At 44.3% G+C, this 70,115-nt stretch overlaps 5 protein-coding genes across 11 annotated transcripts in view; 2 read left to right on the top strand and 3 right to left on the bottom strand.

The window, feature by feature from the left end:
* LOC106730534 (saoe class I histocompatibility antigen, A alpha chain-like) overlaps window positions 1–5,855 on the bottom strand; it is a 22,581-nt gene extending 16,726 nt beyond the window's left edge. Inside the window, exon 1 of the mRNA XM_032463486.1 lies at window positions 5,842–5,855. The gene's annotated coding sequence lies outside the window, so the exon portion shown is untranslated. The remainder of the gene's footprint in view (window positions 1–5,841) is intronic.
* A 7,127-nt stretch (window positions 5,856–12,982) lies between these two features.
* On the bottom strand, window positions 12,983–32,293 carry LOC102509492 (tripartite motif-containing protein 26). 2 transcript variants are annotated; one of them, XM_014568321.2, is made up of 9 exons: window positions 31,732–32,293; window positions 31,203–31,271; window positions 22,759–23,254; window positions 20,810–20,905; window positions 20,372–20,602; window positions 19,442–19,464; window positions 17,078–17,193; window positions 15,823–15,855; window positions 12,983–15,363 (listed from the first exon to the last, which is right to left on the bottom strand). In XM_014568321.2, the coding sequence occupies exons 3-9, from the start codon at window positions 23,197–23,199 to the stop codon at window positions 14,672–14,674; spliced, it is 1,632 nt and encodes a 543-aa protein (XP_014423807.2). In that variant the 5' UTR covers window positions 23,200–23,254; window positions 31,203–31,271; window positions 31,732–32,293; the 3' UTR covers window positions 12,983–14,671. The 2 variants fall into 2 exon arrangements, with proteins under 2 accessions (XP_014423807.2, XP_006195466.3); XM_006195404.3 differs by lacking the exons at window positions 31,203–31,271; window positions 31,732–32,293 and adding an exon at window positions 27,143–27,275.
* Window positions 32,294–33,299: 1,006 nt separating this feature from the next.
* On the top strand, window positions 33,300–53,941 carry TRIM26 (tripartite motif containing 26). 2 transcript variants are annotated; one of them, XM_014568322.2, is made up of 8 exons: window positions 33,300–33,454; window positions 43,929–44,529; window positions 44,700–44,795; window positions 46,106–46,336; window positions 50,347–50,369; window positions 50,858–50,973; window positions 51,203–51,235; window positions 51,779–53,941. In XM_014568322.2, the coding sequence occupies exons 2-8, from the start codon at window positions 44,092–44,094 to the stop codon at window positions 52,459–52,461; spliced, it is 1,620 nt and encodes a 539-aa protein (XP_014423808.2). In that variant the 5' UTR covers window positions 33,300–33,454; window positions 43,929–44,091; the 3' UTR covers window positions 52,462–53,941. The 2 variants fall into 2 exon arrangements, with proteins under 2 accessions (XP_014423808.2, XP_006195467.2); XM_006195405.3 differs by having other exon boundaries at window positions 33,302–33,454; window positions 44,046–44,529.
* A 5,175-nt stretch (window positions 53,942–59,116) lies between these two features.
* The window catches only part of TRIM15 (tripartite motif containing 15), an 11,469-nt gene continuing 470 nt past the window's right edge, over window positions 59,117–70,115 (bottom strand). Inside the window, exons 1-7 of the mRNA XM_032462639.1 lie at window positions 69,200–70,115; window positions 67,664–67,759; window positions 64,792–65,022; window positions 64,012–64,034; window positions 62,598–62,713; window positions 62,221–62,253; window positions 59,117–61,285 (exon numbers count right to left, since the gene is read on the bottom strand). The exon at window positions 69,200–70,115 is cut by the window's right edge and continues 470 nt beyond it. Of these exons, the coding sequence (XP_032318530.1) occupies window positions 60,768–61,285; window positions 62,221–62,253; window positions 62,598–62,713; window positions 64,012–64,034; window positions 64,792–65,022; window positions 67,664–67,759; window positions 69,200–69,568 (1,386 nt within the window). The 5' untranslated portion in view covers window positions 69,569–70,115 and the 3' untranslated portion in view covers window positions 59,117–60,767. The remainder of the gene's footprint in view (window positions 61,286–62,220; window positions 62,254–62,597; window positions 62,714–64,011; window positions 64,035–64,791; window positions 65,023–67,663; window positions 67,760–69,199) is intronic.
* The window catches only part of LOC102512996 (tripartite motif-containing protein 10), a 19,638-nt gene continuing 10,680 nt past the window's right edge, over window positions 61,158–70,115 (top strand). The window contains exons 1-5 of one of the 5 annotated variants that reach the window (XM_032462642.1): window positions 61,158–61,330; window positions 61,442–61,642; window positions 62,302–62,626; window positions 67,733–67,870; window positions 69,207–69,334. The gene's annotated coding sequence lies outside the window, so the exon portion shown is untranslated. Of the gene's footprint in view, window positions 61,331–61,441; window positions 61,643–62,301; window positions 62,720–67,732; window positions 67,871–69,151; window positions 69,335–69,540; window positions 69,776–70,115 lie in introns of those variants that run through there. The other 4 variants (XM_032462643.1, XM_032462640.1, XM_032462641.1 and 1 more) reach the window with 4 other exon arrangements.

The following is a 70,115-nucleotide window of genomic DNA, read 5'->3' as shown; positions in this document are numbered from 1 at the left end:
AAGCCGTCTCTGTAACATAAAGTGCAAGGTGAGGCAGCAAGTGCTGATGTAAAAACTGCAGGTTACCCAGAGATCTAGCTAAGGTAATCCGTAAAGGTGGCTGCACTAAACAACAGATTTTCAATGTAGACGAAATAGCCTTATATTGGAAAAAGCTGCCATCTAGAACTTTCATAGCTAGAGAGGAGAAGCCAATGCCTGATTCAAAGCGTCAAAGGACATGCTGGCTCTCTTGTTAAGGGCTAATGCAGCTGGCGACTTTAAGTTGAAATCAATGCTCATTTACCATTCAGAAAAATCCTAGGGCCCTTAAGATGTATGCTAACTCCATTCTGCCTGTGCTCTATAAATGGAACAACAAAGCCTAGATGACAGCTTTTCTGTTTACAACATGGTGGACTCAGTATTTTCAGCCCAATATTGAGACCTACTTCTCAGAAGAAAAGAGTCCTTTCAAAATATTACTGCTCACTGACAATGTGCCTGGTCACCCAAGAGCTCTCATGGAGATGGACAATGAGAAGCTTCCCTCCTCTCCTGCTTTCCTTGTTTGCTCATGGACCAATGACATGGTCTTAGGTACTTTGGGTCATGCTAATAAGGGCAGCATCCCAGGGACAGCAGAGGAGGAAAGGTCATAGGATCCTGGATGCCTGGACAACCTTGTGATGCAGAGTCACCAACCAGCCTTGGAACTGCCTCCCTGTCATGGAGACACAGACAAGTTTCCATCCTGCTAGACCACTGTTATTTGCGTTTCTGCTGCACACGCTGAGTTAATACATATGGAGAGAATAGGACTTCCCAGGGGCATGTGGCCGTGGTGGTCTGTTCTGGAGATGAGCAGAGATTTATTTATGGTATTCACCTCTGTGGGCTCCTAGGAGATTATTCTAAGTTGGAGAAGAGAGCTGGGCCAGAGGAGGCAGACAGGGACATTGGAGACTGTTACCCTCTTCATCTTTCTAGCCATGGGGCTTCCCTGGGGGAGTGTTTGGCTCACCAGGTATTAGATTTAGGAGTCTTTGTTTCTTCACTTGTTGTCCTCTTTGCAGAACACAGGAGTGTTTGTCCTAGCCAGGAGCAGAAACTGGTTTGAACAGCTGATTTTTGGATAGCTGACCTCAGGTCCCTCATAGCCTGTGCCCTGGTGATCATAAAATTCTATCACTTCACTGTATTCTGTTTATTATAAGTGAGTCACTAGGTCCAGCTTATGCTCCAAGGGTGGGGATTACACAAGTGCATGAACACCGTGATCTGGGGATCACATCTCAGAAGTGTGCTTATTGTAAAGCGGACTTTGGCAACCACCTAAATGTGTGGCATCTCACAGGGCTGCAGCCAAGAATGCAGAGATCAGTGGTATATACAATACTCAGGTCAAAGGGATTTTGCGCTCAACCCACTGGAATATAGGTCATAATTAAGATCCCAGAAAAGTGGCCCAGTCTTCTAGGCAATTTGGGGCTTGGAAGAGGCAAGAAGCTATGTAGAAATATAAAGAAAAGCCAATGAAAAGAAACCCAACAGTTCTAATAGTTAATGTTCTCACTATTTCTCTTATGGATCTGAGAATTTACAGAAGTCTTTGTGTTCAATAGTTACCTAATTTAATAATCAGCACAGCCTTAAATAACTTAGGAAATATAATGGACTGAGGGATAAGGAAATCACATGACCCAGGCCTGACCAATCAGGTTACCACATTGTACCACATCCACTTAGCAACAGGGACTGGTCCAATGGTAATTTTTCTTTTTCAGTACTTTATAAATGGACGCTGTGAGAAAGATGTTTCTCTTTCTGCTTAAGTTGTTAAGGTGGGTAATGTGAGGGGATTAGAAATCACATTGGCTGTTTCCCCCAGGAACAGAGAAAGAGAAGAGAGATTGAGATCTGATGACTAGTTTGAGTCCCTGGATCCAATCACGTTTCAAATTAGACTCACTCCTTGCCTTCCCAGGGAAATCAACATGTTATGTTAATCTCTTCTGCTAAAGCTAGATTGACATGAGTTTTGTTAACTTGCAACTGAGTCCTGTCACAATAATGTAGACTTTACTGTGATGCTGGACCTCAGTTGCTCCCTTGAGGATGTGAGCTCCTCATGGCTGTCATCACTGATGGGCCAAAAGTACAGGGAGAAGGGAAGAGATAGAGAAGGAAAAAGATGGGGACACTGAGTTATTGACACCTTCTGAAAAACATGAGGCAGCTTCCTTCAGCTGTAACCATTCCTGTGGGTCTATACTCCTCTGAGTGTGGTCCTCTCAAGACAAAAAGCCAACAAACAAAAATCCCTTCTTCTTAAAATACATCTCATTTCCTGCTGGTAGCAAGAAAACCTCCTGTCTTGCAGTGACATCCTTGTTCACAGATGTTAAGCAGCCTGATGCTTAGGCTGGAAATGCTGCTGGGTTTCCCTTTGTTACATCAGGATTGGGGTTAGTCTATGGTGTAGCTGGGGTCAGAACAGTCCTGGAGAAGCCCTTCAATATGTAAACCAAATGTCACCCAAAGGCGCACAGGCGCAGCACCACGGTGCCACATGGTGCCTTTATGAACGAGATTTAGTCAGGAGAATTCATAAGCAGAGAAGTGTCAGAACACAACTGATTCCACGTTGTCACTGTCCCATGGAAGGGATACACTTGGGCTGGTGCAGTATATGCCCATGGCCAGTGTCCGGGCGTGAGGATGCTCCCAAATGCTCTGCGTATTTACCGGGACAGCCAGGCAGAAACATCTTTGCTACCACGACACAACAGTAGGTCTGGTTGGAAGAAGTGATCCGGTTAAAAGTGGGAGCCTCTGGAGCTCAGGGCCCGGCATTGACCTGTTTTTTCCAAAAGTCAGTTCATATCTGCTGACCCAGCTCTCCTCTCTAACAAAGCTGGAGGGAACGTGCCTTGAGGGCAGCTAGCTCCAGGTCTCAGCTGATTTTCCAGTCTCACTGCAGCCTGCTCACCAGGCTCCCCAGCACCTGCGAAGATCCTCTCAAACATTTCCAAGGGTAGGACAGGGTTATTTCCGATATTACCTTTACATTTTTTACTCTCTTCTGGATATTGCTACAACTTATTGGTGTTTTTCTGGCTGCTACTTTGCTATGTCATTTTGCTACACTAAACAAGTGTAACAATTTATTTAATCCCTTTTCTGTAAATACTTTTTTCCCCTTTTCTGTTAATAGCTTCCAACGCGGCTTTTGTCCTTTGTTTCCTACTAAATAGTGGGTCCTTTAACATTTTCCTGGCCATATACTTTGATATTACTTTATGTTACTTAATGCTGTAGCACTTTGTGTTACTGAACACTCTCACTGCAGTATTTTAAAAATCAATCCTGTTAAAACTTTAATCTCAACTTGATATAACAATACAAAGCTCAGTTTCTCTTCTCTCTCAAGTGAGTCAGTGCTCTGACCCTGGCTATTGGTGTCAGAATATACATTTATTATGGTAAATTGATGTTATAACAAATAAACCTCCAAATTTCTGTGACTCCACAAAATAGAAGGTTACTTTTGCCTGTAAGCTGCCCGGTGTGTTTCTAACTGAGCAGTGTGTTGGTGGGGGAGGTTGGGACACAGCACTGTCTGCTCCAGGCAGTCACTCAGGGACTCAGGCTGACACCGTTGGTACCATGTTCATTACATGATCATTTTCCTTCAGAAGAAGGGAGATTACAGCACATAGAAGAGCATGTGCATGGATTTTTTCTTATTGATTTGTAAGTAGATATTTAGATAATACTCTTTCACATATTTTTTAAGACTTTATTTCTGTAGAATAGTTTTAGGTTCACAGCAAAACTGAGGGGAATCTACAGACATTTCCTTCACACTGCCTGCCCTCAAACATGCTTAGCAGCCCTTATTATCAATGCTCCCTGCAGAGTGGTACATTTGTTACAATTGATGAACCTACAATGACATATCACGATCACCCAAAGTCCATAGTTTATAATATGGTTCAGTCTTGGAAGTCTACATTCTATGGGTTTGGACAAATGTATCATGACATGTGTCCATCATTATAGTATCACACAGAGTATTTTCACTGCCCTAAAAATCCTCTATGTTCTGCCTACTCATTCCTCTCCTCATCCACCAACCCCTGGCAACACGTCTTTTTACTGTCTCCATAGTTTTGCCTTTTCTGAAATGTCATATGCTTGGAATCATACAGCATATAGGCTTTTCAGATTGGTTTCTTTCACCTAATAATATGCATTTAAGGTTCCTCCGTGTCTTTTCAAGGCTTGCTAGTTTATTTTTTGGGGGCACTAAATAATATTCCATTGTCTGCATATACCACAGTTTATTTATCCATTCACCTACTGAAGGATTTCTTGGTTGCTTCTAAGTATTGGCAGTTATGAATAAAACTATAAGCATCCATGTGCAGATTTTTGTGTAGACATGTTTTTAACTTACCATGTTATCTTCTAGGTGTTTGCAGTTTTGCATTTTACATTTAGATCTGTGGTCCATTTTGATTTGATTTTTGTGAAGGGTGTAAGTTCTATATCTAGATACTTTTTTTTTTGTTTTGCACATAGATGTCCAGTTGTCCCTGCACCACTTTTGAATGACCATCTTTGCTCCATTGTATTGTCTTTGTTCCTTTGTCAAAGATCAGTTCACTACATTTATGTGACTATTTCTGGGCTCTCTATTCTGTTCCATTGAACAGGATATTGAATTATTTGTCTATTCTTTCCCCAATACCACACTGTCTTTATTACTGTAGCTTTATAGTAAGTTCTGAAATTAAGCACTGTCAGGCCACTCAACTTTGTTCTTCCCTTTCAGTGTTGTGTTTGCTGTTCCGGGTCTTTTGCCTCTCCATTTAAAATTTAAGATCAGTTTTTCAATATCTACAAAATAACTTGCTGAGATTTTGATTGGAATTGCATTAAATCTGTAGTTCAGGTGAGGAAGAATTGACTTGGGGATCTGGATAGCTCTCAGTTCAGGCTGAGACAGCTCAGAGTAAGAGGTTCCAGGTCTCTTGAGTTGGAGAACATGACTTCTGTGTGAGACCGAGTAGCTCGGAAAAGCTAGAGTCAGACCTCCAAACACACTGAGTGTGAGGCAGAGAACAAGGCCTGAGACAAAGTCGCCCGGAGTGCCCATTCTGCTGCGGGGGTCAAAGGGAAACGCTGACCTCAGGGGCTGTCTTCCTCTCCATCCCTGGAGAGACTGGATACCTATTGTCCTGAGGGAAGGGCTGGCCCTCAGAGTCACTCTCTTGGTACAAAATCCTGGACCCTTCAGAGGCCTCTTCCCTCTCCGGAGCCGAGGACAGGGCGGCATGCTCATTTCCCTCCCGCCTTATGAGAGGCCAGCGGGGGAGATCCAGGAGGGGTTGGGGAGGCCCCATGGCCCCTCGCACTTGTGCGCTGCAGCTCTGCCTTCTCTTTCTCGAGATACTGTGGAGCCTTCCACCAAACCACACGGACCACCAAGCCGGGTGATCTGAGCTGCAGTGTCCACCGCGGTCCAGGAGCTCAGGTCCTAGTTCAGGGCGATGCAGGCGGGGTCTTAGAAGGATTGTTCACACCACAGGGAGGAAGTGCCTATCAGGCCCAGGCCCCTGGTCGCAGCCACAAATCACCAGAGTGCTGTGAGACTCTGGCCCCGCCCTTGATATTAGCGACGCCCCTGCACTCATACCCGCCCAGTTAGCCCCACAACACCCCAGGCCCCAAATCCTCTCCCCACGACGCAGATCAGCGGGCGGCGACTGGGGCTGGGCCGCCTGCCGCGAGATGCACCTTTCCCGGCTCCTGCGCCGCAGCGGAGGGTCCCCTGCTCCTCCCCGCTGCGGAGGCCCGCCCAGGTCTTGGTCTCGGGTAGGGGTCCTTGCCCGCCCCCCACCCCCAAAGCAGCAGGAGGAGTGGTTGGGTTCCTAAAGCCCTTACCATTGGAGTCTGAGAAGAGATCTGAGTCCTGGCAGGTCGGTAGAGTAACCCTGAAACCGGAACCACGGAGACGCTGATTGGCTTCTCTAGAAACTGGACACGCAACGGGAGTGAGAACTGGGGTCACGTCATGAGTATCCAGGCAGGAGGTCCCGACACAGGTTGTGAGAGGGAGAAGTGAAACCCCGGGGACACGGGGAATCCCGGGTGGCTTGCCTCCCGCGCCCGGACACCGGTCTCCGGGCCTAAGACCCTGAAAGCCCTGCTCAGAAACCCGGAGCTTCGCCCTGAGCCCTCCTCTCCTCCTGCATGGAGCACCCTTTGTTACCCTGTCTCCCTGAGTCCTGGCCCAGGGGCTGTGTCAGTCAGCAACGTACAAACTTTTGGCTTCGGAATTTCTATACACGCTTACAATTTGGGACCTCAAAGATAATTTCACTTATGTGGGTTATATCTGTTGACACTTACCATATTAGAAATTGAAATCTTAAAAAAATATATTGATTCAATTATAATATTAATAACCCGTTACGTTCAAAATATATATTTTTATGAAAAACTACTATTTTCAAAAATAAAAGTTTAGTGAGAAGTATTCCCTCTAGATTTTACATTTTTTTCAAGTCTTTTTTCTTGTCTGTCTCATTAGAAAACTGATGGATTTGCATATCTGCTTCTACATTGAATCTTTTTGACTGAAGTATATGAAAAAAAAAAATCTAGCCTCACACAAATATGTAGGGGAAATAAAACGTTTTCAGATAATTGTGGTTATTCATCTTTGATGCTACACTAAAACTACACAAGGTTATTTTGCAATTTGGAACTTGAAACTATCACTGAATATTTCCAAATTTTCTGTATAAGAATCCAAAGGTCTATCTTGTGCACTGAATAAATCTTATACTGATGCATGATTTTTAAAAGTAATGCATTGCTTCACCAAACTGTATACATCTTACAGTGTTAACATTTAGTTAAGATTATCAAAAAATCATATTTGTTAATATTACCACAGTTTCCAATAGAATGGTTTGTTAGTACTGGGAACTGTCAAGATTCATTTTCTCATGAGAACTTATATTTTATCACTGGCAATAAATACTGCCAATTAACTAAGTCTAATATGCCAAATAACTCATTCATTATGCCAAATAACTAACTCTAAATCATCATAGTACTTTGTCCTTCATTCTTAAAGTAAAAATGGCATTCTATAAAAAAGAGGCTAGGTCAACTTAGAAAAATTATTTTCCTTGGAACACAGTACTTTAGAACATAGCACAGGTATTTTGTATGTACTTTCCATTTCCTATCAGATATTCTAAAATGTGGACTCAAGAATGATGATTTAATAAAGTTAATAATTTTTAATACTACACCCAGGTATTTTTTCAGTGAAACTTGCTTTTTTATTCTCCAATTAAATGGTGGTGAAGAATACAATAACCACTATTGCTGTTTCGTCAAGTAGCCTCTATTCCTGCTAAGTTTTACCTCAGTGCAAATGTCAACACGGTGAAAAAGGTAAGTGAATTCTTGGTAATGTTATGAAAACAGTTTTGATCTCACGGATCCCATGGTAGGGTCTCAGTGACTTCAAGGGTTCCACAGACCACACTTTGAGAACTGCTCTTCTGAGTAAACCAGGGGGACTACAAATTGGCACCCACCTGTTTGCCTCCTCTTCACATCTCGGAAACCCTCTCCCTGAGCTGGACTCCCTGCCTCCCAAACCATTGCTTAGGGCTCTCTCCCTTGGCTCTTCTAAAAGAGAACTCACCCCCTAGAAATCTGATGCCAGAGAGTGCCTCAGTCTAGGGAGGGAGTTGGAGGACAGTTGTTTCCCTGTTAGAACTGGGAAGAGTTTATGCCTGAAGTCACCAGAGGAAAATTCATTCATGACCCATTTTGGTTTTGTTCATACCATATCCCAGAAAGAAATCAGATGCAGTCTGTATGAGAAATAATATTGGCCCTTTGGTTTTAAATGGGTCTAATACACCTTATTTGAGGCCCACAAAGCATCAATAGAACTTTCTGTGATGAAGAAATTGTTCTAAATCTGCACTTTCCATATGGTAGATAGCTACTGAGCATTTGACATGCGGCTAGTGTCACTGAGCAGGTGAATTTTTATTTTCTTTAATTTAAATTTAAATATTCATATGTGACCAGTAGCTATCATATTCGACAGAGCATATCTAGAGTGTTTTAGTTTTCAATCTCCCACCTCAAGAAGATATTGTATGGCTTATACATTGAAATACATTAAAATTATCTTTGTATGGAAGCCATAGATTTGTCCATATGGGTCTTAGACATATTCTTAAAATACAGCACTCCCAAGAAAGTTTAATTAATATGTATTTTAATATCTAGAGGATACAGACATTAGCAAAAACAGAATCTATCACTTCAAAGTCATCAGTATTCAAAAATATCCATCATTGAAACTAATTCTTGTCTATATTACATTGAGACTCTTGATGTCATTTTCGTTAACCTGGTAAATATCAGCAAGCACATAAGTCTTCACTTAGCCCACGAGAAAGTATTTATTGAATGCTCCATATATAAAACACCTTGTAGGCCCTGTGCATAATTACACAATTATAAAACAGAAGACATAAGCCTTAGAATTCTACCACCTTAAAGTTCTTTATCTATTATTCCTCCCCATACTTCCCCCCAAATTCATGTTTCTCTGTTTCCCTTCACCCTTGGACCCCACTCTCTTCATCCACTCCACCTAGATAAAAATATACATGAAATTTTCACAAATGTAGAATGAAGAATTTTTCTAATCATAACCCAAAGATGAAAAATCACAAAGAAAAAAAATAAAACTTTTCTAAGGCAACCACAAACTCACAGGCATGCAAACAAATGTCATAATCAAACTCCAAGTCACCAAAAAGAAAAAAAAAATCTGACAGACAAAAGGTTAGCATGTGTCAGTATTCTTCACCCAAAGACTACCAGGGACTCACCTAGTTGAATACATGGTATTTACTACTTGATGCAGCAAGAGAGTAAGCACACCATGGGAGCCATAGGGCATCTTAGAATGAGGGCATTAGAAAGAATGCATTATGGTGGGCTTTGGGCTTTGGCTAGATAATTTGGGGGAAGGTTAAGGAAACAGAGGTTCACTCTAAATTGAGTATTGCCAGGAAGCGAGGTCAATTATATGATTGGGTGGCCTAATCAATCTTATCTATATGGAGGGCAGACTAGAGCAAGGATAAAGCAGCAATTGGTAAAGCAGCAGCCATCACTCATGTTACCCAGGACAGGGAGATGTTCAATACTTTGTGAGTTGCACAGCACCCTGCTTTCCTCTGTGCTTAAACATAATGATGTAATAGCCTTGTTTTGTGTCACTTTATCATGGTCTCAGTGTATCTTTGTCTAATGTTGGTATTTTGTGAGACGGTTTATGTCAAAGAAGAGAATAACACGGCCTAGCTGGGAGCAGCAGCTAGGCCAGCTTTAAACAATGCAGGACGGTCCAGCTGTAAGTGTCACACCTGTTTCCTGGGGTCAGGGGCCAGCTTTTGTGGCTGCCACCAAGATGATGCACCACTTGATCATCTGGCTCTGGTGGCCAGCAGGGCTTCTATTCACAGTCCCACAGGATAGCAGCAAACAACGAAATGGTTCTTAAACAGGTATGCATGCTCCCCACCCCTCCACCCAGCACACGGAAATGCCCATCTCCCAGTCCTTCCCTAAAAAAGGTCTATTTGCATACCTTAAAAGCCACTGCCTAAGAGTCTGGCTTCCAATCAGCCTGCATGTGGATGCTGACTGAGATCCTCTCCTCTGGGATACTGACAGGTCTTGGCATCCCCTCAACTAACTAGTACCCACTAAGAACAAAGAAGGCAGCTTGGACCATGAGAAAGCTTTCAGAGATGACCAAGAGCCAGGCTGAACGGTAAGGCTCATTTTTTTCAAGAGACAACTCCACCGAGGCTGAGAGAGGTGGCTGTTTTAGCTAATGTGCAGAACCCAACACAGAGAATCAAGGAAAATGAAGAAACAGAAGAATATGTTACAAATAAAAGAATAAGATAAAACTCCAGAAATAGACCTTAAAAAAGGAGGTAAGTGATTTACTTGATAAAGAGTTCAAAGTAATGGTCATAAAGATGCTCACTGAGCTCAGGGTAAGTATGGATGAACAAAGTGAGGATTTCAACTAAAGAGATAGAAAATATAAGAACGTACTAAACAGAAATCACAGAGATGAAGAACATAACAAATGAACTAAAAAATTAATAGAGGAGTTCAAGGGAAGACTAGATAAAGTGGGAGAAAAAAATCAGTGAACTTGAACACAGGGTAAAAGAATTCATTTAATCAGAGAAGCAAAAAGAAAAAAAGAGTGAAAAAGAGCGTGACAGAATATTGAAACACTATCAAATGACCCTATGTCACATTAGGGTCCCAGGAGGAAAGAGAGAAAGGGGAAGAAAACTTATTCAAGAAATAATGGCTGAAAATTTCCCTAACCTGGGGAAAAAAACAGACATCCAGATCCAAGAGGCCCAAAAAGTTCCAAAAAAGATAAATCCAAAGAGACCCATACTAAGACCCACTGTTAATTGTTAAAAATTAAAGAGAGAATCATAAAAGCAGCAAGAGAAAATGATTTGTTATGTACAAGGGAACCCCCATAAGATTACCAGGCAGATTTTTCACCAGGAAATTAGCAGGCCAGAAGAGAACAAAATGAAATATTCAGTGCTGGAAGAAAAAAAAAGTGCCAACCAAGAATATTCTATCATTTTACATTCCTACTAGAAGTAGGTAAGTAGTATGGTGATCTGTGATCAGTAATCTTTGATGTTACTATTACAAAAAGGTTATGCCTCACTGAAGGTTCACATGATGGTTAGCAGTTTTAGCAATAAAGTATTCTTAATTAATGTAGGTACTATTTTTAGCACACTTACTACTACAGTATAGTTTAAACATAACTTCTATATGCACTGTGAAATGAAAAAATTCATCTGATTCACTTTATTGAAAAATTATTGCAGTAGTTGGAACCAAACCTGCAGTATCTTCAAGGTATGCCTGTATGATATTAGCTGTGGGCTCTTCATAAATGGCCTTTATCATGTTGAAGTAGTTTCCTTCCATTCCTAGCCTGGTTAAGTGTTTTTATCATTAAAGGGTGTTTAACTTAGTCAAATGCTTTTTCTGTATCAATTGAGATAACCATGTGGGTTTTGTTGTTGTTGTCACTCTGTTAATGTGGTTGACTTCTGCATGCTGAACCATCATTGGAGGAATTCCATTCCACTGCAGGAATAAAGCCAACTTAATCATGGTGCATACTCTTTTTAATGTGCTGTTGAATTCTGTTTGCTAGCATTTTGTTGAGGACTTTTGCACCACTATTCATGAGGAATATCGTGTATAGTTTTCTTTTCTCGTACTGTCTTTTGTCTGGCTTTGGTTTCAAGATAATGTTGGCCTTCTAGGATGAATTTGAAGTGTTCTCTCCTTTTAGATTTTTTGCAAGAGTTTGAGAAGGACTGGTGTTAATTCTTTAAATACTGTATACAATTCACCAGTGAGGCCATCTGGTAGTAGTCTTTCTCTTTGTTGGGAGGTTTTAGATTGCTGATTCAATCTTCTTAAAAGTTATAGCTCTGTTCAGATTTTCTGTTTCTTCATGAGTCAGTGTTCAGTAAGTTGTGTGTTTCTAGGAGTTTATCTGTTTCCTCTAGGCTATCTAATTCGTTGGTGTACAATTATTCATAATATTCTCTTATAATCCATTTATTTCTGTAAAATCAGATGTAATGTCCCTTCTTTTTCTGATTTTAGTTCTGTGGGTCTTCTCTCATTTTTTCGTAGTTGATGTAGCGAAAAGCCTGTCAATTTCATTGATCATCATTTCAAGGAACTTACTTTGGTTTCACTGATTTTCTCTATTGTTTGTTCTCTTGTATTTATCTTGCTCTAACCTTTGTTATTTCCTTTCTTCAAGTAGCTTTGGGTTTAACTTATCCACCTTTTTCTAATTCCTTAAGTTGTAAAATCAGGTTGTTAATTTGAGATATTTCTTCTTTTTTAATGTAAGAACTCACAGCTATAAATTTCCCTCTTCTTGCTGCTTTCATGGCATCCGATAGTTTGGGTATTTTGTGTTTTCATTATCCAAAGCATTATGCACACTGATTAGAATACATAACAGAATGATATTTATTAATCATTAAATGGTTTCAACAACTCCAGAAAGTTACATGCTATAATGAGTTTGATAGGAAAGTATGAGTCAATATTTTGGCTTGTGACAGGTAAAAATCATGATGAAAGGTTACTATGAAATTTTTTTTCAGCCTTTTTTTTATTTTTAAACACTTTTTTTTAATTGAGTAATAGTCATTTTACGATGTTGTGTCAAATTCCAGTGTAGAGCACAATTTTTCAGTTATACATGAACATACATATATTCATTGTCACTTTTTTTTTTGCTGTGAGCTACCACTATGAAATTTTATTATTTTCACACTAACTATGGAAATGCATCCATTTTAGCAATTTTTTTGCAGGAAACTTGTACAAACCAATATAAGATCTAAATTCATCACAAAATATATAAAACAGGAACAAAGTGGCTTTTTGGTTTATTCTCTGAATACTGGAGTGCTGACACTTTTGAAACAGGCAGTTGGCTTGGAATCTGCTGCTGACTATGATTCTAGCATCAGACATAATTTCTTTTCTAGGCTTCTTTTCTTCTGATAGTTTTTTCTATGTATCTGTCTAATAAGTATCTCTAACATTAATCTTTGACTTTACAAAAATATTCTAAAGAGGAATAGTTTCACCATTCTCTTGCTAAATTCTGACCCTGTTCACATTTATTTCTAACCAAAATTATTGGAACATCCTCTGTCTAAATCCTTAATCCTTAAAATCTGTTCCCTTCAGTCCCGTAAGTCAAACATGGACTGGGCTATAATAGAATATACTAGTTAAAACCTTTGTGGGTGAGGGTATAGCTCAGTGGTAGAGCACATGCTTAGCATGCACAAGGTTCTGGATTCAATCCCCTGTATCTACATTAAAAAGAAAATTTTTTTCAATTAAAAAAATTCTTTGGCCCCTTACCATATAGAAAAACTCTGGTTGAAAACTGCTTTGTCCCTGCTATAATGAGGATCTGAACATACAACGTCAGAAATCTACTTCTACTTGCTTCTATTGTTAGCTACGGATATAGGATATTTATCTTGTGTTGTTTGATCTTATTTTTTCAACAAAACATTCTTATACAACTGAACTATCAGAAAAATTTCCCCACATCTCTTAAATCCAGAGATTTAAGTATTGGAAGTTCCTTTTAGGCAACCAGCATCTGCTCCCATGTCTTGAGAATGCTAAACTACGTGAGCCTTGATAGGACCAGTTCTTGTTACAGAAGCTAGAAACACACTTTCCTAACCTTCTTTGTTGCTGGGGCACAGGCAGTCACCCCACACTCTGGCAATCTGCTGCACTTATGCCAGATTTTGATGTAGGAGTTAGTTACATGAAGAACTAGGCTTGTTCTATCCACTAATTTCCTGAGACCATGTCTTCTTCAGCTCTTCGTTCTCATCTCTATATCCAGGAGAACTATACCCATCAGTCTTGTCTATGAATCCACCAAGATAGCCATACACACCTCTGACTCCACCCCTATCTGTATTCATTACTTCTTCCTCTGCTCCCCATGAGATTGTATCCACTATCTGCTACTTGTACTCATGCTAGTATGTTCTGTTTATATACTGAAAATCCCAACAATCCTCTCAACCTCTGATGACCCCTCCTGCCTCCTCCTCCATCTCACTGCAGCTCCCACACTGACTTCTAGCTCTTTGTAGCAACATGGTAGCACCTCCAGAACTTGCAAGCTGGTAAGTACAGATCTTCCTCCGTCTTTGCACTCTACACGCCCCAGTAATGTTTAGTAAATTTCCCTTTTCCTAGAATTAGCCGAATTTGTTTTCTGCTGCTTATGGCTAAGACTACTAATTTAACATTAAGCTAAGTATCTTTTTCTATCATCTTAAAACACTGCTGAAATAAGACTTAACTTTAGGACCAAGTGACTTCCAAAATCTCATATACACCTGAACCTCATATGGCTTCCCCTCCTCCTTTTTACTGCAAAAATTATCAGAACACAGAAGAAATAAACCAATTCCCACTCCAGGTATCTCAAATTTCATAATATATCAAACATTCAGCAGGCATGAATTGCAAAATATTTACTGTTTTTTCAGCTGCTTAGGAGGATGGTAGGAAAAATTATGTGACAGAGCAGGTGCTTTAGACATTGATATGGATGTTGTAATCAATTACCATTAATGGCAGGGGCTGCAATCCTATGAGATAGTCATTCATTCTCGTAACTTTGTCTCAGTGGCAGATGAAGAATCAAATCAAAGACAACAGAAGAGAAAGGTTAATAATAACACACATTTTAATAAGTACTTTAAAGACATTTCAACCATTCCCCTGTAGAGAAAGCAGATCAATATTACTATTCTCATTTTAGAGACCAAGCAGTGAGGACAAGAGACTCTTGACTCTACCATAACGCTGCAGTCATCTAACTGCATGCAGAACCCAGCAGGACAGTCTAGCTGACGTAGAGAGTTGGGAATGATGTCAAGGAACAAAGGATAAATGAAAAAACCTAGGGCTGTGCCCATGGGGTCTTCTCTCAGGGCCTCAGTGTAAGTCTGGATCTCATGCAATTAAGCCACAGGAAAGGGAAAATTCTCCCAGTGAAGGAAGATGAGAATTCATAGATAAATTCTTCAGTTCTGGCATTGGTAAAGGTTACTTTCCCACCATCATAATCCAGGGCAACCCCAATCTGCCTTGGACAGTAGGACAGGATCTGGAGGGGTTCAGGGCTAGTACATATATAAACCCCAGCTGAAGACAGCTGTAGAGTCCAGAATCCCTCCTCAGGGGTGAAGTTAAGAAATCCTCTTCTCACCACCGACTCTCTTGCCACCCCTACCATGCAGAATTTTGGCCATATTCCATTTTCCTGAGACCATTCCTCCTCCAACTCCTCACTCTCATCTCTATATCCAGGAGAACTATACCCATCAGTGATGCCTATAAACCCACCAAGATAGCTACTGCCAAACACACCTCTGGTTCCGCCCCTGTATTTCACTGCTTCTTCTTCCTCCTCCGCTCCCCACCATATCCTGTCCACTTTCACTTCCCAATACACTTTGCCCCACGTGAAGCCCTTACTGCCCAGCACTCCAGGCTCTGGATCAAATCGCTGACCATGTTGGTGTTTGTTCATCCACAAGCCAGTGAATATCATACTCTTCCCATTCGGAGACACTGAGAGGTAGCCATTGGCTGTCTGGGAATTCAGGATGATCCTCACTGTGCGGACAAGGAGACAAAGGTGTGGCATCACAAAAGAAATCAAATGAGATTTGTCCCGTAGGTTCTGGGGCCTTTATGACAATGGTGGGAGACTCCTCAGGGGACCAGGACAGAGACTGCTTTTGACCTTATGTTCATACTATTAGCAACCATATCTAGAAAATGAAGACAACATCAAGAGAAAATTTAAGGGCACAGGCAGTGTGATGAGACTTGAGAGGAAGAAAAGATAAGGACTGGATCATTGTAGCTGGGAAAATCTGGGGAAAGGTTTGTGGTACTGAACTCTGAATTCTTAGGATAAAGAATTTGGTTACATTAGTCACACAAAGACCTTTCTCTTTAAAACAGAAGAGCTGACCCATAAGTAAGAGAGCTTCACAGGAAAGCTACAATTTGGAGTAGGAGAATTTACTTTGAGGCAAATTTCAGTCACTATCCCCTACAGATACTCACTTGTCTTATATTCCAGATCCCTTATCAGTTTTCCTAGAGTAAAAGAAGAAAAGGACAGTAAGCAATTCTGACTCCACATCTTCTAGGCCAAATTCTCTTACTGTTGGCTAATATAGCTTTAAAAGGTGACAGGGCACCATGAAAGCTCAAGTGAAACAGAGAAATCAATTCAGGAGACACCAAGAGCCTGTCCAGTCTAAGGCGGTTCATGTGAGTATCCATGCCAATATCCGCTGAATCTACCTGGTGCTTCATTCAAGAGTACTTTTAGGCCTATTTCCTGTTTTTAAATTAAGTCCTAAACTTCTAGTCCTAAATCACACTATTTCTCTCCACTCTCAAAGATGCTTCTTTTAGATTAATTCTCCTAGTAGTCTTTAAATTTTTTTTAATTTAAAATTTTGGTAGAAACACCTAACATTCACCATCTTTACCATCTTGAATTGTACAGTGCATTAATGTTAAGTATATTTACACTGCTGTGCAATCAATTTCCAGAGCTCTTCCATTCTGCAAAACTGAAACTCTACACCCACAAAACAACAACTCCTCATTTCCCCCTCCCAACCTCTGGCAACCACTTTTCTACTTTCTGCTCCTATAAATTTGACTACTGTAGATACCTCATATAAATGGAATCATACAGTACTTGTCTCTTTGTGACTGGCTCATGTCAGTTAGTATAATGTCCCCAAGGTTCACCCATGTTGTACCATGTGTCAGAATTTCCTTTCTCTTTTAGGCTGAATAATATCTCACTGTCTGTGTACATCATATTCTGTTTATCTGTTCATCGTCGATGGACATTTGGTTGCTTCTTCTACCTCTTGGTTATTGTAAATAATGCTGCAATGAAAATGAGTGTGCAGATATCTCTTTGAGACCCTGCTTTTAATTCTTTGGGAAATGGGAGTGCTGGATCATATGGTAATTATATTTAGAAATTTCGAGGAAATGTCATACTGTTTTCTGTCACCTCCCAATATTCTTTTACCTCACTTTTAGATATGAAATATCGTTTTGCCAACTCTGAGACCTATTGACTGTGATTCTACTTTAGTCTAGGTAACATTCTGTCACGTGTAAAGACTCCCGGGTTTGAACTTAGTTAGATTCCCTCCCCAGTGTCCCTGTCTGGTGTGAATGACACGCACAAAAGCAAGGAATTCTGGGAAGCCCCGGCCACAATCAAAACCTAAGGAAACATTACAGAGATAGAAAGAAGGTTTTCTAGGCTCAGAACCCCTTCTTTTACCATGGAATCCTCTGAGTCCTTTCTCTAAAGAAAGAAGTTTATCTGAAAATTCTTCTGTCCGCTTTTTGATTGCAGGACTGATAGGCTTTTCAATCCAGAACTTCTTCCGGGGATATCTAGAGGGAACAGAGTCACAGTGAGAACTACTAGAGGAAAGGCATGATTTCCCACCGTCACCACAGGCACTTGGACAAACACCAACAATGGACCAAAGGGGCGGAGCGTTAAAGCTGCATTTCCAAGTGCTCAGTTTCAACATCAGAGTCAAAGAACGACATACACAGTTCTGAATAAAGGGCCATGATCCAAGGATTCTCTACTCACCAACATATCATTCAGGTACAATATTAAAAAAGAAAGAAAGTCATTTTCTGCCTTTGAAAATCTTCAAAACATGTTACTAATACTACAACTTCTAAAGAAACCACCTGAGGATATAAACTAGACAAATTAAAATTAAGCTTTAAATATATGTTTGTTAAAAACTTTAAATTTTAAATTAAGATATAGCTGGGCAGAGATATGTAAGCTAAATACAAAATGAAAGAAATCTGAGGTCTTTATCTTATTATCAAGCAGGAGTGAATTTAAGGTAAGAAAATTAAACAGAGGGTATTTTATTACTAAGAAGATTATAACCCACAATTAAGATACAACTCTCCTTAAAGGTTATACAAAAAAAAAAGCATCAAAATATAAAAAGGCAAAACTCACTGCTAATAGGAATCTTTGAGTGACTTCTTTTAGTCTATGACATATCAAGAAGATAAAAAAGTAAGTATCAAAACAAAATACCTGAATAACAAAATTACTAAGGAATACCTCATAGAGATAGAGCAAATCCTATCCTAAGAACACAGAGAGTGTACCTTCTTTTCAAGTGTTTGGAACATCCAAAAAATTTACAACATACAACACAGAGAGCCTCAATAAAGTCCAAAAGGGTAGAAATGGCAACAAACTCGTCAGATCACAAGATTTAAAAACTATGAAACATAAAACTATTAGAAAAAAATCCTAGCATCTGACAGATATCCTCTTTCTTAAATCTTATGTTAAATAGCAAATCAAATTCAAAGTCTAAAAATACCTAGAAAACAATAAAATACCTAGAAAACAATAAAATACCATATACTAAAAATTACGGCCTATGACAAAAGCAGGGCTCATAGACATACACATACAAAAACAAAATTAAAAATAGAAAAAAAAGAGAGAGAGGCAAGTAGAGGAGACAAAAGTAGAAATACAACAAAAATAAACAAAAATATTCAGAAATAAAAATTAAACTTAAGGACATTATTTGGCAAACTACATAAATACTTTTGAAAATATGAATGAAAATGGTAATTTTCCAGGATCTATAAATACTAACTATTCCAATTTAAAAATGTCAGAATGAATTTATTTTAAAAGAAAACAAAATTTTATGTTGCTTATAAAAGATACATAAAAATAACCACACAGAAAGGTTGAGAGTTATAAGATAAAAAGTTAAATACCATGCAAACATTAATCAAAAGAAAGCTAGAATAACTGTACTAAAAGCAGATAAAATGCTTTAGGGCCAGAGGCATTACCCATTCTGTATCACCTTCCTTTCTCATATAATTATTCATCTCTAATGTCTCTGTCCAGTCTCCCCAGCCAGAATCTGGTAACCTATCTCATTACCCTCCTTTCTACCCAGTGTTTGGTCTGCAGTAAATGCTCAGTATATGCCAATAATCCTGGATGTCTCTGGGCTGATCTGTGTATTATCAAAATACCTGCCCTTGATTCTCTGTTCAGAGCTTCTGAGTACTATGTGGGTGTGATTTTGAAAATTGTCATTGTTGACTGTCTCACACACATTTCCTCAGACCCACCGTCAGAGAAATCATTATCCCTATGACCCACATAAAGTGTCCTCTTCTTATGGTCGGGCAGAAAGCAGGAAACCATCACTAACAAGCATGGAGGACAATCTGATGACAAAATGTGCTCGACAGAATACGGGGGAAGCTATGGCCAGCAGAGGCAGCTGGGAACCAGGCAGGAATAGAAAGAATGAAAGGATATTGGGTTTTAGAAACAAATATGGATTCTAAATTTTCTTTAATACTCTCCCATAATCTGTTCCCATTTCAGTTCTCCCTACACCATTAGCATCCTCACATAAGTTTCACGACAGTAATTTTTCTAGAACTCCCTCCCCCATTCCATGGAATATCTTTCAATTTACCCTTTTCAGAGAAGAACCCCTCTTCTTCCAAATAACCCCTTTCCAGTCCTTGTTAAACTAATGTAAGGTGACAGAAAGAGAAAACAAAGGGACACCTACATGGTTAAAAACAAACAAACAAAAAAGCAAGCAGCACTTACCTGCTTATTATGTCACTTGGGTCCTGGAAAGGAAGAGAACACAGACTGTCATGGAAATAAGGAGCCCAGGCGCCGGCACCATTCCCTCCCACGGGCTCGCTGGGGAATGGGTACTTGACAGGACTGTACAGAGAATTATTCTGACCAGCCTGGACCTGCTCTGTTCTCCACTGTAGTATCAGTTTATGGGGACATATGTTTCCCTTTCCTTTCTTCCATTTGAGTCTAGACCATCCCCTCCGGGAAACCTTCCTTAATCTATTAAGAATCCTCTTGTCTATCAGGTTAAGACTTAAATCTCAACCTGCCTTGGAAGCCTCTTCTCAGCTGGCCCTGTCTCATCTGCCCTGTAACTTCCTCCTCACTTAAACTGACTCCTCCAGAATTGTAGCTCCTTTCACTCTGTATACCCTTCCGATCTTCCAAATTGTCTTCCTCGGTATCTATGCTCATCTTTTTATTATCACATTCATTAGGTTTATTATCACATTCAATTATTTCAACCAATGCACATTCACCAAATGGAACGTTCAACTTCTCCTTTCTGCTAATCCAAATCTTTACATTTTCTTCAAGGCTACCATTAAGGGCCACTTCTTTCATGAAGCCTTCCCTGACTAAACCTTAGCCTTTTCCAGAATTCCTGTGGCTTCCAGTTTGACCACAAGATTTAATGTTCGATTATTTGTTGTAATTATAAATGTATAGCTCTTACTAGCTCCTTGTATGATCTGTGCATTTTGTAGTCTCCTGCCCACTGTAATTTGGGACTTAAAACCTATTGGATTTCTGTTTAACTTTTCAAAGAACTCAATAAGTGAAAATAAAACCTTGGCTCTCCTGACTCCTTGTCCGAATCTCATGCTAATGGAGAGGCTGCAAAGCAGCCTGGAGCAAGAGGACTCAGGTATAGTTCAGTTGGTCCCTCACCTGCAAAAGTTCAAGTGCTGGCTGCTGAGCCTTCTTCTCTAACTCAGAAATCAAGGTTCCAAGCCGGACCACCTCTTCAGAGCCCTTGGTGACATGGCTGTTCTTCCCTTCAGTGAGCTCTTGCTCCATCCCCTCCAGCCACTCCAACAGGTACTGCTCCCTTTCTCTCAGGAACTGATGGCCCTGTTCAAACACTGATGCTATGTCTTGCTTGTGGCTCTGGAATTTTGCCTAGAGTAAAGGCAGAAAGAGAAAGAGGATTTCCTCCGAGAGGCTAGGAAACACCAGAACATTTGTGAGATCTGGGGGTAAGTTCAGAACAAAAATCCCTTCCATCATACCCTCCTTCTCCCCATCCTTCAATATGCCCCTCCTCCCCTACACTCACTCCCACCACACACACATGGACACAGAACATTTGCTTGCGACTTCTCTTACCAGCAGAGCCTGAATCTCATCTTCTCCCGTAGACTGAAAATTCTGAATCCTGTCTCTGTCTCCCTTCAGAATCTTCAGATGGTTTAGGATTTTACCCTATGGAAATAAACACAAATAATCTCAAGATGAAGATGAAAATGCCCTAAATAAGAAAGATGCAAAATGACCCCAGAGTGAAATCAGATAGTGTTTGACCTTATATAGTTTAATAGTCATGTGGAATAGTTTCCTTCCTAGTTAATGAAGAAGAAACAAAGTGAGTGCTGTTAGCCTAGAGCAGTTTCTCAGAAATGAGATAGAACACACATTACACTTACTCAGTGCTGAATGTCAATTACATCTTCATAAAGCTGAAAGAAAAAATTAAGTGAAATAAAGTAATAAATAATATTAATACAACCACTCAGACTTACAGTATAGTTTTTTATATTTACACTGTCTCTTTCTACCACAAATACAGACAATTTATATTAAATTAATAACAGAAATAAAAAAAGAAAATCAATACAAAAAGTGAAGGAAAGTATATCTATATTAACTCCAAATTATTGAGAGAATGACTAAATTGGTTTTAAGATTCCTGTCAGCTATGGAGAAAGGGAAAACAATGAATCATATAATTCTTTAGCAGACAGGAAGAAATATACTAGTACCTCAGAAAAAGTACTTTCCCTGAGATTAAATTCTGAAAGAAAATTTTTATAAGAGATTATATACAGGACGCAATATTCTTAAAAATGTTTTTATAAAACGTATGTGCTGGAAACACCCAATTTGAAGCTCTGGATCAAGAGGGCTGATGCCCTACACTGCAGGTTGAGACCTGATCCAAGTGCTTTAGAAACTAAAACATCAAGGCAATGGGATACACTCATTATTATAAAAGATATGAAAACAAACCAGCTTTATTATCTAAATTCAAAGGGTAATGCTTTGCCAAGAACTTCCCCCGCAAAAGAATTTGAACCTGATACCTGTTAGGATGGCTATTATTAAAAAACAAAATACCAAAATAAAAACAAAAAAAGATAGCAAGAATTGGTGAGGATGTGACAAAAAGGAAACTCTGGTACTCTGTTGATGGGAATGTAAACTGGCACAGCCAGTATGGAAAACATGGATGTTTCTCAAAAAATTAAAAATAGAACTACCACATGATCCAGCAATCCCACTTTTAGATATTTATCCAAAGTAACTAAAATCGGGATCTTGAAGAGATACCTGTACTTCCATGTTCACTGCAGCATTATTCTCAATTGCCAAGATATGGAAACAACCTAAATGTCCAATGGATGAGTGGATAAAGACAATAGAATATTGAGCAACAGAATATTACTCAGCCTTTAAAAAGAAGGAGATCCTGCCATTTGCAACAACATAGATGGACCTGGAGGACATGATGCTAAGTGAAATAAGCCAGACATGAAAGACAAATACTGTATAATCTCATTTATATGAGGAATCTAAAAACAGTCAAACTCATAGAAGAGGAATGTAGAATGGTTGTTACCAGTAGCTGCAGGGGAGGGAAAAGGGAGGTGATGGTCAAATGGTAAAAGTTTCAGTTATGCAAGATAAATAAATTCTGAAGATCTACTCTACAGCATAGTCCTTAAAGATAACAACACTGTATTGTATACTTAAATTTGCTAACAGGATAGATCTCATTACACATAAACCCACACACAATAACACAATAATAATAACAAAACAGGTGTGAGGAAACTTTGGGTGGGATGGATATGTCTGTGGCCTTGATGGCAGTGACGGTTTCACAGGTGAATACTTATCCCCAAACTTATCAAGTTGTATACATTAAATATGTACTTTTTACATGTCAATCACATCTCAATAAAGTATTTATTTAAAAAAATGTGGACCTTGTCCTGATGGTACCATAGAACTTTTTTGGCTACAAGAATGGAGCAGGGATCCAGCAAGATTCTTACCCGATAAGGCTGTGCAGCCTTCTCCAGGAGAACGGCAGCATGGTGCCTGTGCTCCCGGGACTCCCGACACATAACACACAGTATCTGCTGGTCATCCTTGCAGTAGTAATGGAGCTTCTCCAAATGCTGCCCACACAGCTTCTCTGCTCTTTGCTCAGATGGCCTTTCCTCTCTGGGCTGTCTCTCCTCATCTACTTTCATCCTCCAGATGTTCTCCACTAGGCTGGCCATCTGCCACACGTGGCGGATATTCTCTTTCTTAAAGGCTGTCTTGCAGAGAGAACAATATAATGGCTGCCGAGCAGACTCACAGACCTTAATGATGCAGTGGTAGCAGAAGACATGACCACAGTCAATGGTTACAGGGTCTCTCAAGTAGTCAAGACAGATCGAGCACAGCACCTCGTCCTCCAGGTTTCTCAGAGGAGAGGTAGCAGCCATGGTAGCTATGCTCAAACCCTGCAGAATGTTTCTTCTCAAAGCACAGAATGACTTTCTAGGAAGACATACAGGAAAACAGAAATTGTGAGTTTAATCAACATCAAGATGGAACCCAGAAGAAAATAGTTTTTATGTTCAGATTGCTTCTAATCTTTTTCCTCCAAATCCAAAGTTCCTTCCAGAGCACTAGTCAGAATAGATTTCAGCCTCCAAAGTTAAATGGGTATTATTTTCAGGTAACTAGCTCTGCTGTAAACATTTTAAAAGGTATTTATACATGTAGTTAAGTAGAGGATGTTCTAGAAGATAATGGGAAAGTAAATCCCCAATAAAGTCTAAAATTTCCCTCTTAGTAGATCAGCTCAGTAAAAAAAAATATTTGTTGTAAATAATTCAATAGTAGAGAATAAGAATTGCAAAAATTTAGGGCTGTATTTGAAAACTCATCTGAGAACATCAGAGTTAGATTACTAGAAATGGCTACATTCAATCATAGGTCTGCTATTCATACGCTGTCTGGAAAACATCATGATGTTTTAAGCTAATAGTTTTCAAACATTTTTTGGACCATCACAGTGAGAAATGAATTCACATCCCAGTCTAACATACCTGCACGTGCATATACACACACCTAAAATACAAGTTCTGTTAAATACTATTTATTCTTTATTATATGTAATACACTGATTTTTAAAAATTGCAGTCCAGTTTCTGTTTGTTTTGTTTGTTTGTTTGTTTTGTTTTTTGTTTTCCAAGAAAGCAAAGAGAGGATTTATTAAGCAATAGTACACTCTCAAGGGGAGAGCAGGTAGACTCAGTGCAGTCCATTTTTAAAATGTTGGTTTTAACCCACAAAATTGATGTCATAATACAAGGTATTGCTATCTATACTTTGAAAAACACTGATTTAAACCACACCAACTTTATCACTAACCCCGACCTCTACCCAGGAATGCAAACTCTAGGAAGCTACAAAGGCCTCCTGTATCACCACTTGAATAGCACCTTAAATTCACATCTCCAATTTTCCTCATTGTTCCTATTCCTCAGTAAAAAGTACCAACAACTATCCCATTACTCAAGCCAAAACCTAGATGTGATTTAAGACACTTCATTTTCTTTCACTACCACCTCCTGTATCTGGTCACTGAATTAAACAATACAATATCTGAAATAAAATTTTCACTGCATAGCCTTAACAGCAGAATGTAGATGACAGGAAAAAATAGCCAGCGAACTTGAAGACAGTGTAATAAAAATTATCAAATCTTAATAATAGAGCAACAAAAGAATTTTTTAAAAGCAGGAACTCTGTGACCTGTGAAATATCAAAAGGTCTAACTTTTATGTCATTAGAGTCCCAGAGGAGGGAAAGAAACTGGTAAAGGAAAAAAAATATTTAGAGAAAAAAAATGGCTGAAAATTTCTCAAATACGGCAAAAGACATAGATTTATAGATTTAAGAAGGTCAGCAAATGCCAAAGAGAATAACTTTAAGGAAAACCACCCCCCCATACATCATAAACAAATTGCTGCAAACCAAAGACAAGGGAAACAATCTCAAAAGCAATCGGAAGAAAATAACACATCAAAATGAGGGGAATAACAATTCAAATGTTAGTTTCTCATTAGAAACCACAGGGCCCAACAAGACAGTTGCTACTTCAAAAGTGAAACATGAAAAATTAAGGGACATGAAAAATGACAAGGAACATGAAATTTTACATGTTCATGGAAATTACAAGGAACATGAAAAATTAAGGAAATAAGACATCACCAAATCCTGCAAAAAATGAAACCAAAAGGCATAGAGATCTGTAATTTACTCAATAAAGAATTCAAAATAGCTGTTTTAGGAAACCCAATGAGTTACTAGAAAACCTAGAAAGACAATTCAGTGAAATAAGAAAAACAATATGTACAAAAAATGAGAAATTTAACAAAGAGACAGAAATCATAAAAAGGAACTAAGCAGAAATTCTAGAGCTGAAGAAATCAGTGAATGAAATGAAAAATGCAATAGAGAACATCAACATCATAATAAATCAAACACAAGAATCAATGAGTTAGAGGATAGAAACTTCAAAACAAGCCAGTCAGAAGAGAAATAAATGAGTGAAGATAGCCTACATGATCTATGAGACACCATCAAAAGAAACAAAATCTGAATCATTGAGGTTCCAGAAGGAGAAGAGAGGGAGATGGACACAGAAAAACTATTTAGAGAAATAATGGCTAAAATTTTCCCAAACCTGGGAGAAATTTGAACATTCAAGTTGATGAGGCTATCACCCCATTATTTCAATCTGAAATGATCTTCTCCAAGATATATTATAATAAAACTATCAAAAATATAAGACAAAGACAGAATCCTAAAATCAGCAAGAAAAAACAATACTGTAAACAACAAAGGTACCCCCATTGGGCTTTCGGTGGATTTCTTAGCAGAAAACCTACAGGCCAGGAATCCCACTTCTGGGTATATATTCAAAGGAAATGAAAACAGGATATTGAAGAGATATATGCACTCCCAAGTTCACTGCAGCATTATTCACAATAGCCAAGATATAGAAACAACTTAGTATCTATTTATGAATAAGTGGATAATGATGTGAGACATATATATATATGTATACACACACACACACAAACATATACACACACACACACACACACGTAGGAATACTATTCAGCCATAAGAAAGAAGGAAATCTTGCAATTTGTGACAACGTGGATGGACCTCAAGGGCATTAATTACACTAAATGAAATAAATCAGACAGAGAAAGACAGATACTACATGATATCACATGGAATCTAACCCCCCCCCCCAAAAAAAACCCACAGAGAAATAGAAAATAGAATTGTGGTTACCAGGGGCTAGGAAAGTGGGGGAAATGGGAAGATGTTGGTGAATAGGTACAAACTTCCAACCAGAAGATAAATAAGTTCTAGGAATCTAATGCACTGCATTGTGATTATAGGTAGCAGTACTGTATTGTGTACTTAAAAATTGCTAAGAGAGTAGATTTTAAATATTCTCACCACAAAAAAAAAAATGGTAATTATGTGATGTGACGGAGGTGTTAGCTAACACAAAGGTAGTAATCATACTGTAATATATGTGTTTCAAATTAACACGTTGTACACTTTAAACATCCACAATGTTATATATCAATTATATCTCAATAAAGTTTGGGGGGGGGAAAGGAAAGAAGAAAATTCTACAAAAAGTAAGCAGAACTAATAAATAAGTTTAACAAAGCCCCTGGATACAGGGTCAGTATTTTAAAAATTAGCTGTTTGTCAATATACACAAATAAATGAACAACTGAAGATTGAAAATTTTAAAAACAGTACCATCTACAACAATACCATAAAACATGAAACACTTAGGTATAAATCTTACAAAATATGTGTAGGATCTCTATGCTTTAAGCTGAAATGTTTTTTTAAAACATGAAAGAAATCAAAGAAGATCTAAAAAAAGGGTAAAATATACTACATTAATGGATTGGAAGACTCAATATTCTTAAGATATTATGTTAAACCTTGGAAAGTCCAAGGGGACACCACTGTAGAGCTGTTCTTAGGGCATCAATTGGCCTTAACCTAGCCATGAAGCTCCCCTCCACCACCACCACCATCACCCCCAATAAAGGTGTATAATAATAAGAAACGCTACATCCCAGAGGACTGCAGAAATGATTCAGTGAGATCAGGTAAATAAATGAAAATCACTTTCCAAAGCAAAATGCCGTATAGAATGCTGGTTATTATTTCCATACCAAGAAATCGAAGCTAACATTTCATTTTTAGCTGCCATCCTGAGCTTCATATGGACCCTGCTTTGACCTTCTCTTTTCCCTGTTCTTGGCGGTGAACGCACTGTCACAGAGCCTGGTCCACGCCACGCTCAGCCCTCGAGCCCAGCCCCGCACTCACTCGGGCCGCCTGCCGCCGCGTAATCACCGGAGAGGCCTGTCACTGGGCTCTGCTGGAGCCTCTGCGACAACTGCGGGCCTTTCTGGGCAACTCGGCCCTGTCTGCGCCTCCAGGACCCAGCCCCTCGGCCCCGCCTCTTGGCTCCTCGGGAAAGGCCTCCACCAGGCAGCCCAAGGGCTGTAGCCGTTGCTCGTTGCTCGGGGACTCACGCGTCCACGGTCCTGCCCCTCGCGCCCAAGTCGGCTGGGGAAACTGAAGGCCCGGCGTCACCACGGGGATTCACCAGCTACGGATGCTTTTGAGATAATTTGTACCGTGTTGTGATCCTCAGCAATTCCGTCAGGCAGGACACAAAGACACTAGCTGTCCCAGCTTACAAATCAGTCAGAGCAAGGAAGGCAACGCAGCCAAGACCAACTGGCCAAGATGGCGGCCCCCACTCTGACCAGGTCCCTGCCGGCCGCCTGGGCCGAGCCCTATGGTTGCCCGGCAACATGGGGCACCGATTCTCCCAGGCAGGCCTCTAGTTTCCCGGACCTAAAGGTGGAGATTTTACTCTCTGTACTAGGGGGTTCAGCCATCCAGAGTCAGGTGCTTCTGCCATTTTCACCACTAATTTGCTTTCGCCCTTTTGAAAATCCCAAGTGCTCCACTCCACCTCCAACCTCAGTCTTTTAGAGAGGTTGTGGACCACTGGAGTTCCACCAATCTGGACAGCCATACTCATTGGTAATCCAGAATTCTTAGATTATTTTCCCTAGAGGAATGTGTAAGGTCTTGGCAACTCTTCATGTGACACCAGGCACCCCATTATTTTTTACTTCAGACTAGGCATACATGTTGCCAAAGTGCACAGTCACATACAACCAACCAATCAAATCTGAATCCCCAAACCAAATAGGAGCACAAAAGATGAAAAAGATCCCAGTAGCTGTGAAAAACATTTCTGCATGGAACTTACATCTGTACTGCTGCTAGGCCAGACAGGTTATTAGGATCATTACCTTTGAGCCCAAAAGTCTTTGCACCACAGAAGCCTCTAATGCATCCTCCCAACATTTTGCAATGTCCAGAGACAATTCTGGTTGTCACCCTGGAGGAGAGAGTGCTACTGGCATCTAGTGGGTAGAGATCGGAAAGGTTGCTGACATCCAATGCACAGAATAATCCCTATACAATAAAATGCCATAGTGCCGAGATTGAGAAATCCTGTTCTAATGGATGTAGAGGATATAGCCCCAAGTATCCAACTTCAACAGTTACTTGCTCTTCTTTCATTTTTTCATGTGTATAATCATTCACACATGGATGGTTATACACATGAAAAAATGAAAAGAAGTGACATATTTTACAGCAGAGGAAATGTGAAAATGGACTTATGCCCATGGAATTCACTGATGTTAACACATGTCCCAGCATCTAGAAGAAGCAGGCTTTGTGAAATGGAGCAATGGTCTACTCTGAGGCTCACTTACAGCATCAACTGGGAGACAACCTCCTAAGAGGTTAGGATGCTATCCCACAGGAAGCAATATGGGCATTAAACCAGTGGCCAATTGTATTTGTTTCCTACTGGTGCTGTTAACAAATGACCACAAACTTTATGGCTTAAAAGAACACAAATTTATTCTCTTCTGGAGGCCAGAAGTCCAACATGAGTATGGAGAGTTCAGCTCAGCGACTCCATGGTATTGCTGCCCATATTGCTGCCTCAGTATCTATTTTGTTTGGCCAAGCAGCCTGCAGGGACCTTAAACTGACCTTAGCCCCCTCACACAACCACATGCCCTAGATAACAGCCCATGGAATCACAAGCAAATGTAAGTTCCTGATACGCTTTCCCTAACAGCCCCTAATCAACAGTCTCCCTTGCCTCCCAGAACCACTCCCTTGTGCGGCCCTTAGATAAGACCTCCATGAAGCTTACCAATACCTGATCTATTTGGTTTGAATTGACAAACTGGGCCTTGACCTGGGATCCTAATAAAGGCAGGGCCCCCAGGTCCTGCTTCTCACTCTGCACTCTCTCTTGAACTTCCTCTGTGGCCCCTTGAGGCACGCTTTGTACCTCCTCCAGGACCTGTGAGCGATAAACTTCCCCATTTCCATTTCTGGTGTGTGTGGTCTATTGTTGAGCCATGCTCACCATCTAGCACTCTGTGCTCTACTTAACAAATGTTAATTTAACAGTTATAACAATGAGTCTTATGGGACCAAAATCAAGATGTCAGTAGGGCTGGTTACTTCTGAAGACTCAGGGGAGGAGCCATGTCCTTGCCTTTTTCAGATTCTGGTGGCCACCAATTTGGCTTGTGGCTCCTTCCCCCATCTTGAAAGTACATCATTTCAGTTTTCACTTCTTTTCTGTCGTCTAGTTTTATTCTGCCTCTGTCTTATAAGAATACTTGTGTGTACACTTAAGGCCTACCTGGATAATCCAAGATATTCTCATCATCTCAAGATCCTTAACTTAATCACATCTACAAAGTTCCATTTGTCATATAAGGAGACATCTACAGGGTCTGGGGATTACCGTATGAATATCTTTGAAGCCAATTATTCAGCCTACCCACTCTCCACCCTCTGGCTCCCCCAAATTCATGTCCATTCCCAAAGCAAAATGTCTTCCCCCAGTAGAATGTAAGCTCCACTGAAATTTTTGTCTTGTTCACTGCTAGAGCCCCAGCATCTATAAAAGTGCTTGGCACAAAGTAGATGCTTAACAAGTATTGGTGAATGAATAAACGGATAGAATGTATGATTAGAAAGCAGGGGAGGTTCTAGCTCAGTGGTAGAATGCATGCTTAACATTCAGGAGGTCCTGGGTTCAATCCCCAGTACTGTGACTTTAAATAAATAAATAAAGCTAATTATCCTCCAAAATTTAAAAAAAAAAAAAAGTGTATGATTAAAGCTGGCAGTGCAAAGCAGTGGGGAATTGAGGGGCTATGCAGTAGATGGTCCTGAGATAATTAGATAACCATCAAGAAAAGAGAAACAAATGTACATCTTACTCCAAACATAAAAATCAATTAGCCCAGCTATATTAAAGGCTTAAATTTGAAAGGTAATACTTTTAAATGTTTAGAAAATAATATTCAAGATTATTTATGATCTTGGGACAGGGCAGGATTTAGCAAACTCGATCCAGAGTTCAAAACGTAAAGATTGATAAATTCAGCTACTTTAGAATGGAGAACTTCTCTTATGGTGTTGAAAGACATCATCAAGATAAGCCAGAAACTCTAAGATATTTGTAACATACATAATCAACAAAGAATTAGTGACCACAATATATGAAAAAACAAATATTTCCCATAAATCCATAAGAAAAATTTAAAAACAGTCTAATAGAAAAATGGATAAAAGACATATATGGCATTATACAGAAGGAGACATACAAATGGAAAAAAGAAAAAGAAAAATGAAAAATGTTTATCCTCATTAATAATCAGGAAAATGCAAACTAAAACTAAAATGTGATAATATTTCACACCTAACAGGTTGGCAAAGAGTTGAAAGCCTGACATTATCAAGTGATGCTGAGATGTGGTTCAATGGGAACTTTATCCAGCCATGGAGGAAGGGTAAGTAATATAACCTCTGGGAAACAGTCTTGCCTCACTTAGTAACACAATGAATATGCACATTCTAAGACTCAGAAATTCCTCTCTTGGTCACATACACTAAAAAGTCTTTGTAGGTTTTGCAAGGGGATACATGAATGAGAATGTTTATAACAGCATTATCCATAATAGCAAAAAGCTGGAGACAAACCAAATTCCAGGAACAGTAGAATGGAGAAAAAAAAAGTAGACTGTTCATATTTGAAATACTACAGAGCAGTGAAAATGAATGAGCCAAAGCTAAATACATCAAGATGGTGAATCTCAAAAACAAAGACAAGTCACAGAAGAACACATACAGTATGATTCCATGTATAGAAGGTTCAAAAACTGGCAAAACTAGGTAATGTACTGTTCAGGGATATCTACATGTGTAACACAATTATAAAGAAAAGCTAAGGAATGATTATCACAAAAAAGCAATTGATGCTTACCTTTAGAGGAGAGAGGATGATACACCTGTTAAGGGCACACAGTGAAAGATGATGGAAATGTCTGATTTCCTAGAATGAGAGATGAATGCAAGTGTCTACTATATAATAATAATATTATTATTTTAAAATGCATGTATGCATTATATATACTCTTTTGAACATATGATATATTTCATAGTTTGAAAGGGAGGAAAGGAAATGAAGAGATTAAATAAAGATTTTCCAGTTATGGGGAACAGAGAAATGGGGGTGGGGTTAGCTAAGCAAAATCCTTGAAAAAGTTATGGTATCAAGTGGGCTTTTTTATGGGAGATATTATAATATGTGTGTATACTCATTAGAATAGGTCAGTGAAAAGGTAAAAAATGATGACGCAGGAGATGGGATACTACAGATGCACATAGTCTTTGAAGAAACAGAGGGGATGGGATCTGGCCCTGCTAGTGAAGGTGCAAACGTGGCTCGGTCGATGGCAGGGAAGATGCCATCAAGATGGTGCTGCCAGAGGAGAACCTTCTGGAAACCTTACCTCTAGAACTTAGTGGAAATCTGCCCTCTGGAACTTCCCAGAAATCCACCATCTTGGGTGCAGGAGAAAACTGTTCACATTGGGGACGCTAAAATATGAAACCTCCCCAGGGGGTTACCTAGGGAGCTACTGGCGCTGTTTGTTGATGACCACTATGCATTGTAGAAGCTGGACGCTAAGAAAGTTTCTGGTGCTTCAGAAGCCGGTGCTGGAAAAGCCAAGCGCTAGCTGCAGGAGTCTGGCAAGGACGGCACCAGAACCCGGAAGCAAAATCGGTTTTTACCCCTGCAATGACTCTCTGGTGCCCTCTACCGACAAAGCTCAGTGCCTGCTGGCAAAGTAAAAATAAAGGGCGCAGATCCATTATGGGAACCAAGAAACATAAATCCACAATCAACGCAATGGGAAAGGCGTGATATGGGGATAATGGGTATTATCTCAACGGGGAAGGTGTCATCAGGCTGACAATACCTGAACCTTCCATCACACTCGCAGTCACTAAAAGTGGGATCATATACCCCTCACATGCTGCAATCGGTACACAGCAGCACTTATGAAATATTTCTCGCCTTAAAAAATGGGACCCCCGAAGTATATTTAAAAACAGCAACAACAAGGAGCTCAAATCTGATAACACCTCTAGAGCTAACTACTCGTTACAAGGAATACAAGGACAGAGAAACAAGTTGATTGATGCTGAGGAAATCAGACAAATTCAGAATGTGGAATATTTTACGGAATAAATGAACTGATTTCTGTAACAAAATAATAGCATGAAACTAAAGGGAGAGTAGATTGCTGTAACTAAAAGGATTAAAAGACATAATAATAAAATGCAATGTATTGTCAAAGTATAATTTTCAAAAACTTGAAAATGATGGAGCCTCTAGGAAATCTCCCCATTGAGGACCCTGGGAACCCAAGTTCCCGCTCGCTTTTTGGCCTCTGTGGTTTCTGAAGCCAGCGCTGAAGAGGGAAACAGCCCAGACACAAGGTCTTGGAACTTCGGTTTCCCCTTCTGTTGAATGGGGACAATAATGCCTGCCTGGTTTAAAGATCTTTTATGTAAGCTCCCTACTCATCTAGGCGAATGGGAAATGGTAGTTAATGTTTGCAAATAGTTCCCCGAGGTTATCTGCTTGCTAAGATCCTTCCTGGTCCAGGAAGGAAATTTAGGCCACTTTGTGGGCAGGGAGTCCTATTTAATGTTGAGCACCTGGCGAGCGCCACTTCGCAGCCAAGCACCCTCAGACCCTGGTCCAGACCCGGGCTAAAATAGGGAGGAGTGGGTGGATTCTGGCATCCCAGAGCTCTACAGAGGGGTCTAGTTAGGCCTCAAAATACGGTTCCCTTCCACCTAGGAGCGCGGGAGCGCGCACCACGCGCCAAACTCGAGCTGCTGCAGTCTCGAAGCCTGGGCTCAGAACGATTTCAGTTTCCTTTCCGCCGCTGCTGCCCCACCCCCAGCGGCAGCCCGGGGATTTGCCCAGTGATCAGTGACGTATAGGGGACAAAGGTTCCCATTGGGAGACGGCGTTCGGCAGGGGCCAATCCGGGCGCTGGTCTGGGGGAAATCTCAGTGGAGGGCTCCGTAGAGCCCGGAGATTACCGGGCGGGGACGCGCCGTCGCGTTGGGTGCTGGCGGTGGAGCACGACCCGGAACTGACCGCCGCGGGAAAGAAGCGACCCCGGCCCGGGATTGGCGGCCCGGAGCTGGGGACCGGTGAGTAGGGGGCGCCCGGTGAGAAATGCAGCAAAGCAGCAGTCACACACGCGCCCCGGGGTCCGGGGGACCGAACGCGGCCGGGCCGCGCGCGGGGCGGGCTCGGGAGAAGGGTGAAGTTCGCCGCGTCCTCCCTCCCAGTCTAATCCTCCTGCTTGCTTGGGCCTCCATTCGCTCCTTCCTCGTGGGTCTTCCTCGCTTTCCAGTTTCCAACTCAGGCACCGATCCATTCTTGTCTCTAGAGGCAGAAGTAAGCGGGCCCAGATGACAGTCTCGTTGCTTGGAGCCGAGTAGACGGCCAGTCTGGTTCCACCATCAAAGTCATGGTGGTTTTTTTTTTTTTTTTTTTTTTAATTTGGTCAGAATAAACCGGTTTAGCCACGTATACTTGGAGCTGTGCATTCACTCCCTCTTCCAGCCCATTAGCACATTAGCATTTTCCGTGCTGCTTTTCTCCCTATATGGCCTTAGAAAAGCGTGTAAATTTATCTTTGTGGAGCAAATGCAAGGCAAACTCCCAGTACATTCCAGATTTTGACACCACATTCATTCATGCATACAACAAATATCACTGTCAAGGACCGTGCCTGAGCCTCCTGTTTAGCTGTTAGCTAAAACCATAATCCCTAGAGTGTCCCCCACCCAGTTTAAAAGAATCAGCTTTTTTAAAAAATAGACTTTTTAAATATTCCTCAAATTGCAATTCTTTTTTTTAAAAATAGTCTTTATTTTCTAGAACATTTTTAGATGTATAGAAAAATTGTGATGATAGTACAGAGTTCCCGATATACCCCAAACCTGTTCCCCATTCAACATCTTACATTTGTATAGAACGTTTGTTAAAATTAATGACCTATGATGAATATATAAATCACAATTGTACACTATAATTGGCTAACATACATAATGTATTCAGATTTCCTTCGTTTTTACCTAAGTACTTTTTCTGTTTCATGATCCCATCCTGGCTACCACATACCAACTACTTTTCATAATGCTCCGCTTGGCTGTGGCAGTTTCTCAGATTTTGTTTGTTTTTAATGATATTGAGAGTTCTGAGGAATACCCACCACCTATATTATATAGGCTGCCCCTCTTGGAATTCGTTTGTGTTTTTCTCCTAAGACTGGGCATATAGGTTACTAAGGGGAGGACCACAGAGGCAGATTGCCATTTTCATCACTTCACATCAAGGGAACATGCTTTATGACTTGATGTTGATCTTGATCACCTGGCTGAGATAGTGTAAGTATTCCCCACTCCTACCCCTCATACTGTACTCTTTGGAAAGTAGTCAAATTATGTGCAGCCGAACCTGAGGAGTGGGGAGTATGCTCTTCCTTCCTTAAGGGCAACTCTGTACATATATTATTTGGAATTTTTCTTCATGGAAGATGTGTCTTTTTCGCCTTATTTATTAACTTACTTAGTCATTTATTTGTATCACTGTGGGCTTATGGATATTTATTTTATAATTTGGGTTATAATCCAGTACTGCATCATTTTGTTGCAACTTTAACCAGTGGGAGCTCTTTGAAGTTGGCTCCCCTGCTCCTTTCTAGCATACATTTCTATAGATCTTTTTGCTGTTGAAAACACTTTCACTTATGTGACCTTGCTTGAACTTCAAACAGCCCAGCGAACTTGACAAGACGTTGTTATTCTTACCTTGTTAAGCAGTAAGGAAAGTGAGGCCCAAGAGCAACAGATGACTTCTTAGATGCCACTTACCCCAAAGGGAGTGACAGGCTATGCTCAGACTGGGGTGACTGCTACAGAAGACACTGAACTGCAGAAGAGAGACTGAGTTGAGGCTTTTTGGGGTGACTTCAGACTTAGACCTCCCCAGGATCAGAATAGAAAAGACATGGAGAAGGGAAGAAAGGTTTTGGAAAACAAAGGCTTAATTTGGCTGGCAACCAGGGTGAATTAAAACTTGCCAGTTTGGTAGAAATGCAGTGTTGACCTTTCCCCAACACTATATGTTGATCTGGGTAATGTTTGTGGCCAGGAGTGACTAATCTGAGGGGAGCCCTTGGAGCCTTCTGCTGAAGCAAGATTGTAAAGTGGGAAGGGGAGCGTGGTCGGGGAGAATGAAGATGATAAATGGGGCTCTGGAATCATGGGATAGCATTTAGTCCCATGAACATTTACAGACTTTGTGCCCGACACTGGAGATATGGAAAGATCACTGAGATGTGACCCATGGGTTCACATTCTGGATGGAAGAAAGATGGGTAGAAGTATCAATTAGGAAGTGGTGTGACAGTGCTGTGATAGCACTAATAATGTAATACAGTGTTTGCAGGAGCTTCCTGAGGGAGAGATTCATTCAGCTCGGAGGTGGGATGGGCACAGGAAGTACCTCACAGATAAGGGGGCAGATCTGATTTGAGCTTCGAAGGATAAGCTGGGACTGAGTAGATCATGTACTAGAGCGAGGGGTGGGATTGGAGGCGGTGAAGAAGGAGCTGTCTTTCCAGTTCAGTGTATCTAGCATTAGGCTGAGGCTAGATTGGTAAGTGGGGGCCAGATGATAGGGGCCCGGCTGTGCAGTTTTGACCTCAGTTAGGAGTTTTGAAGCAGGAGAGTGACTGGATGAGATTCATGTGTTTGCCGATCCTGGCAGGCTTTGCATAAGATATGCTACATTTCACAGAATCCGAGATGTCATCATTTATTTTATGTTCCATGTAGAAAAATGTCTTGCTAGTTAAATTATGGCATGCCAGTAATCACATTTCAAAGATGCTAACATATAACCGCAAGGGTATCTCCAATTTGGTGAAAAGTGGTAACTCCCTAGCTGGAGGCTTAGGGCCTTCCTTTCTCCAAGGAATGAATGGTTAGAATATCTCCATTCCACTCACTCATAGATGTTGAGTTCACTTGAAGAAACTAAATTTGATAAACTGACTTTTTCCTGCCTGACAGCAGATTGTAAAAACAAACAAACAGTAAAACTGGGATGCCTGATCCAAGGATTTCGTCTACTGTTTATTCTGCCTTAGTGGCTCTTGATCACAGTAGTGACTATGTTGCACAGTAAATGTGCTGATGCACTTGCCAAACCTTTATTTCAGTTTGTCCTGTGAATCACTTGGATGTGTCCTCCCAACTGCATTTCTTCATGGTTATATTGAGACCCAGAAAGGTCAAGAATCTAGCCCCGACCTGCACAGCAGAGTAGCTGAAGCTGGGTGATAATCTGGATTTTCATGCCAACCCAGGACTCTTCACTGAAGGCTTTGGTTAGAATGGCAGCTGGGGTGGAAGAAGATTCACAATTTCTAGGCGTTATGGAGAGGGGCTGTGATGGCTGAGAGCAGGTTGGAGATCTGTCATGTCCTGGCAGGTCGTATTCTACCTGTGGGGCCCAGAGAGAGAACAGACCTGCCACTTGGTGTCTACCTTGGCCACAAGACATTGTCTAAATAAAGAGACTGATTTTTCTGCGTAAGCTCTTTGTATATTTCAGCCTAATAACGTTCAACAACTTCCTGTGCTATATATGGTAGCGTTTTTTTGTTTGTTTGATTTTTTGCAGATAATAGACAAGTCCAAGCTCGCTGGGCAGAAAAGGCATTTATTAGCTCCAGGGACACAAAAGTCCAAGGGTAGGCTAGCTTCAGGCACAGCTCGATACAGGTTTCACTAGATGCCATCAGGACCTGGTTTCTTTCACTTCATCCCTGGGTTGGCTTCATTCTCAAACATGCTAACCCTCTGGCTAGCTGTTCTAGCAGCTCCAAACCATATGACCTCACTTCTTGAAAGGTCTCAAGAAAAAGTTTTCAAGAATCTTTTTTTGCCCCTGTTTCTCAACTAGGTCTCCTTGTTACTGGCTGTAACTGAATCATGTTCTACCCCTGAAACAAGCACTGTGGCCAGGGGTGCTTAAGGCTCATTCTCTTGCTCCACCCTTGAGCTGAGAAGGAACTCCACCCTGACCACATGAATCCCCAGAAAGGAACTGGGTAAAGTTGGCAGGAGAAGGAAGAATGAAACCCGGCAGACACCCCCCCCCCGACTCAAAGATAAACATTTACAGCGCTTATTCGTTGAATTAAGGGCACAGTATCTGATCTACTGCTGTAGGGCTGATTCCCTGGCCTGTTACTGGGCCTCTCATGCTGTTTCTTTCTATTATTTTTTTAAAAGCATTAAACACACACACACACAATGGGATTCTATTTCTCATTCACTAGATAGGCAAATTTTTTTTTTAGAGTATAAAGCATCTATTACATAACTTTTAAAAATTGAGGTATCATTGACATATTAGTTTTAGGTATACAACATAATGATTTGGTATTTGTGTATTTGTAAAATGATCATAATAGTCCTATGAACATCTATCACCATAGTTTCAAAATGTTTTCTTCTTGTGTTAAGAGCTTTCAAGAGCCACTCTCCTACCTGCTTTCAAATACGCAGTACAGTTATTTACTATAGTCACTGTGGCGGAAATGTAAAAGGTGACAATATCAGGTGTTGGTGAGACCGCGGAGCAGCGTGGGTGCTTGTAGCCTGCTGATGGGGACGTACACTGGTACAGCCGCTTTGGAAGCAGTTTGGCCTGATACAGTCCACTTGAGATGCATCCTACTTGCCCGTATTTACTAGGGCACTTGAGCAGAAATGTTTACAGAGTAGTGTTTGTGATTGTCCCAAACTGGAAACAACTCGGGGCCATGATAAGTAGGCTACATCAGAAGTAGAATTATGTAATTGTCAGGAACAAAATCGGCTCACAGTCACATGAATGAACCTTACAAGTGTGATGTTGGTAGCCCCTGCCCCCTCCAAATGCAATATGATTCCACTTATTTGAAGCTCTAAACCAGGAAAATTAAGCTGTATTGTTCATGGGTGCATACCTAGTACAAAACTGAAGAAGAGGGAAGGAGCGATTATCACTGTTATAATTTATTCCAAAGCAACCATTTTCTGGGACGCAGCTTTTTCTTCTCTCCTGGTTTCTGTGCGTTCCTGGAGCCAAACCTGCGATACTGTGAGCCGTGTTGTGCAGGTGATGGCAGCCCACTGTTATCGCTGCTGCGGGGAATCTGAAGAAATCGCCTCTTAGTACTTTCCCATCTTGCTGGAGGGAAGGGGCAAGCGGCTGAGATTGTTTGCACTCATTCAGCAGACACTTAGGAAGCATTTTGCAGGCATCTGATGCTCTGTGCCTGGACTTTATTCACTTCCCTCAGCCAGTTTTTATTGTTTCCTCTGTGCCAGGCACTGTGCTAGATTCTGGGGATGAGGCGGATGCAGTCTCTGTCCAAACGTGGTGGGAAAAGCTGGTGTTAAATGAGTAATTATACTCACTAGATGTAAGCTTTGGGAGGGCAGGGATTTTCCAGTTTTTGTTCTCCGCTGTATCCTCAGTGCCTGTCACTTAGTAGTCACCCCAAAATATCATCAGCTATTGAATGAATGATGACAGCCTTCTCCTTAAAAGCCTCAGAGGCACTTTAAAGCCTTGTCCCATCACCTCCCAGTGGCTGCTGCCACCATCACCCCGACTATGCAGAGCTTGTCTCTGCGTGGCCTTGCACAGTGCTTCAGAGCATCGCTGATGTTCGGCCCTGTGGGGGAAAGTAACCTATGTGTGACCTCAAGAATGCACTGTCCACTATCTCCTGAGATGGCCTGGTGCCCAGCCCACAGCCACAACCAGGCTTGAAAATCTGGGGAGTCAAGGCCTTTGGTGTCATCAGCAGGGGCATGGGCACTCCTAGTATCCAGATCCAGATCACTCACTTTTCGCCCTGAATTCTGTGCTCTCTGGCTTTGTTAGTGGTGTCTCACAGAAGTTCATTTCTAGGAGAATTTGCTTATTTCAGCCTAAGAAGTCAGGATTAATCTGGAGCCCCAAGAGCCCTTTGAACCCCTAAGGGGTTCCCATGGGGCATGGAGCCCGAGGCTGTGCTTTGGGATTACACGGAAGAAGGGCTCCTTGTTTGGAGCCTCACATGTGGACTTGAGAAGCAGCCTGGAGGCCAGAGTGCACTGCAGGGACTGGAGGGGTCCTTTCCCTCTGAAACTGGGCCAGGGTAGGGAGATGGTGAAGAGTGTGAGTGTCTGTCCCTTACCAGGTGTGGCATTCCTGGTGATGCTTCCCTCAGCTAGTTTTTGCAGCTCACAGTGGTTCTCACAGCAAAGAATTGCGCATGACATCCACATCCTGACTGCGTTGCCAGAAATATGTGGTGTCACCTCGGCCAGCCTGTTGACATACGCAGAGCAGGTATTTACAAGTCCCGGAGAGTAGTCGGGGACAGGTGGATCGTGGGGCAAGGGGAACTCTGGAAGTCGGGAGTGTCTCCAGTTCTGCCTGGTTCTGGGGAAACGCAACCAGCTTCTGGGTTATTGAAGGGACAGAAGACCTGCCTATCCAGAGCAGGGGTGTGTGGCCTCTGGTACAAGGTAACTCCTGAAATGACTTCCTGCAGTCTCGGAATTCTCATTTGGGTAAAGGGCGTAGGGTGGACCACATCATCTCTAAGATTTTTTTCTGGCTCTGGCTTTCTGTGGTTTCTGTCCACCCAACAGCCAGGAATGGAGATAATGAGAATTTTACCCCCTTATTTTCCCCCAAACCTGTTGAGATAATCAGAATATGCTGAAGGCACAAAAGCAGAAAGGGCAGAATCTTGGGGGAGCTTGGTCAGTTGGGGAGGGGTTTAGGGAGAGGGTCAGTTTTGCGTTGTTGGCTCAAAAGGGTTGGATGTGGGGTGGGGAGCAGTTTGTTCAGGTCTGTTTCATCCGAACCCCGCTTCCTGTCATATCTAAGGCCAGGGTGCTTTTGGTCAGTGTCAGCAGTGCTACGTGCCCCTTTACTTCCGTCAGCACTCTTCAGCTGACAAAGCCCTTCTATTGGGATGACCTCATCGGAGCTTCCTGACAAAGGGGCTGGTATTTGACCCGCTTTCCAGTTTGCCTGGGCAGAGAAGAGAGTGGGGTGGGTTGGGCTGAGGCGTCAGCACCAGACACTGCTGTGCGCTCTTGGGAAGGTGCTTATCCCTGAGCCTCGGTATCCTCCGAAGAGTATCCTGATCATTAAATGACATAAGATGTGTAAGTGGCAGATAAGGTGGGTCCTGTGTAAGTGCTGCTGCTAAGAAGTCATCAGTCACCTGGGTATGGGGTTAGAGCCCAAACTTGACCCTGAATTCAACCCACAGATTTGCACCTCAGTTCTTGCATGTATTCAGCAATGCTATAGTCAGCCGTCTTCAATATGTGTTCTGTGTTCAAGGTGGAGCCTATATAACCAAGTAATGGGACTGAACATAGAAATGGACTGTGTATGTTTTGTTTGTCTCGTTCAGGAAGACTCTCAAACAAGTGCACATACAATTAGCGTTGCCTTCACTCCCTCTGAATCCATTCATTTGTTCAGTGCCTCTGTATTGAGCTTCTGCAAGTGTCAAGTGATTTTCAACATCTTTGGTAGTTACAGGCCCTTGTATGGATTCTTTTAAGAAGAATGGAAAACTCTAGCCCCTCTCCTGAGAAAACTTTTTATTTTATTTTATTGAACCATTGAAAAGTTAAGTTGTGGTCTTATAGTCCTAAATATTACAGCATGCATTGCCTAAAAATATGGATATTCTCAGACCTAACTTCAATAAATGCCCTTAAAAGTCAATAATCATTTCTTAATATGATCCAATACCCAGTCTTTTGTCAAATTTCCTCTAATTGTCCCCAAACTGTTTTTATAGTTTTTTTAAAACCAGGATCCAATCAAGGTATTTGCATTTGGTTGCTATTTCTCCTTAGTCTTTTAAAATCAAGAATAACTCTGTTTTATCTCTTATGACATTTGCTTATTCTGGACTTATGTGATTGTTTCCTCGTGGTGTAGTTTCGCTCATTCCTCTATCCCTCATATTTTCTATAAACTGGAAGTTAGGTTGAAAGACTTGATTAGATTCATCCACGTCAAACATTTTTGGCAGGACTACTTCAAGGGTAACGTGCAATTCACATGGTGCCATGTTGGGGAACATATGCCAGTTTGTCCCTCTATTAGCGATGCTGGATTTGGTTCCTGACTAAGGCCACCTCCAGGTCTCTCCCTTATCAATGTACATTAGGGAGTAACCTACTGGGTGGTACTTTGGCACCATGGGACAGTCCTGTCGCCCAGTACCTTTCACCTCACGGTTTTAGCATCTATTGATGATCTTATTATAATGGGAATTGCAAGATGGTGTTTTTCTAATTCTATTATCCGTCCTACACTTATTTACCAGTGTTCTTCTATAATCCCTAGACAGGTTTGTTCATCTAGTACGTATGCAGTCGTTTTTTTTTTTTTAATGGCATTACCGGGGATTGAACCCAAGACCTCATGCATACTAAGCACGTGCTGTGCCACTGAGCTATAACCCCTGTGCCCGATCATTTTCATGTAGTGTCGGGGGTTTAGAAGTTCATCAAAGCCCAGCATGGAGGCTGGGTGAAGATCACCTGCTCTAAGTAATGAGGGCACCTGACTGTGTCAGGTTTTGTATGGACAGAGAGCTGTAGCTGAGCTCTTGATAGTCCTTTTTATTCTTCCAATAACTTGCAACAGAATTAAATTCCCAGCCCCAAAGATAACACACGCTGTCCCCCTACAACAACAAAAGAAACAAATAAGTTTTTGAACTACCAAGCCCCTCAGCAAACGGAGCTGGTGAAGGACTCCAACGCCCACAGGAATCACCAGCACTGTGGCCCTTTCCTCCGTCCCAACCCTCTGTCAGGCTGTGTCACCTGGAGGTGCTGGGTCAGACTTACTTTCTCAACAGTGAAACCAAGGAGTTGGACCTGGCATTTCCTAGGATTTTACTAGTAATACTAGCATTCTAAGAACTTTATTACCTTCATTTGCCAGTTAAATTCCTTAATTCTTTCATTTGAGCTGTGTAGGTACATGTCTTCTCTACACTCATTACATCTCTAAAAGTCGCTCATCTCCAAATCCATCAGAGCTTCCGTCAGCCGTGAAGCCCTTACATTTGTACAGAACTTTTACTCTATAAAGCACTTTAACAGTGCTGTGTTAGAGCCTCAAGAAGTAGACTTTAGATTCCTGTGTTGTTTTCTCTTTGGGGCTTTATTTCTAGCTCATTCATGTCACTGCAGTGAAAGAACTCGAAGGCCAGTGAACTCGGTTGTAATGGACTTTCATGTACATGATCAGTAATCATATTGATTTGCCTGCGGTTCCAAGGGCTTCATTCCAGCCTCGCAGTTACCTGCGCACCCTGGCTGCCGGCTGTCTTCCCACGAGTTGCTTTCTGTGGGTCTGTGGCAGAGCATATGCCCCAGCCCCCTGCCCCACGAGGCCCACGTTTGCTTTAAATCGGGAGCACGTGTGTCACTATGGTGGTGCACCCTCACTTCCTCTCTTGCTGCAACTTTAAATTTCTGCTCTTGCTCTACTTGTGCTTTGAGTAGATTTGGGAGCCAAGGGTTCTGGGTTCTCTTAGATTCTCCTCTGTACCGTGCTTATGCTTAGTCCTTTCAACATGATTCCTTTACTCAACCCACTTAAAAACCCTTGAAGGTAAGTATCACTCTCCCCATTTTATGGATGGATGAACTGAGGCTCAGAGTATTAAATGGGTTCTCTCTTGTCACACAGAGTTGGAGACAGGAGGCAGCAGTTGGGTTGGGTGTGCTGAGGCTCCCTAACCTCAAACAGGAAGTGGGCCAGGCCTGCAAAGGTAAACAGGACTAAAGTCCTCTTTGTGCTCAGCTTCTGGGCTCCCTGTGAGGGCTAAGCCCTCATCAGCACATCACAGTCACAAACTACCTGAGAATTCCTCCCACATTAGTTTCAGTCGCCCTTATTAGCAGCACAGTAGCGAAGCCAGCTACACGGGGGAGTCACAGCTGAGAATGAGTCCAGTGTGGCCAGGCCATGCTCTGCCGGCAGGCTGGGTCTAGGTAGAGACCAGCGTTCCTGGGGAAGTGAAACAAGTCAAAAACTTCAGCACAGCCCAGGGAAACATCTATAAAGGAGGACACTGAAACTCAGGCTCTTGGTGCTTCTTGAGTCTTGATAAAGAACCTCAGTGCACTTAGCTCTTAGACCCCGAAATCTGGAGGGCAAACAAAGGAATCTTTTAACTCTGTCAGGGCCCCCCATGAAGAGTTGAGCAGCTTGTGCACTGCACAAGTAAGGCATCGCTGTGTATGTAACAGACATTGCAGATTTGTATATTATGTCGATTTTCCAGCTAGTTATCTAGTGTCTTATTTTGTCATAATTGGTACATTAGAGCAATTTCCCAACAGATGGAAGGAAAGGGTCTTGAGGTAGGAGTGCTTTCCCAGCAGCACGGCATGGGCTGGTGGCAGCCCTGCTCTCCCTTCTCTGGGCCTCAGTTTCCTCATCTGTAAAATGAGTGGTTGGACTTGAGGATCGGTAAGGTCCTATCGCTCTGATTTTGTGTGAGCCTTGTAGGAGCTGCTCAGCGTCTGTCGAGTGACAGATTGGTCACTGGAGCTGGCAGCCCTGTACGAGGCTGCCACTGCTGCCCCCCTGCTGTGCCTGCTCTTGACTCCATGTCTGGTCTCCAAGGAGAAGTCCCACCAGCGAACAGGGACCCCTCTGAGCTAAGGACACCATGGCCACGTCAGCACCACTGCGGAGCCTGGAAGAGGAGGTGACCTGCTCCATCTGCCTCGATTACCTGCGGGACCCGGTGACCATTGACTGTGGCCACGTCTTCTGCCGCAGCTGTACCACCGACGTCCGCCCTGTCTCAGGGGGCCGCCCCGTCTGCCCCCTCTGCAAGAAGCCTTTTAAGAAGGAGAACATCAGGCCCGTATGGCAGCTGGCCAGCCTGGTGGAGAACATTGAGCGGCTGAAGGTGGACAAGGGCAGGCAGCCAGGGGAGGCGGCCCGGGAGCAGCCGGACCCGCATCTGTGCGCGCGGCACCAGGAGAAGCTGCACTACTACTGTGAGGACGACGGGCAGCTGCTGTGCGTCCTGTGCCGGGAGTCCCGGGAGCACAGGCCCCACTCGGCCGTCCTGGTGGAGAAGGCCGCCCAGCCCCACAGGGTAAGCCTTCCTCACCCCCGCAGGGCGGGATGCTCTGCTCGGCATCCACCTGGAGGCCAGGCCCGGCTCAGACCCCTTTGAAGGCTTCTTGCTGCGGAGGACCAGCCAAGTCCTCCCTCCTGCCTCAGGCCAGAGCAGTCCACCTGTCCCCACTGCTTGTCTTTCTACAGGAAAAAATCCTGAACCACCTGAGTACCCTAAGGCGAGACAGAGACAAAATTCAGGGCTTTCAGGCCAAGGGAGAAGCTGATATCCTGGCTGCGCTGGTAAGTGAGGCTGTAGAGGGGAAGCCCTGAGGCCGAGAGGAGCAGGAGCTCCCAAGGCCCAGCTGCAGGGGCACCCTGGCTCCCTGGGAGACGGAGCCCTGACTGGACTGGCAGCCGGGGGGCCTGGGCTTTGGCTCAAGCCCTGCCAGTCTGGGCTCTGTGCTCTGGGCCCACTTCCTTGTCTCGCGAGTGAGTGGGTTGCCTGGATGTCAGCTAAGGTCCTTCTCCTTCTGTGACTCTGCTGCAGGCCATGTCTGCTTGGCAGAGCCAGAGTGCAGGGAACCAAGTAAGGCCCAGCCTGGTTCTTCCTTCAAAGAGAGGGAGAAAGACATATTCCTGAGAGTGCAGGGGAGCCGAGGGTTTGGAAGGTCGGAGCTGGCTCCAGGATAAGAACTGAGAGAGGTAGGCTGGGCAAGGCCTGACCAGCTCTGAGGACACTGTGTCTAGTGAGTCCTGTGCCTGTGGTTGCCAGTAGTTAGAAAACAGGCAGTGTGTGTGTGCTTGATTAGAGATGGGATCAGAGGGGGAAATCCGATAAGAGGATTCCAATTTTCTGGGGGAAAGTCAGTTGGGGAAGTAGACACTATGGAGGGATGTTGGGGCCAGTCCCAGCAGTGACCAGTTAGGCACTGGGAGAGAGACAGAGTGAAGCGGGAGGTGGCTCAGGACCAGGGAGTACCTCTAGGCCCTCATTGTGCAAGGACTCCTCCAGCCCAATATTAATTAGTCAGTGAGAGAACCGAGGATGCTGATCAGATCCCTGGCTGGACACGGCAGGGAAACTCGGAGGCGGTAAAGGACATGGTCCCTGAGCACAGACGTTCCAGTTTCACTGAGGAAACAGGATAGAGTCTTACATGTTAGGGATGGGGCACACACACAGAACTTTATACATAATGGAGGAGGGGTGCTGAAGAGAGGATTGGTCAGGCTCAGATGAAGTTTATCAAGGGAAACTTCCTGGAAGAGGCAACTCACAGCAGTTGGTATCCAGGAGGGAAGTGTGCTGGCTTGCAATGTTCCTCAAAAGGCCCCAGAACATACTGGTTTACCTAGGACAGATCAGTGGCAGGTGGAGTCAGGGGTCCAGTCCCGTGGTGTCTGAGGGAACTGAACTGATGGACTTACTGTGTCTTTGAGGAAAGGAGGTCAGCCCAGGAGTGCTCTAAAGCCCCTTCCAGCCCAAACAGTGTAGAATTCATGAACGGAGGTAGCTCGGAGCCAAGACCCAGCCTGTGCACCAGATCCTGGAGGGATAGTCCACCCCGGGGCGGAGGCGTCACCCCTTCTCCCCCTTCCCACCCCTGCAGAAGAAGCTCCAGGACCAGAGGCAGTGCATCGTGGCTGAGTTTGAGCAGGGCCACCAGTTCCTGAGGGAGCGGGAGCAGCACCTGCTGGACCAGCTGGCGAAGCTGGAGCAGGAGCTCACAGAGGGCAGGGAGAAGTACAAGACCAGGGGCGTCGGGGAGCTGGCCCGGCTGGCGCTGGTCATCTCCGAGCTGGAGGGCAAGGCGCAGCAGCCGGCTGCAGAGCTCATGCAGGTGAGAGACCTTCCCGGGGGCAGGGAGCCCGGAGACCAGGGCCACGACCTACGGCCCTGCTCCTCACTTACAGGACCTTGGAGAGGCACTTCCTCTCGGGGCCTCAGTTTTCTCATCTGAAGCATGGAGATGATAATCCTTATTCCCGCCACTTAGTCCATGAGCATAAGATGAGATAATTGGCATGGTGTCACTTCAAAAAGTGAATTTTCTACCAAAAAAAAAGTTTAAAATATTAAAAAGTGCTGTAGCAATGGAAGGGAAGATTACTAGTACATTCGTTACTATTCCTCCACCCTCATCACTGCCATCACGAGCCTGTCTTCTAACAAGTCACTGGCAGACACTGGGCCAGGGGAAGCTCTTGATGGTTCTGGAGATGAGGAAGCCTATAGGGTTGGGGTGGCTGAGGGAAGGCTGAATGGCGGCTTCTCTCAAGGACCCAGAGGGTCTGGAGGGGATGGGCAGCTGGTGAAGGAAGACAGAGGCAGCCGTGGTTTTCTCTGGGACTGTGAAATTACCCTCAAGAGAAAAAGGTAGAGAGCAGGCAGGGTGCCTCTGGAGCACTTCCTGGAGGAGGTGGCTTTGATGCTGCGAAAGGGAGTCATGGACTGGAGAACAGGTTGCCAAGTTGAAGTGACACCACAACTCCTTCCACCGGAGCCTCCCAGAGGAGTCATACTGCGTTGAATGGGGCTCAGCAGCCTTTGGAGGGAGCATGCTCGATCTTTCTGCTTCCATGGGCCAGGAGAAGGCCTACGTAATAATCTCTTCCACTTGCTGTTGCTGGGGGTGGTTGGGCCTGTCGGCTGTGGAACTACCTAGGATCTCCCCTAGGAAAATGCTGTCTCTGGCCAGTGGCAGGGCCAGTCGGTAGTGGGACGCTGGGGAGACATGGTCAGGCGAGCCCTCCAGGTACCTGTGCCAGGACAGGTAGCCTCTGCCTGCCTCTCCACCTTTGTGGATTCCGACTCATGCATCGGGACTGGCGGGGACATAGAGCTCTTCAGGCCAGCACCCCCGATGAAGTCACTGAGGGCCAGAGAGTGGAAGCGTTTGTCCTGGGCCTCTGGACTTTTGTTCTTTTCTCTCACTTTGTCCAAATGTCTCTGGCTCCTTCCTTTCCTCCAGATGTCATTCTGTTCCCTTGAATTTCTCTCTTGAACTCTGACTGGGTCACTTGCTGCCTTTCCCCCTCCCCCACCTTCTCCTTCAGGGATGCACATCCTTCCTTTCCCCACAGCTGCCGGTTTCCTTTCCCTGCAGCCGCCGCCACCGTGTGGTTGTGTACTTGTTGGAACAGAGAGAGGGACGCAGCTGGGGTGCTGTGGGGGCTGAGATCCCGTTGCGTCTGCCCAGAGGGGAGCCTCTCCCCATCCACCCAGAAGAGCCTCCGAGACCACTCAGACTGAAAGCATCCATGGGGCCGGGTGGGAGGAGTGAGGGAGAAGAAGTGGGTGTCTGCCGAAAGCCAGGACAAGAAGTATTGGTGCTGGTGCGTTGTATCTGTGTGTTTTGTTTGCGTTTGCTTTTGCGGCAGGGGAACTGGACAGCTAACTCCTGAATTGTCACTAGTACTTCCCCAGAGATTATTTGACTGTCAATGGACAGTAAGAATGAGGCCCTATTAAGACAGGGGCCCTGATCCAAAAGTGGTAGAGAAATACAGGTGAGAGGGAAAAGCAATGGGACGAAAGATGAAAAACAGAGGCCCTTTGACAACGGTGATAGAAAAAGAAAGAAAGGTCTCTGGACCGGGAATATCAAGACATTAAAGGGAACTAGGGGATAAGAGAGGCCAGAGAGACACTGGAGCCCTCCTGCTTCAGCCCCGCACGGCCTTGCAGGGCAGGGTGGCAGGTCACACGTCTGCCTCTCCCGCTGCTGGTCGCCTTCCACACCCATGAATAGCCTTCGGGAGTGCTCTCTGTTAATGCCCAGCATGTCCGTGACGCCTGCCCCAGCCCCTCTGCTCTGACGGCCTGTTTCATGACAGCCCCAGGCATCTGGGGGAGAGAGGCCGTCCAGGAGCCTTGGGCAGGTTGCTTCCCTCTGGAGGCCCTGTGTGAGGCTGCAGGTCGCCCCAGTCTCCCCTTCTGTGTCCTTTGGGAGAAGGGTTCCTGCACTGGTGCTCCGGGTCCTCACAACCTTTAACCCTTAGATGGGCTTCATTCTCTGTTCTAGCAACTCCTGTGTCACCAAATATGTCCCCTTGGCTCCCTGACCCCACCCACCCACTGCCCTTTTATTTGCCCTTTGATACCACGAATCTCAGCAGAGTTGTTGGCATACCCTCTCTCAAGATTTGTCACCCTGACCTCTGAAGCCGGCTTGGACTTCCTTCTTGTGACGGACAGATTAGAGGGATTTGCCAGCAACTCACAGCCAGTCCCCTGGGCAGTTGCTTCGTGGTTGGGGCGGGTGGAGTTCTGACCTCTTGTATGGCCTCCCCTGGAGCAAAGCCCCAAGTTCTTCTTGAGGCTTGCTGGAACAGTCCACAGCAGCCACAGTTGGGTGATGTTCCATTTGTTTCCCAAATCTCGCTCTCTCAAAGAGGCCAGGCTGCGCCCACCCTCACCTGGTCCCCCTTCACGCTCCTCCCCTTCCTACAGCACTCACCCCATCACAGCATAGCATAATGGATTTGTCGTGTTGATTGTTTGCTCTCTGCTTCCCCCTACTAGGCATTTGTGTCTCTTTTTCTTCCCTGCCCTATCCCAGGCTTCTAGAGTGGTGCCAGACACACGGGAAGCACTTAATTAACATTCGTGGAATGAGTGAAAGGAAGGCAAAAATTAACAGAATATTATGGAGGCTTTAGACTCATAAAAGAGAAACAACCAGCATCTCACAAGAATCCCCCTCCCCATGTCCTGTCACTTATATGACACCATCCTCCCTCCTGCTCAAGCCACTGCCTGTCCTTGATTATCCTTCACCAGTGTGCCCAGGGTCTCAGACACACCTGGAATGTGCAGCTTCCCTGACTCCAGTGAGTTCAGGCATCGTTAGTTCTCACCTGGTCCACAAAATAGCCTCCACACTGACCCCTGGCTGTCCCCGCTGCCATGTTCACAGTGCTTCCCTTAACCCATTCTGATCTGATTGATCACTTGGGATTTGGCCAGCTGCTGAATCAAGCAAGTTATTTCTCTCCTGGTAACAATATTCAGACGTGAGGGGTCTAGAGCTGTCAGGGCAGCTGCCTATGCGGTCACCCAGAGAGCCGGTTACTTCCATCTGGTAGTTTCACTCACCTCAAGGGATGTTGTCCTGAGCTGTGTAGTCAATGTTGGGCTCACCACCACTGTATCCAAAATAGAGCCAAGGAAAAAGGGGAAGTAGAATGGGATTTCTGTTTTTAAAGGACGTGACCCCAAAATTATAGTCATTGCTTCCTTTCACATCGTGTTGGCTGGAGCTTAGTCACGTGACCAGGCCTGGTTACAAGGGAATCTGGGAAATGTAGTCTTGCTGGGTGGCCCTGTGCCCAGCTATTACTCCACGGGTTCTGTTATTACAAGGAAGAAGGGGGAAATGGGTCCTGGAGGACACTTAGCAGTCTGAGCCGTGTGGAAAGCAGATCACATATAGCACTCCTCTACTTGAAACCCTTTGGTGGCTTCCTACTGAATGTGGAATGGAACTTGAACTCCTTGCTCTGCCTGTCCAGCCCTGCATGATTTGGCCTCCTCTCCCAAGCCCCTTCCCACCTTGCTTGCTTCCCATTCTTCACCTGGCCAGCACCTTCTTCAAATCTCAGTGCAAGTGTCATCCTCTCAGAGAAGTTGGCTGTCATCCCCTGCCCTCCCTCTGTCATTATGATTACTTTGTTTATTTACTTTATTTTTTTGTTGTTTTATCCAGTGCCGCCACTAGAATGTCAGCTCCATAATGAGGGGCCGCATTTATTTTGTTCAGTGATGCATCCCCGGTCTTTAATAGTGTTGATGCGTATGAATGATGTCTTCTTAGAGTCACATTGATGCTTATGCTGTCTTCTCTTCCAGGACACCAGAGACTTCTTAAACAGGTACAAGAGTTTCCTCTCCACAGTGCACCTCATTTTCCTGTTCCTGTGTCCTTGTCCCTGTTCCTTGACCATGGTCCATTTCAGTTAATGGGGAGTGATGTGGGGCCAAAGGGACCCGTACTCCATGGTTCATCCTGACGACCTTCCCTCCTGGGAAGCAAGAACACATCCTTGAGAACTGGCGGAGACTTGCTCTGTACCAGAGCATCTTCCCTGTTACCTCCAACTCCTGGGTCCACGATCTATATCTGTGATGGGACAGGGTGGCAAGGGTAGGGCGTGGCTTGGCAGACAAAAGTGCCCTGGATGTTGAGTCTGCTGATGGTCGTAAGTCCTGGCTCAGTCCTGGGCAGTTCACTTAGTGTCTCTGAGGCCCTGTCTTTCTGTTGCCTGGGGATGATCATACCTTTCCCTCCCCCTCCACACGTGTGAGAGTTGAGAGTAATGTAAGGAGATCTGAGTAACAGGTTTGTCTGTCATCTTCTCAGGTATCCACGGAAGAAGTTCTGGATTGGGAAACCCATTGCTCGAGTGGTTAAAAAAAGGACAGGAGAATTCTCAGATAAACTTCTGTCTCTGCAGCGAGGCCTGAGAGAATTCCAAGGTGAGGACTGGGGAGGGCATGGGTGCTGCTTCAAGAAGAGGGTGCCTGCTCCTTTCTGCCTGATTCTCTGCCCTCACTCCTCTGAGGTCTCCTGGTTGTTTTCTCTTCTTAGGATCTAAGGGCTGGAGCCTTGTTGTGAAATTAGTACTGTCTAAGTGAGAAAGGACCCATAAGTTTGCTGGGCTTGAGGGTCACTGCATGAGGGTCACTGTCCTTTTTTTCTCCCCAGGGAGGCTGCTGAGAGACTTGGAATATAAGACAGGTGAGTATCTAAAGGGTCGTCCCCAGATTTCCCTCAAATAAACAATACTCTCCCCACGGGGAGCCTTGCTGCCCGCAGGTAGCCCACTCTCTTATACCAGCTGCACATCTAAAGCCCCCACCTTGCATTTTCTGGCCAGTCTGCTGCTCCAGTCTGCACTGGAGGCCCCCATTTGCTAGTCTGACCCTTCCGGCCCCATGTTTGGTTATTCTGTCCTCAGAGGTCCTGCCACGGTGAGTCCTTTTCCCTGCGACTGAGTTCCTTCTTACCTGCCCTATCACGTGGCTCCTGTATTCAGAGCAAACTGGGACGGCTTCCTAAGGCCAGAGGCCTCTCTGCCCCAGGCCCAGCCACTGACCTCCGCCTCCGCCCTGCCGTCAGGTCGTGCACCGCACACCCGAGGGGCCTGTTCACATGGCCGTAGGTGTGGAGAGAGCCCATTGGATCGTGCAGTGTGGCAGTCCTGCCATGGACACCAGTGGAGACTGGGGGTTCCCTCCCAGCCTGCTGATGACACTGTTACTTCTTCCTTTGTCCCCACAGTGAGTGTCACCCTGGACCCACAGTCGGCCAGTGGGTACCTGCAGCTGTCGGAGGACTGGAAATGTGTGACCTACAGCAGCCTGTACCAGAGCGCTTACCTGCACCCGCAGCAGTTTGACTGTGAGCCGGGGGTGCTGGGCAGTAAGGGCTTCACCTGGGGCAAGGTCTACTGGGAGGTGGAGGTGGAGAGGGAGGGCTGGTCCGAGGATGAAGAGGAGAGGGACGAGGAGGAAGAGGGGGAAGAGGAGGAGGAGGAAGAGGAGGCCGACTACGGGGACGGATACGACTATTGGGAAACGGATGAGGACGAGGAGTCGTTGGGGGATGAAGAGGAAGAAGAGGAGGAGGAGGAGGAGGAAGTTCTGGAAAGCTGCCTGGTGGGGGTGGCCAGAGACTCGGTGAAGAGGAAGGGCGACCTCTCCCTGCGGCCGGAGGACGGCGTGTGGGCGCTGCGCCTCTCCTCGGCCGGCATCTGGGCCAACACCAGCCCCGAGGCCGAGCTCTTCCCGGCGCTGCGGCCCCGGAGAGTGGGCATCGCCCTGGATTACGAAGGGGGCACCGTGACTTTCACCAATGCAGAGTCGCAAGAACTCATCTACACCTTCACTGCCACCTTCACCCGGCGCCTGCTGCCCTTCCTGTGGCTCAAGTGGCCCGGAACACGCCTCCTGCTGAGACCCTGAGCCCCGACTCCTGCTCCCAGCCCCACACCTGCAGATGCTTCACTTCTCTGGAATTCCAGTGCTCTGTGGCAGGGGGAGGAGGTGCCTGGCCAGAGCACCCAGAGCAGGAGAGAGGTGGGACCCCTGTCCGCTGCCACTCCCCTCCCTGTGGCTGTGGCCCCCTTGAGATCTCACTCCGTGCTGTTCCCTCCATCCTGCCCTAAAGCTCTTCTCCCACCTCCAGTGGTTCCCAGGCTGACTTCTGACCATGAAGTCCTTGAGGTCTCCTCCCTCCCTCCTGCCCATGGCCTTTGACCCAGCTCTGCCATCTCCTTGTTCAGTAAGAGGCAAGGCAGCATCTTCTTGCCCAGTGTGGCATCCAATGCCAGCTGCTCTTAGGAAAGACCAGTTGACTCCTACACCCAGGGCCATTTTACTCTTCTCTAATCCCATATCCTTCCCTTTGCCCAAGCCCACTTTGCCACCTGCCTTTCCTGGTACTTTCAACACACCTACTGCCATCCCAACTCAGAGTCAGTCATACATGAAAATGTTGAAAATGAGCTGAGTGGAATTCCACTGAGGCGTCCTAGGCCATTGAAGCCGCCTAGAATGCCCGTGGAAAGCATCTCCTCGTAAGGTCCAGAGTCCTATGCTTCTCTGAGACCAGGGCTGAGTTTGTGGGGTTTCCAGAAGTGGGAGCGGGGCCTCCCTGAAAGCATCTAAGGGCCGAGGTGGGGATCGGGATATATGCGGCTTTGGGGTAACAGTATCACCTCTAGGGGATGGTCCTCAGGAGGAGAGTTTTTGAAAGAATCCAGGGTATCCTGCTCTTGTCATTGTCAGTCCATATAAAAACACCAGGGCAAAGAAATATCCAGTCAAGCAAAACCTGTCCTGCCTTGGAAGCCCTGATCTGTTTTTGCAGCAGGATATTAAGCTTCCATTATTGGCCCTACTCAAGATCCAGGTTCCTTTTTCCCAGGAACGGGGCTGGGGAGGGCAAGATGGCTGTGCCAGGAGAAGGCAGCAGGTGCCCCCCCCTCAAGAACCCACAAATCTTCATGTCAAGAGAGGAATCAAAGCGTATCTTCTTTGCCCACGGGCCCAACCCACGTCCCCGTCTCTGTCCAGGCTCTGCTAGTGCTTGCTGTTTGGCACAAGCTCCTGCTCCAGCCATATTACCTCGCAGCCTTCGACCTCATCCATCCCAAGCACTCTGCCAGCACCCAGCTTAGCCAGTCTTAACTCCTCCCCCTGCTCTAAGAGACTGTTCCCAGCCGCTGTGGATCTCGGTGGTCTCTTCGCCTCGACATCATCTGAAGTTGCACTCTGTGTATTTCACGTGCTGCCTGAGTCATGCACATCTGATTTCTGCCTCTAGTTTTGTAAGCTCCTTGAGGGCGGATACTGTATCTTATACTTCTCTTATATTTTCCATAGCACCTAGTGCAGTGCTGGGCACAGAGTAGGTGCTCAATAAAAACATGTTGAATAAACAGCCTGGGATTCGTCTATAACTCAGATATTACCAGACCTTTGCAGTCTGTGGCTACAAAGAGGTTCCGCTGACAGCGGTAGCCCAGGGCTTCTCTCCTGGGCCCCTTCTGGGTCCTTGAGAACTCTGCAGCTTTGCCTACTGTCATCTTCATACATGCATGTCATTTCTGGAAGTCCCCAAAGAAGAGCCCTTCCATGGGACACTTAATCAGCCATTGCCAAGGGTTCCATCTCGTTCTTCCTCTCCTGCAGTGGTGGCCCTGCACTGAGGTTCCTGTGTCTGTGGAGTGTGGGGCTCCCACGAGAAGGGTGACGTCCGGCATGACACACCCACAATCCTTCCTAGGAAAATAAACTGCCCCAAAGGAAATGTCACCTACAGAGATTCAGTGCTGTCTCCAGTACATTCAACTATCTGACCATTTCCTGTCCTCTTTTGATTTTCTTAAATTGCCATCTTAAAGGTAGAAAAAGGAGGGTTACACAAAGTACCTCCAAGATCATACTAGTGGCAAAGAGCACATTTCCTCCCTGTACTCTCGTTTGTGGACTCATTCATGTTTCCCCTTTTTAAAAATTTTACTTTTTCTTTCTAAATACATGTGTGCAAAGTGTGTGGGTTATTGGAAATGACATGCATTATTATTATAGTCTCTTAACTCCCATTGGAATCCTGAGAGACAATAATTCCTTGCATATTCTTGAAATTTAAAATTTTTTGATTGGTACGAATTGCCCGCTAAAATTATATACTACTAGTCTTTATGAAATAATTTCGTAATTCTCAAAATGCCTTCTACCCTTTCTTGGAAAGAGTTTTTATACAATGATGGGAGATTTCTGAAACTTTTAAAGGTGATTATTGTTTAATAAAAAGCTAATAGTTATTAAATAGGCAATATTTCCATTTGGCCAAAATATTAACGCTTCCAAGTCATTGTTGCTTTAGTGAGTTTTATAAGTGTCATGCTCTCAAAATAAACTGTAGAAGATAAAGTGTCAGCATACAAGACCCTTGAAGATAATTAAAATGTGTATTTTACAGTGCCATCTTAGTATAGAAGGTTGCTGGCAAGATTTGTTCAACAGATTATTTTGAATTTTTTATATTTTTCTGTTATTTGTATATTCATATTTTAGGTTTTTTATGAACTACACCTGCACATATGGTCAAGTAGACCTACAGTGCTTGTTACAGTTTTAGAGCTGAAGTTCTTGGGGTTGTGCGCCACCAGTTTGTGTCTTAACGATGTGGAAGGGGGTCATTTTTGTGTTTTTAATATCTTATTTTGTGCTCATCTTCAGCAAGGCTTTTTGAGGGCATTCTATTCAGTGCTTCTAGCAGGGAACCCAGATATAACACCAGTCCGATAGCATTTTATGTTTGTTTTTTGGCTCGGGGGTTCCTACCCTACAAACCAAAACACTAACCATACACTAGGCCAGGTGTTCTGTTTCTCAGAACGGTTCCCAGGAAAGGCTCCCCTCCTGTCTCCTGCACCACTGGGTGGTTTTCCTCCAACTTACCCTTTCTCAGAGTGTGCAGTCCTCACGGGGACCGGGCTGTATGCCAGTCTCAGTTGTGACTCCCTGCCTGTTACTGGTCTAAGGTTTCATCTGCTGGCCTTTCAGGGATGTGGAACCTGTTCCCTGGGGCCTGAGTCTGGAGCAGAGGAGGTGTCACACTCTAGCCACTGTGGCCTCAACTCACAGCTGCTCGGGATTGAAAGAGTAAAAATAAAATTCCTTGTCAGTGTCAGCATGTCAGTGTCCTCAACTGTTTTCTTGTGAAACTGAAAAAAAAGAAAAAGTTCTAACCATCCGCTAAACTCACAGTGCCACGGCAGAAATGTTACTGTTTTTAACATGATAGCTTACAGTATGGTGAAGCTCGGGTGAGTTACACTCATCAGCTGTAAACTTCATTCAAGATGAAAATTTCAAAAATTCCCACAGCTAATCTGCTGTGCCTCTGTGAATTTGCCCAAGAAGACAGCACAACAAGGAAGGTGATGCGATCCTGACACACACTCTAGTAGGAGAGAATGAGGCCTTCGAGGAGCACATAGCTCCCGATAGCCCTTGATCTTGGGGGAAAAATGGTCTTTTCCCCCAGGTCTCATTTATCAGAGGAAATACGATTTTCTCATTACATAAATTTTCTATATTTTAGTTGCCTATTTGTAAAATGGACGTCCTTAGATTCTGCCTAAAGATAAAATCCTGGGTCCGATTATCCTCTGAGATTCTTCCCAGCTCCAAGATTTTAGGTCACAGTTACCCTCGGCAGCATCATCATTGGTGCTTACACTGCAGCAGGCAATGTGCCCCGCACTTTCGTGCGTGTTTTCTCGTGTCCCTGATAACAATTCTAAGGTGGCTTCTTGTTCCCAGTGTTCAGACCAGGAGTCTAGAAGCTCTGGGGGATTAAGTAAACCTCTTTAAGTCACACAAGTAAGACGTGAGTCAGGATATGAATCAGGGTCTTCTCGTTTCTAAAGCCCATGGTTTTCACTGAGCACAAAGGTATGAGGTCATTGCTCTCCCAAGAGACTAGAAGAATATATCTGACATTGGCCCCCATTCCTGTGAGAAACAAGGTGATGCTCAGAGGGTAGAAGCAGCACTCACTCTTCACTCCCTTAGATGGCCAGCGCCCTGAGGATGGGAATTAAGTCATAAGGTCTCAGAATTAGAAGGGACTCACTCCATCACGCTTTAGGCCCTGGCAAATGGGATGATTTTCCCAAGGTCAGTCATTGGCTGAGCCAAGACCAGAACAGGAGGCCTTCACATCCCCAGGGCTGGGCGCCTAGACTTATTTGTATTCACTGTTACTTCTGCATAGTTCTTAGGGCCACTCACCCAGTCTCGGGGTCCCTAGACAAAGAGACTGCTGTGAGGGAATGATCCTGGTGGCAATGGCTTTATTGTTATCATGAGGATAATTAGCTCTTGTGTCTTCTTTCTAATGGGGGTAGGAAGGAGAGAATTTACAAAGATAATATTCGTAAGTAATAACCCCATAGTTCCAAATTAAAGATAATCTACACAGCAGTCCTCTTTATCTTTAATTTTTTTGTTCTGTGGATTAGAATACATTTTTAACAATACCCTACTCTAACCCCCAGGCAACGAAACTGCACTTCTTTTTGAATTCAGGGGACATCCAGCCCTAGAGATGCAGGACAGTTGGCCATGACCAGAGGCCAACCCTGGCCCCACTCCTTCCTTCACCCATGGTTCTGAGTATCTGTGGTTCTGATTCTGCTAGTGCTGGACTGGACTTACCCCAAGTTTTCAACTTTGACCACAGACTTCTCCATCACACATGAGAAAAAGAATGGATAAGTAAAGATTTTCTTGCTTCTAAATTGATTCTTTTTGGTGCATATTTAAGTGGTTTACACAGTATAATTCTGACTCTGCAGACAAGTCATCTGATACATCAATCACTATCAATGAGACACGTCCAGAATCTCATTCTAAGGGAGTTTGCCCCAACTCCACGGCCAACATTAATTGCTTACTGAATGCCAAGCACTGTACCAGGCCCATTATGTGTTGGGCCATTCATTACATGTCACATGTACAGAAGTACAGGTAACAACCTGGCCTTGTGACTGGCATCTGAAGTGGAGGGTGGTCTTGTGGGGCTGAGTCCTTAACCTGTGGACTCTGATGCTATCTCCAGGTAGATAGTGTTAGAATTGAGTTGGGTGGTAGGACACCCAGCTGGTGTCCAGAGAATTGTTGGTGATGTGAGGAAACCCCACCCGCACCGCTGCCCCACATTGGAATTGGATTCCAGAACCGTATTACATGTGTGAATACATTTATCATAACAATCCTATAGAATAGGTATTTTAATCTCTTTTTCACATGACTTAAAGATTCAGAGACATTAAGTAAACTTGCTTCCAGCAGAGATGGAGTTTAAACTATTTTTATAACAAAGTCAAAGGGCTGTGAACTGTACCTTGGCCACAATGATTGGCCCTGAGATGGCTATCTTATGTAGGGTCATCCAAACATACTAGCTAGTGATTTCAGTCTGGCACAAAAACCAGTATTGAGCCAATCAGAAGTCTTTCTCAGGAGTTTGGAGTTTGAATAGCTACAGTAGGACCTGAAGGGTGAGATGCAGAGGAGTGGGATAGAGTCTTACTCCAGTGTGGTCCAGGGTCAGCTGCTCGAGCGTCACCCTAGAGCTTTTAAGAGATGCAAACTCTTAGCTTCCTCCCTACTCCTTCTGAGTCAGAATGTGACTTTTCACAAGACTCTCAGATGACTTTTAAACCCTAAAGTTTGAGAAGCACTGAGGTAGACAGTGGCAGCAAAGCTGAGAATGTCCTAGGTAAGTTAAAGAACCTATGTATAATTATGCAACATTCCAGCTGTGAACTATTAAGAAATGATACTTTATCATGTAGAGTTTGTCTCAGAAAGGCAATAGTAATGTAACATCAGAAGATCTGACAAAGCAGTCACCACCTCCATAGACAAATAGAGAAAAATCACAATGACTATCTTGAAACATGAAAAATTGTATTTGATAAATCTGAAATCTTAGGTATTATTTGAAAAACTAAGAAAACTAGAAACAGAAAAACACTCTTTAACTTGATAACTAGATAAAGGCTCTCTACCAAAAAATCCACAAGGATCCTGTAAGCAGAGATAAAGGATGGTTTTACATCACAGACACCGCAACACAGATATCCTCAAACTCTCCAGCGGGCTACCTGAATGGATTAATTTCCTCCTCTTTCCCTCCAGGCAGCTCCCGGTCCTCATCTGGGGGTATTGGCTACCCCTAAACATTCTCCTTAGACTCCTAAATTCTCTTTTCTTTATGCAGGGCAATAAAGCATTTAATTCTGGCCCAGAGCCTCCACTTGTGTGTATCCACAGCCCTACATTTCCCAGACCACCCTAAAATGAAAAGCACCAGAAGCTTGGAAATAGTGTTGGTCGTTCATTTATTTTTTTCTATTTCATACAAAGAAAGCCCAAAAAAGCCCTGCCTGTCTAAAACACTGGTTCAGGGCAGAGGAAATGAAACAAAGCCCCATCATGAGCCGTCTGTTCGGAAAGTCTGAGCAGTGGTTGAAATGTCACCAGACTGAGGCACGAGGACCAGGATCTGCGGATTCCACTTCCTGCAGATTATGAAGACAAGCTGTGAAACCTGTTAGACAAGTTCCTTTAACTGTGTGCTAGTTTTCTCAACCACAGAGCGAGAAAAACAAAATGAGATCTCTGTATTTCACAGGTTTGTTATAAGATTCAAAAGAAGATGTGTATTTTTGCAAAATAACTTTTGACTTCGGTAATGTTTGACAAGTGTTACAGTAAGGCATGTGTTGTATATAGTTTTTCTCTGGAGGTGGATTGCAAGGAGTACTTATGGTATAATCTCATTTGGGTAAAAAAAAAAAGCTAAATGTACTTGTCTACAAAACTGGCAGGTTATACAAACTGTGATACTGGTGTTTACCTATAGAATATGGTAAGAGGAAGTGAGGTGGAGAGAGGGACTTTTCACTTACACTCTGTGCAAATGTTTGAATCCTTTTTTAACCAGCAGTATATACCACTTTTATAATAAATATTAGGCAATGCATTCTGCTTGTCACTCAGGAGGACAGAAGAAACCCCAAAACTCTGGCTTCTTTTACATCAAGGACTTCTATTTGCTCAGGTAAATTAGGGGTAATGATTCACAATCCCAGTGAATCATATTACAGTCTTGTAATGAAATTCACATATAGCACAGGCACTTAGAGTGTCTTTAAAACATCTGACCCCACACTTGAGCAAGGCTCATACGATATAAAAGGTATACTTATAGACTTATACTAGAGGGAACCTGATTGAGGATGAAGGTAGATCTTTTCGGGGGTTGGGTGGGACAGTGGGAATGTGAGTGTTAAACTTGAGAGGAGAGAGAGCAAGAATCAGAAAGGGTGGTGGTAGTGGTGTGGAAATCATCATCGTTACAGAAATTCATACTTAGCTTCGTAAAGTTATTTTAATGTGTGGTCTGTTTCTGTGTCCAATAATAACAGCAGTAATAATAATGAATATCTAAGAGGCTAGTTAGAACTGAACACAAGCCTTGTTTTGTTGGACAATGAGGTCTGGCCCTACTGCCATCAGGCAAGTCCTGAGTAAAAGAAGGGGCAGGATGTGTCTTGGTCACAGAGATTCCACTGACTTTAAAGCCTTTCCTTCAGCCCCATCAACACTGATTAGACACATGAAATGCAGGAGCGTGGGTGGGTCGCACACTTTATTAGGATATTCTCTATGGAAAAAAGACCTGAAGGTGTCAGAATGGAAGAGGACCTGCGTCTCCACAGGGCTGGATGAAGAAGCCATAAGGCCAAAGCATCTCCATGTATATGCCCAAGTAAAAACAGTCAACTGAATAAATTAGGGCAAGATCCACAAAGCTCTGTTTTTCCCATGACAGTTCCTTAGAAGCTTAAAAATTTTTTAGTCTTTTTTTCTCAACCCCCCCACTCCCACCCCGCTCCCCAGCTTTGCTGGTCTAGGCGCAGCCTCGCCCACCTCTGGTTCTACACTCATCACGCACATAAAGCAGGAGCGTTAGCGGTTGGGGCGGGGGGTTGGGTGGGGGGACCAGGAACGTCAGGGAGTTGAAAGACATAAGATAAATAAAGTGAAAAAATTACAAAGCTGTAGGGGCCCTGAGATCCCGGATCCTCCTGCCGTCTTGGGCACAACAACTTGCCCCGGAGGTTGGAGCTGGATCCCAGGGGTCTGCTTTCTCCGCTACACCGCCCTTTGGCCGCTCCAACTCAGCTTTTCAACGTAAGGCAGGAACCTTTTTTCCAGACAGCGAAGAAAGGGAAGACTTGGCCGGAGAAGGAGGCGGTGAAGGTGAAGATGGGCGCCCGGGTCTCGGCGTTGAGCAGGGTCACGCGCCCCGCCTCGTAGTCCAGGGCGACGCCCACGCGGCTCGGAACCTCGCTCAGTGGCAGGTCGGTGCCCGGGCTGGTGCTGGCCCAGCACTGCTGGTGCGAGAGGATCACGGCCCAGACGCCCTCCTCCGCGCTCAGGCCCTGCTCCCCCTTCCTCCTCACCTCCTCCCCGACCACGCCCACCGTGCAGCCGCCGCCGGCTCCCAGCTGCACCTCCACCTGCCAGCGGTGGCGCCCGGAGGAGAAACCGGGGGAGCCCAGCACCACCGGGAGACCCTCGAAGCGCAGAGGGCTGTCTGGCAGGTTCTGCTTCTGCCGGGTGTATCTCACTGACTTCCTGTCCTCGGAGAGGACCAGCCTCCGGCTGGCGGTCTGAGGGTCCAGTGTGACAACCCCTAGAGGGAGGAAGGCATGGACATCAACAGAGCTGGAGGCACCAGGTATACTCCTAGAGCACGTGTGCTGTGTATGGGAGGCAGAAAGCGCACCCGCCCTGTGCAGCCTGTCGTTGGCTCAGCTTCTCAGAACCTCAGTTTCCCCTTTTGTTCCAGCACAACGGAGGATGATAGCTCTTCTATCTGACCCGCAAGTGGTGCTGTGCTGAAACGCTTTGCTTCTTAAAGTGCAGTCCACGGACCAGTGGCATCCACTTTGCCTGGGAGCTTGTTAGAAATGCAGAATCTTGGGCCCCATCCCAGACCTACTAAATCAGAATCTGCATTTTAACAAGATCCTTCCCCCACCCCTTCCAGGTGAGTTTTCTGTACATTAATTTTCAGAAGCAGAATGAGGTGATGCTTCTGGAAATAGTTTCTAAATTAAGCACCAATTTAAAAGGAAATCCTGTCTTCTAAAATTGTACAAGATTTGTCCAAGTTAATAAAAAGTTTAGCACTTAAACCAACTATACTTCAATTTGAAAAAAGTCTAGCACAATGCTGGGCAAAAAACAAGGACCTGATAAATATTTTTGAATAAATAAATAATATCTACACAAGTAACTAACATTTTTTTTTAATTGGGGGGGGGTAATTAGGTTTATACAAGTCACTAACATTAACTGAACACTTATTATGTGCCAGGTACTATACTGAGCTTTTTGCATATAATAATTCATTTACTTTCAGCTATTTATGGGGTGGGTACTATTATATTTTCCATTTTATAGATAAAGAAACTATGGGACTTTATGATTTGCCCAATGTTTCATAACTAGCAAAAGTGAGAACAGAGAACCCAAGCAATCAGGCTCCAGCATTCATATATTTAATTGCTGTTTGCTGCCTTGGATTGAATGGATGAATGGCTTCACAAACCCCCAGGCACTTACCTGAATATGTTTCCAGGTGATGCACCAAGTTTTCTGAGGGAAGCAAAAATAGAAAGATCTGTGACTTTTTATTTCTTACAGGTGCCCTGAAAGGCCTTGTGTCCTGGGAGCAATGTGAGGACAAGAGAAGGCTCAGCTTCTGCTATGAAAGAAACACAGTCCTCACCTTCCTGGACTCAGTGCAGTGCCCGTCCTTGGGAAAAGGAGGAGACACTCTAGGGAATGGTCCCTCTGGGCAGAGTGGGATCACTAAAGGAAGGCTTCAGGGATGGAAGACGTCTTCAGCCAGGTTTGGAAGGTGGGGAAAGATGGAGATGGATGGAAGGCAGAAAGGCAACTGATGAGAATGGGGAAAGCTGCTGCTCCTTTCCCCTTACCTGAGAACGCCCTCATCAACTCTGGGAGGGTGAGTATTTTCCTGTGGAGATCACGGATCTTTTTGACAAGGTCAGGAGAAATGGCCTCTGGACTCACAAAAGTTTTCATTTCACATCTGCAGGTAAGTTGGGAACCAGTCAGGTTTTAACTTCAAAAATGATGTTTGGGTCATCCAGACAGAGTGAGGTTAAGTCAGACTAAGGAATCTTGACATCTGTGATGAATAATGAGATTGAGTATCATCTCTTTACCTTTGCTGGAAATGTTTAGCTGCTAAAGCAAGAGGCATTGACGTTAGACCTAGGAGGAACTAATGGTAACCACAGAACATTTGGGCATGTGGAGACCAAAAGGGAGGAGATCATTACCCCATGAACCTCTAGAGGGCAGTACAGTACCATTTGAAAAACAGCCTTAACCAGTCTAATATGCGCTGTTCATTACGAAAGGAAAGGGGCTGGAGGTTAGGGGAGATGAAAAAAGTAGGTGAAAGAAAACATATACTGCAGTGAAAAAGCCCTCAGTTCTGGTTCCAGCTCAGTGCTTGCCTGTCAGTTTTTGTGTGACCTTGAACAAGCACTTCCCCTCTAGGCTTCAGCTTCTTCATTGGACAAGAAGACCTCCAGAGGCCCACTTAGATCTAAATCTCTGACATTCTCTGAAAGTATGTTTAGAGAACTTCCTGATTCATGGACACCTGGTTCAGTGCCCTACCCATTACATGACAGCTTTTCCCTAGTTGTGTCTCTGCTCAGCCCGGGGTGGACTGCTGATGTTTGAAAGGAAAGGAGCCCCTACTTGCAAGGCCTCCCAGCTCCTGGTGACTGTCCTGTTATAGTAGTAGCATTTGAAATTCTGAAGAAATGGGAAAATTGAATGGGAAAGATGATTCAAAGAACATACTGGTCTTCCCAAGTTTTGTGCTTATCATATTCTCTACAAAATATTTCTACTTAGAATGGCTTTTTTTTTTTTTTATGTGGAGGTCCTGGGAATTGAACCCAGGACCTCATGCATGCTAAGCACATGCTCTGTCATTGAGCTATTACCCTCCCCCTTAGAATGACATTTTAAATGAAGTTAAATACTGACTCTAGGACTAATAATTTCAAAAATTAAATAGATATTCCTGGTTCAGCCTAAAAACATAATCATTATTTATAACTTTCACTTCTAAGGGGAAAATTGTGTCCCCAATACCAAACAATCAATTTAAAAAAGAATCTTTAGAATACAAACCTTAGTAAATCAGGGCTGTCTATGCATGAGTGAATGACAAAGTGTGTCTGTCACTGAGTATGCTTTTGCTTTTCTGTGTAGCCATCTGCGGAGGCTGGGTGAGTCAGTGAGTGCCCTCCCCCTTCAGTCTCAATGTCAAGAATAAAGCAGGTGGGACTGGAGAGTGGGCCCTACCTGCTCTGGTTGACTCTGACATCCTACAAGAGAAAAAGATACGCTTAGTTTCCACACATCCTTCCCACCAGGGATTCTGTAATTCTTTCTTTCTTAACATATCAGCCCCAAATTCCTCCTCCAGAGAGCTGATCTTTTTAATTACCTACTCATCAGACCAGCCATTTACATTATGCTTCCTTACTAATGTGGGACTGTGTAGTCAGTTCATTTGAACTGGTTTGTCTGTCTCAGCCTTATCCTAGGAGTGTCTTCTGCTTCCAACAATTAGGAGATGGTGGAGAGCAGGGACCAGGCCTTGAGTTATCAGCCAGGCCTGATGTGAAACAGGATAATATAATGCTAATCACAACAGGCACCATTTACTGAGTTCTTTCTGTGAGCCTGGGACCATGTTAAGCATTTTGCATGGATTGTTTTTTATAATCTGCAACAGCCCCATGAGGGAGATGCTATTATTAGCCCCATGTTTAGAGAGGTTATGAGATTTTCCAGGGTCACACAACTGGAAGAGCCAATACTCAGGCCCAAGATCATCTGATTCCAAAGCCCTTGGCATGACCGTAGTGCGTGACGTGGGCAAGAAGTCATCCAGCTTTCTGGGACTGCATCTCCATAACCTCTCTGGGCCAAAGGAACCCAATAACCATCAGTCCCTCCCATTAGAAATAATCTCCGCTTCCCCTTCCAGTCTCTCTCAACATCTTCCAGCCCCCAGCATGGTGTCCCCTTGCTGTGGAATCCCTCTCCTATCCCACGGGGTGGTGGGGTGTCTCTCACTTGTAGAAGCTCACTTGCTGGCTGCTGACACTTCTCCTCCAGCTCCTTGACCTGGGCTCCAAGCCGGGTGACTTCCTCGGAGAGCTTTGAGATATACTTGTCCCTCTCCTTCCAGATCTGCCGCTCCAGCTCCGTCAGCCTGGCCAGCAAGAGACACTGCTGTTCCCCCAGCTCCTGCTGCAACCTCTCAAAAGCTCCTTCCACCTGCTGCTTCTTGCTTTCAATCTGAGTCTGCAAGGGGCAGAGAGACACATGTGGTCAGGGAGAAGCTCACAGAGCTGGGTTCCAGGAGGATCATCTATATACTTGCTATTGATTAAAAGGGATAGGAAGTAACTAGTCCCAAGATTCATTCTCCCAAAAATGCCGTAGTAAAAGTATACGTGTCAGGACAGACTTAGCAATGATGACGGCAATGCTCTTGTCTTACCTAGAGATTCTATTAATAATGCACATTATACTCTCAGAGCTACGTTGAACTTCTCAAACATTCTTTCACATCTACAATACCATCCTAACCCTCCCATATCATCCCTAGAGTCGGGTGGAGATGATTCCTTAGAGAGCAACTGGAGCAAAAGGAAGCTGCGATTAGAACACAACTTATCAGAAGAGAATGGTGTGGCATTGGTCTTAGCCACTGAGGTCACCATCTATGGGGCATATTTTGTTGGGAGGTGATGGATGCTGGAGAGATCTTGTCCCAAAACTCTGTTTCCTTGGTCAAGGTACCAGAAATTCGCACACTGTGGATTTCCCCCTGCATAACTTTGTAGCATAAAGAAAGCGATGGGAGGGAACCAGGCATAAGCACACCATTGGCCTACAGTCCTCGGGGTCAACCTGGCGGGCAGTATAGATCGCAGACACTAATATACATTATCTGGCCCCATGCTTCCTATCTGAAGTCAAGGCTTTCAGGCAGACAGACTGTAATGGGAAGAGCAATGGACTAAAGGTCAAGAGACCCAGGTTCTAGCCATTTCATCATGAACTTGGGCTTTGCTGTGTAGCCTTGGGAGCATCACTTTTCTGGACATCAGTTTTCTGCTCAGAAAAATAATGGCTGGCAAGATAGATGTTGGATTAGAAGATGGCAGAACCACTCCCAGCTCTGATGTTCTAAGATTCCACAACCTTGACCCCACATACCCTTCTGCACAGGCAGGGGGTGAGGAGGAACAGTCTGCCTGTTCGCAGCCTGGCAACAAATAGCAGACAACAAGCTCCCCCAGAGTCTGTTAAGAAAAATCCCTAAATGGGGATTTCCAACTGGGAGAAATGGGTGAACTGTTTTTGTTTCAATATAGTGAATTTTAAAAACGGAAATGTAAAGAGTACTCAGTAACTTTATTCTAAAAGTTGACTAGTTAGTCAGGTAGACTAATGAGAAACATTTTTGAGCACAGAGGTTGGACGTAATTTTCAAGTTCCAGAGAATATTATTTAAGATTACAAGATGTTAGACCTAAAAATGGTATCATTAACTTAATGAAATCTGACAGCAGAATCCTACAGGTCATATTTTCTCAGCCCTGGGAAATGACAGTAAAAACCTTCAGTTAATGTAAAATCAACCAGGACTACCTCACCACGTGAAAAGTGAACTTAAGATCATTTTGAATAGCTACTGGATAAAATAGAAAACCCAAACTGAGATTACTTTTACAGAGTCAAAGAAGTGCTAAAAAGAGACTGGAGACAAAAGACCTAAATTCACCTATTTCTACTCGAACTACCTAAATTTTATAAGTATACACACACACACACACACACACACACACACACACATATATATCTATGTCAAAACATCTTGTTCCACACCTTAAGCATATGCATTTTTAATTCTTCAATTATATCTTAATAAAGCTGGGGTGGGAGAGAAAACGCACCCTTAAAAAAAAGAAAAAACAGTAATTCTGGCCATGCACATGTGTTATTTATTTAAGTGGAGGATTACCACTTCAGAAACTTGTGCAAAACATAAAAACACTTTCAAGTATTAAGAAAATAATTACACTTACAAATAATGTTATCATATGATATTGGGGAGTGGTCTTCTAAACCAAGAAAATCAGAATTTCTTACGAGACACTGTTCTGCCACAGATGTCTCAGTGAACTATTTCACTCATGGATGCTAGGTGGATATTTGATGTTTGAGAACAAAATTATATCTAGCCTGCTGAAGTCATTTAATGCAGACAACAAAAAATTCTCCAAAGTTACAAGAATCCTTAAAATGCCAGACAGAGCTGATGGGAAATTTTGGGAACTTCAGTATCAGAAGTAAATCAGAAGTGTCCAGAGGAGTGATCAAACCAAGAAGCCAATGCCTCTTCCAGGTACTGGCTGATCACAGGGACCTCATACCTGTGTGTCTTGTCCACTCTGCCCCCATGGAATGAACAAAGAAAAGTGCTGATTTGAGCCATTCCAAATGTGGGATCCCCAAATGTGGGAACCACAAGGAAAGCTCCCAAGAAAATAAGCTACTGGAATGAAGGGTCAGAAGAATTTAAACATCACATAAACTTCAGATATTAGAAATATACTTACTGGGGGAAGGGTAGAGCTCAGTGGTAGAGCACATGCTTAGCATGCACAAGGTCCTGGGTTCAATCCTCAATACTTCCGTTAAAATAAGTAATTATTTGTTTTAATAATTACCCCCCCACACACACACAAAGAAATACATTTAAAAGGGTTAATTAAAGACAATGGGAAAATAGAAAATAAAATTTATTTTAAAAGAGAAAAAAAAAAAGAACTGAAAAAGCATATTTGGAAAACAATAGAAACTGAACAGTTGAAAATAAACAAATAGAAAAGAAAACCCTGAAAGGAGAGGTGGCCAAGGACATGGCCTTTACCAGGAGCATTTGGAGCTTCTGATCTTCCCGACTCTTCATGGCTTCAATCTCATCTCTCTCCACACTCAGGGCTTCCAGCCGGCTCCTGAGACGATCCTGTGGAGCGAAGAATGGGCAGACAGAGGTGGCTTAATTCATCGTTCAACTCACAGATGTTAATTGTCTGCCCTGTTCTAGGCACACTGTCAAGTGCTGAAGAATTCAAAGGTGAAAAAGGCCCAGTTCTTGTCCCTAACAGACCACCACCTAGGGAAGGAGTATTTCACAAGTGATAAAAATGCAGACAAACGCAGTAATCAAGGTGTGCGGGTAGTGAGCTGGGAGCACAGCGGAGGGGGCAGTTCTGCCTGCAGGGACAAGGGGAGGCTTTAGAGAGCAGAATCCAGTTACAGTGGGTAATATCCAATTGGTTTAGAGAAGGAGAGGAGGCGGGTGGAGGGTATAGCTCGCGGTACAGCCTATGCGCGAGGTCCTGGGTTCAATCCCCAGAACCTCCATTAAAAGAAGAGAGAGAGAGAGAGGAGGAGGAGGAGAAGAGTACTTAATGCCTCTGAACTGTACACTTAGCAACTGGTAAAATGGTTAAAGAAAAAAAAAGTGAGGGGAGAGGAGAGCTTTCCAGGAGGGAAGTACATGCCAAAAGGAAAGAGTGTTAATTCAGAAAACAGCAGGTACCTAATGGTCAGTCTGTCTGGATATGTGATGCCAGGGGAGGGCGGCCGAGAGAAGACATTGGACAGGAAGGCAGGATCCCCACTGCAAGTGGCCTTGAATGCCTTGCTAAAGACTTGGGCTTCCTTTGGACCCTAGGGGTCCATGGAAGGACTGTGAGCAGGGGAGTGACGTGATCAGCTTTGTGTTTTGGGAAGCGCTGCCTCACAGCAAATTGGAAGGTGATTGGAGAGTGGAGACAGGGACCTTGTTGGAGCCTCTGGGTGACAGATGTTGAGAGCCTGGATTCAGTGGCGGTTGTGGGGATAATGCAGAGTGAAAGACTGAGAAGTACTTCTGAGGAAGCCGCTTCCAGACTTGGTGGCTGAGTGATGAGAGGGATCTGAGAGGCAGATAGAAGTGGATAATGTCCCCAGGACCAGATGGGCTACTGCCACACCTCCCTTTATCCGAAAGAAGAGCGGTGCTGTGGGACGCCTTCCTCGTCCCTCTCTTCCCTCCAAGCCCAAGTGGCCAGGGTCTTGCTAAACCTCATATCCAGTCTGGATCCGGGAGACCAAGTCCTCCCTGCCCATAACCTGTTCTCTCTCCTTCCCTAGAGAGTGAAGCCATGGCTACCATTCTCTGTGCTCTGTCACCGTGGTGTCCTCTCACAGCTGGAGCTTAAGTTCCCCCTAAGACTGTGAACGACCACACGTCTAAGTGGAACCACATGCCCCTCTGTCTAGGAGTTCCCCAGTGTCCCAACATTCTTGGGGTCCCCTGATGTGGAAGCCATGGCCCTTCATTCATATCCTTGCCCTGTTTACACCACAGGACACAGTCCTTCCCCAGCTGGCCCTGAGCTGACCCCATGCCTCTTACCCGGTAGGGCTGGATGGCCTCATCGAGGAAGCCCACGGTGTGGGCCTGGTGGGAGGGTCCCTCCCGGCAGAACACACAGAGGAACTCGGCATCATTCTCACAGAAGAAGTAGATCTTCTCACCGTGCTCCTCGCAGTAAGTCTCCCCCAGAGGGCCCAGAGGCACGGGGACCAAGAGGGTCTCTGTCTGCTCCTTCTCCTCGCAGAGGGGACAGAGCAGGACCCTGCCAGAGGGCTGGGCTCCCATCTGGGAGGGCGGGGGGAGGCACAGACGGCAGAAGGTGTGTCCACAGGTGGTGGTCACTCCATCCTCCAGGGGCCCTTTGCAGTCAGAACAGGCAGCCCCTTTGTGAGAGGGTGTTGAGGGCATCGTGATACCTTCCCCAGCCCGTCCACGCAGGCCTCTGCCTCAGTCTGCACGAATTCTCTTTCCCTGAAATTGACTCACTTTTACGTGAGTCACAGAGGGAAAGGAACAGGAGGCTGAGCGAGGGGAAGGCGGGAGTGACCGGACAGAGAAGCCACCTGGCTCCACCTCTTGTGCTTCCCAGAGTCCCAGCCACCACTTATCAGCTGAGTGAGTCCAAACTCCAGGGCATCTCGAATTACCCAGCATTTCCCATCAGTGGCGGGGTCAGCCCCTTCTCTACTCCTTCTTGTCCTTCTGGCCCCTGGGGTGGGGAGCAGGGCATGCCATGAGGTCACTGGGAGATGGGGTTTCCTGGAATCCCTCCCTTGACCATAGTTGGGTGGGGAGAACTGGGGAGGAGACACTGCTTCCTGTGTGACTGAGCAGGTGGGAGTCGTAAACTTCTGGCTTTGAGGTGTGCAAAGTTCAGCCGGAGTGGGAGGTGTCTGACTTCCGGGGGACTCTGTCCCAGGGGCTCTGTTCACACGTTGCAAGTGTGATGATGGCT

This window comes from Camelus ferus, chromosome 20 (genome assembly GCF_009834535.1).
Source record: "Camelus ferus isolate YT-003-E chromosome 20, BCGSAC_Cfer_1.0, whole genome shotgun sequence".
In the NCBI taxonomy this organism is placed as follows: domain Eukaryota; kingdom Metazoa; phylum Chordata; class Mammalia; order Artiodactyla; family Camelidae; genus Camelus; species Camelus ferus.
The sequence above is the reverse complement of the archived record's forward strand: the minus strand, read 5'-3'. Positions and strand labels throughout refer to the sequence as shown.

Coding starts and splice junctions, on each gene's coding strand:
- LOC102509492 (XM_014568321.2), bottom strand. CDS start 23,199: ATGGCTGCTACCTCTCCTCTGAGAAACCTGGAGGACGAGGTGCTGTGC. Junction 19,465..20,371: donor CAGCACTTGAACTTTTGCAG/GTGAGGGACCAA, acceptor CTTCCTTTCCAG/GACCCAAGTGACATAATAAG. Junction 15,856..17,077: donor AGGACTCAGAGGATTCCATG/GTAAAAGAAGGG, acceptor CTTTTACTCTAG/GAAAACTGATAAGGGATCTG.
- TRIM26 (XM_014568322.2), top strand. CDS start 44,092: ATGGCCACGTCAGCACCACTGCGGAGCCTGGAAGAGGAGGTGACCTGC. Junction 44,530..44,699: donor AGGCCGCCCAGCCCCACAGG/GTAAGCCTTCCT, acceptor GTCTTTCTACAG/GAAAAAATCCTGAACCACCT. Junction 50,370..50,857: donor ACCAGAGACTTCTTAAACAG/GTACAAGAGTTT, acceptor TCATCTTCTCAG/GTATCCACGGAAGAAGTTCT.